Source organism: Dermacentor andersoni, chromosome 2, assembly GCF_023375885.2.
Source record: "Dermacentor andersoni chromosome 2, qqDerAnde1_hic_scaffold, whole genome shotgun sequence".
Lineage (NCBI taxonomy): Eukaryota > Metazoa > Arthropoda > Arachnida > Ixodida > Ixodidae > Dermacentor > Dermacentor andersoni.
The window spans coordinates 235434594-235506682 of NC_092815.1; the positions used below are offsets into that span (position 1 = coordinate 235434594).

Here is a 72089-nt window from a genome sequence, read left to right on the forward strand (position 1 = left end):
CAGGTAATCTAACAGGAATGCAGATGTGGCAGAAATAACAGTTTCAAACCCTCCAGAAGACAAAATGTAGAAACTCAAAGCTCCGTGCTTCGTCGCTGCCGCCGCTGCCTATCAATACGTTCCCGTTGTGCTTTCCTACAACCCACTAGTGCAACCTACGATGCCTCAACCGCGGCTGTGTCACCGGAGACACCGGTCAATTTCATTCATTAATGAAGACTTAGCGGAAAGCAACTCCAGCGACGTCTTTATTCCTAGAACATGGCCTATTTGTTTTCATAACAATGTATGAAAGGTGTCCCGGACATATTCATATACTGCCGGTTGCTCCTGGCGCCACAGCAGTCGCACTGTTCAGACAGAACTCACACAACCACTCCCCTGAGGCAGTCACACCAGTGTTGTTGATTTTACTTTGTTTATAAAACCGAGTGCGATTTGTTACATGTAGGCTACTGAATATTAAACTGAAATTATATTTGAAAACAAATGCCCGATATGTCTCCTCCACATGATCTATGTGCTTCTTTCTGATGTTTGCTTCTGAATCACAAAATAGATACGTTGTAGTGCCTACCCCGCACCTCCACCAGATGTGACGTTGCAGTGACGATGAAGAAAACAGTCTCAAAACTGTGAATGACAAAACAACCCTATTATTGGGCAAACCTATGCCCTGAAAACCGGCCCCACTCAAAGCACAATGATAGTGGCGAATACAGTCGGCGATTGGATCGTCGAAAAATCTGATCAGCGGGTCAAGCGCGTCGGCTATTACACATGAGTCATCGAAGGTTCCAGAATAATCTAGGTTCCCGCGTGTCTTCCAGAAAGTTCTACAGAATTCGCGTCGCGCATACAATCATATTACTCATGGTTTGGTGACAATAGGCAGTGAGTAAAACCATCGATACCATTCGAGAAACTTCCGATACATGCGAACCGGTCTAGCGCTGAGCGATAACGCTTAACGTTTATTAGCCGGTGAAAAAGTGGTCACGCCAAAAAGATAAGCAAGTACACGTGTGAATATTTAGAAGCTCGTCAGCTTCCCGTAACGTGCTTTTTTGTTTTTCCTGTCGCGGTACGCGCCTCTTCACGCGTTGAAACGTCATATGCATTTTTGGGTTGTTGAAAACTCCGCGCGGCTCGCAGACGAAGAATAGACCGCGCTCGCGCTCTGTTCATGACAACGCGTCCGTTTCCTCGTTTATCTCTGTTAGCCGCGCTCCTTCTTCATTGTGAATCCATGCCACTTGGGTCAGTTTACCTCACCCTTAAGCACATTTCTGGATGTTGTGGCTTCTATACCTAAAACCTTTTTTTTCTGTCGTTTAGCTACACGCTTGCCTCTTGTATTCTTAAGCTCTTGTTCCAAAATGGCTGGCGCTGAAATATTTACCAGCCCACTTGTGCATATTGACTAGCGACATAGATATGACAGTGTGTTTCTAACAACATCGGGACTGAATGAAAAACTGTCGTCGTTATTATTTGCCTAACTAGGTTGCGGACAGACTGTCTTCATACCATCGCATTCTTTCTAATTTTTCTGCTCTTTCTCTTTTCCCAGTTCCGATAGCCAACTGAGCTGGTTAACCTGTCTGCCTTTGATCTCCTATTATTTTTTGTCTCTTTCTCTCTGAATATGGAGGATATTTCACGCGACTTTAAGTAAGCAACAAGGAAAGCGAAGCGTTATTGTAGGTGGATGTGACTAACGTCCTACAACATAAACGCGAAAGTATTGAAATGGTGTAATCGGAAATGCCATTACCCGAAAACGAGCATATGGAAAAGGCATATTCTTGCCACGTATTCTCAGACCCAGTGATCGAGTGATCACACCAGCGAAAACACGCTGCGACAACATTCCAGTGCAGTGTCTCGGACATGCAATAACCGAATTTGGATGATTCGTGCTGCAAAAATATACAAACAAACAGCACGATTGTTTTCATCTTCGTTAGTTTCAGAGCAAGTAATTAACCGTTTCACTACATCTTCTTCCCTCCACATAAATTCCAGCATCTGCGTTGCATATATATATTTTTTTCATTTTGCAGGCTACTCCTTCGGATGGAGGCTGATGAAGAGGGTGTAGAACATTCCTTCAACACAAAGTTCGGCTGCACCTTCAGTGAAGTCGAAACAGTCCTGCAGGAAGCCCGAAACAGAGAATGCAATGTGGTCGGGGTGGCGTACGTACTTTTTCTGCTAGTATTGCGAACGTAGCTGTTTGACCTGAAGTTTATTAGGTAAAACAAACTAAAAACAGCAAATATGCATGCGTGGAAAAGTTCTACTTTCTCGGTGCTATGACGCAGAAGCGCCGATAAGTTACCTGTTCTCATAAATATGGTCCGTTGTCAGAATATTCTGCCTTTAGGTTAATGCGTGTCTAGTAGTCATGTCTGTGAAACAATGACTTAGTGCATTCTGAAAGGCGAGGTAAGCACAGCAAAAAAATTTCAAATGTGTCAAATGACAGCAGGTAATTGAGAACGACTGCTATTTGAGCAAATTGGTAGAGACATATTTGTTCTCTCTATCCGCGAGAAAGAACATTTTGCTTCGGCGCAACCTGTTTAAGCCGGTTTGTCCCACCATCCGCCACACATTTGTCTCTGGACAACGTGTGGCGGTGCTGCATTCATGCTGACCCGCTGAACGCGGGATTCCAAGTTTAGCTACCGTTCGTCTCGGCTGCAATCCGATAATAGAAAAATGAAAAACAAAAGTTGGAGGGCGATTCAACCTCCAGTTAACGATTAAAGGCAATGGCTTCCTGAGCAAGTTGAGGGTGAGAAGAGGGCGGAATCGCTGCGCAGGGCACTCTATCACGCGCCCTTTCCTGCCTTTCTGTGCATACTTTCTTTCTCTCTCTCTCTCTCTCTCTCTCGTGTGAATCAAGTAGAAAGCACGTGGGACTGCTTAAATGTTTTAATTCGTTAGAATAGTGAAGTGGTATGACGTATATTTCAGGGACTATGTATGTATATATGTATATATCTTTTATCTAGGCACCTGTCTATGTATGTTTGTATCTAAACATTATCTCGTCTACCTGGGTCACTGGGTAATCAGTAGTGAAATGGGCAGCGCATTGTCTCCCGTGCTGAGGTAACAAGGTTCGAAGCCAACCATCGGACCAAATCGGGTTACTGAATATGCGGCATTGTGTACATCCGTGCCGCTATCTAACAAAGCTATTCCACGGTGACATGGGTAACTGTGTCTGCAGGACTGGGTAGGTACCGCTGTTCGGAGAAACACCTTGACCCGACTTGGAGCACTGGGCATGGGCCACTTTGTGCTAGTCCAATAAGCCCCTTTGATGCCAACTTGGGATGGTGCGTAAGTACCAGTAGGTGTCTGCTGCTCTTCAGCGAAACGTCCTTGACGCCAACTTGGATAACTAGGCAGCTCTACAATGAAGAAAATTAGCCCTTAAATATCTCCGATGGTGAGCGGAATCTCTTATACTGAACCCACGTCACAAGGTTTCCTCGAGGACAGCAACAAGCAGGCTGCGCTACAAATGCAATGAGTATGTGCCGCTTTTCAATGAACGCCTTTCACTCCAAGGCTTTATCGAGCTGCGCCATAAGAGAACTAAGTATGTGCCACTATACAATGAACCTCTCTCCAACTTGGTTTACTCAGTGTGTACCACTCAGTTTGACGAAAGCGAGGGACCAATTCTCAACGTTTATAGGCACCGGCGCCTCACACTTCTCGTCTCGGAGGCCACGTGCGGACTTCGCGACAGTGCCACTAGATGGTGCAGCGTTTCCAGAAAGAAGCACGACAGCAGAACCCAGTGGCCGCATGGCGCGTTTCTCAGCGTTCGCAGGCACTGACGCGCCATGCATTTCGGAGGCCGCGCGCAGGCTTTGTGACGACGGCGCTAGAGGGCACCGAGTGTTCCTACGGAAAGGCGAAAGAGACGTCCTGCTACAGTACAGGCCACATGCATACCTCGTTTCGACGGTGACCGTACGTTGTGTCGTTATATTAATTCAATGCTAGCGCATCCCCGTCGACAGTCATCAGGATATGGGTTCTCTTAACTACCTTCATCATTGGTCGGAATATTAACACCATAGCGTTAAGGAGCCCGTGTCGCAGACAATCCGGTGTTGGTGCCGGACGTCGCTTTGGTAAAAAGAATTTCCAACCACGAATACCGAGGGCCTGCATGCGAGGCAAAAAAATTTACTGAACTAATTGAATTTCTCAAGCTATAAGGTGTGGAAAGATCGTAAACAGCGACTTACAGAAAAGCTACAGACGTGATAGCTCCCGGATTGCAATTTGACTACACGAGAAAACATAATTATGGTACGCTAAAACTCAAGTAAACCCCTTTTCCAGTGTTTCTACAATTCACAGACGGGCCGCGGCGTCAGCCATTTGCGTGCGCCGGCGCGCTGTTGTCTCGGGGGCCACGGATCGGCGCAGCCGGTTCTTTGCAATAACTCAAGCTGGTGCTCGCCTCCGCCGCATCACGGCCCAGGCAAGAGGCCGCGTATCTACCACAAAGCCCGCCTTCGTGCATAGCGCTCTCGGCCAGCGTTTCCCGGTAAACAATACTGTTACATATGCTTCAGTTGCCGGGAAGCGTGAGAAGCAGTATCTTTGAATATTATCGCGTTCAACGCCTAAAGGCGGCTGCTTAAGCGTCCTCCAAATTTTTTAGACTCCGCATACCCACAGGAACGGCCCACATTTTTAGATTGCGCCTACCCACGGGAGAGATTTAGGCCGCACAGCCTGCGGAATCGGTCCACGAAAGACGCTAGAAACATATACCACATATAAAAAAATTGGAGGTAACTCGCTAAGACGCTGCCTTAAAAAAATTGTACGCGTGACATAAGTACCCGTTAGAGAAACCGAGGAACGACTTCACCATCCATCCGCACTGTGGCCCTCATAGCCCCTTCGTTGGTTGAGGTTAGGAAACCCACTGCTAACTCACCTAACCAGTCATCTTGTAGCATGCAACCTAACGATAAAGAAAAATTTCTGGAAAAGAGCAAGAAGCTGCTGTGTCATTGTTATACTGGAGTCCCAGCCTGTGGCCGGGTTTGATGCCCGGACGCCGATAAAATCGAGAACATAATGACGCGTGCGTCTATTCTTCTATGCAGACGACAACGAAGATAGGGACATTAACGGATTTCGTCTAGTGGGTCCGTGGGATTCGGCGAGGACGAAGAAGACGTGTCTCTGGCCTGTTCTGTATTTGAACAAGTTGTCCTACGGCTCTTGAACGTCTCCCTGTCTACAGTCCGCGTTGTACTGCGACACTGGTGGAGGTGCTGGGTACGGTCGCGTCGGTCGGCACTCGCAAAAGTATCTGTGATTTTCTGACGAAAGTCATTCCATGTCGTTAGGCTAGCTTCGCGGTTTTCGTACCAAGTACGGCCGCTGTCGTCAAGGGCGAAATAGACGTGGGAGAGCTTTTGCTGCTCAGTCCACTGATTAATCTGTGCGACGCGTTCATATTTGTCAAGCCAGTCTTCAATGTCTTCGAAGACTGCTCCGCGATAGCGATCGGGAACCAGAGGATGCAGAACGGTTACTTGCTGTGGACTGGAAAACCGGCTGCTTTGGGGTGCTTGCGTTGGGCTGGTTTCGGCCATTGCGAGATGTGTGGAGCTCCTAGAGAGAGGTGGTTGAAGAGGGGAGAACTCCGGGGCAAGGCCTAGCAGTCGACGACTAAAGCGATGCACGGGTGTTGAAACTGGTGATAACACGTCCGGGCTACAGGAACGACTTCCAGAAGGACTCCCGAGCATCAGGTGCGGTCAGTATCCAGCTTCTATCTTCTTGTTCGAGGCATTATTACTGATTTAATTGATGCTCATATATGATGCTAATATAAATGATAGCGAAGTGCGTCAGCCTGAAGCAGCAGTTCTCAAACAATGGTCGCCACGGGCTGCTTGTCCTGATAGATGGCTATTTAGGAAACAATATGAGTACACCTCAATCTACATTATGTCTAATTTACAAGTATTGTGCCGCAGAGCAATTATTTCTTAGGCAATTTTCACCTCATTCGCACTCCCTGTGACGGTTAAAAACCGTGACGTGACGTGCCTTTCACAATAAGGCACGCCGAAAAGCGCTCATCACAGCTTTGCTTGCATGAAGATGACCAGAGAAAATGGCTATCGGACCATGAAGATCTTCAGTTATGCGCTCGTGATTTCGTGAAATGCCCAAATAGAGCTTGTGTGAGCTGTAGCTTGTTGATCAGGCAACTGTTTCTAGGGCAACGAAGAAATTAGACGACCCTTCTGCTTTCCTAGGCAATGCCGCAGAACGTTGCATGGGATGTGGTGCGCGCTTGACGTAGGCCACACGGATTTCTGTTTGTTCTTTTCCATGACATTTGCTGCATTACGTGGCGAAGTAGTGACGGTGAAGAAGCAGGTACACTTTCATAAAGTGTGAATAAATAGCAACGTAGAGAGTACCTGCTTAATTGAAGAAAGAAAGCAGCGGTAAAGCGAAACACAAAAGTAAGGAAGTCGGCTGGACAGAGCTGGCCCATTTGTGGGGCGCAACGCTGCGCAAAAGCCAGAATATCCCGCTCACAACTCTGTCTTTGGAAGTGCAGACCTGCATACGAAAAGGAAGACAGAGAACCTACTTAAATGCAGAAAAGGCGACTTCGAATACTGGAATTAGCTGGTTCACCGTACCTGAAAGTACTGCGACGACCCATATTAGCCATTTCCTGTCGAACCACGGACTGGATAAGCGATATCGTCTCAGCAGTGTTGTCCCAAGACGTCTGTTGAGGCGAGGCAGGAAACGCTGCTTCGAGTTCGCGGCGTACAATTCAGGTCACGTTTTCGCTTGGACGTGGCGAGCTAGATTAGTCGGTGGGGTCGGTACAGGAAGAGGTCGCTGCAGTATTTGGAAGCCGTGTAAACTGATTGTATATACGGCGACTCTTCGCCTGCTCGAAACGGCGGCTTTCTTCATGATGGCGTTGACAGTCGATAAGTTTCTAAAGACCAGGAGGTTCAATGCATCGTCCGCGATGCCTTTGATAATGTGTCCAACCTACTCTTCCTCTGGCATGGACGTGTAGATTTAATGACAGAGGACTAGGACGTCCTAAATGTAGGAGACATACGACTCGGTCGCTGTTTGGGCACGAGTGGCGAGTTGTTGCTTGGGGGCTAGTTGGCGACCGGCTGGATTACCAAAAGCTCGGACAGCTTTTCATTGAACAAGTCCCAGCTGGTTAGCTCTTCTTCGTGTGTAAAACCACGTTCGCCGTGTTCCGTCGAGGTAGAACACGACATTGGCCAGCATTATGGTCGGATCCCACCTGCTCACCTTGCTGACGCGCTCATACATCTTCAACCATTCTTCTACTTGAACACGATCGATGCCGGTGAACTTGCCGGGGTCTTGCGGCTGAGGTAGAGCAACGTACTGGGTTGTGTAGTCGGCATTGGAGCTGCAGACGCGGCGCCTTCCACTGAAAGCATGGTTCTAGGCTGGGTGAGACGTCCGCTGCGGAGATCCGTGGCGAAGACGCGTACCCCGCACGTCCACCAAAATGTAACGTGTATAAAGCTATTTACACGATGTATTTACAGGGCGTAAATAAACAGCAGCCGAGAATCCCGAGAGGCTGTTGCCACTTCGTAGTCTTCACCGTCGACGACCTTGTCCTCTTTTCCCACCGTAACAATATTATTACGCACTCTCGGTATATACATGCTGAATATGTCGTGGCGTCTGAAGTTACTGATTCATGAGTTCATACAGTAAAGATCGAAAAGAACAAGCAGCAATCGTGCAAGCTATGTAGGACATTCTTTAAATACTACAATTAAGACGCTCTCTCTTCTCCCGTTTCGCTAACTTCACCCCACCTTTTCTAATGCTGTTCGTGGTTGCTCGTTCTCTTTTTATTATTGCATGTTCTACGGTCATCAATCGTTGTTTGTGCGCAGCTTTGCACTCCCTCACATTAGATAATACATAATAACGGAAAATTCTGCGTTGCAGCTTCCACGTAGGCTGTGCCTACAAGGATCCTGATATCTTCGCTCGCACCATCAAGAGGGTCAAAGCTGTCTTCGACATGGCAGCGGCCATGGGCATTCACATGACTGTGCTGGACATCGGAGGCGGCTTCCCCGGTGGATTAAGAAATCGTGATAAGTTCCTCAAGGTACGGCTCTTGATATGGTGTAATAGAGCGCACCTCCTTCGCGCCTATACTCATAAACTCAATTTTCATTGGTGCTGCGAAGACGGTTTATTGGTCGTCGCGACCAGAAATTGCGGCGGCGTAGTAAATCTGCGAAAGCAGTGAATGAGCTTTTTTAAAGCAAAGCTTTCTTTGCCTCTTCCTTCGACTATTCCGCTGCTTCTGCTGCTGCTGTCGCTGTATTGCCCGCCGTGTCGGGAGGTGGTTCAGAGCGTGCATGTACATGGCAGGAGCGTGGCAGAGAGAAAAGGCGACGCGAGGAAATACTTTGGCCCTTTCCATCGCGTCGCACGCGGACAATTCCTTCGGGATCTCCCTGGGCGTCGCCACAAATCCTCTTGGCCGTTGTAATTATTGAACAACTAACTAAGGGCAATAAATACTACCGACGCATGTTATCATCAAAGCCTATGCCTCATCTGAACCCATTCTGTAGTTCCCCCAGTGCATCACTTTATTCCACCAACTTCGAGAGTTCTAATTTTATGGCTTGCATTGCCATTCTATACCTCACAGACGTTACCGTGAGTAGCCTGTGCAAGCTCGTCCTATCCTTCTCACCTTTGTCTTTTTATATGAGGTTAATCTTGCCTTTCCGCGACCCAACCGGAAGGTAATAAAGGGAAAATCAGACATCCAGCCATTCGTAGCGATTGCTAGAAAGGAAACCCATACGGGTTCCTCGAAAGAAAAGCCTCAGAGTTGAAGAAAAATTCGTCCTGATCCGGGACTCCAACCCGGGAGCACCGCCTTTCCGGGGCAGCCCCTCCACCAGTCGTTAGAGTAGGTCCTTCTGATGATTAATTGATGCATCTAAGTGCTCCGCGTAAAGCGTGTAATTTATTATAAGGTTCTAAAAACACACGTCGCTGCCGATCGCAGCACACTGCGCGGCGGAATTTTAAGCCGCCCTGCCCATATGACGCAAGTCACCCATATGACGTCAGTGGGGCGAGCTATCCGATTGGCTGACCAGGGCGCGTGATCTATAGTTTTTCCAACTTTACGGTAAACAAATGATGTTCTTAACAGTTGGAATGTTAGTTCATTTCTTTTTATCAAAAAGAAAGTAACATAACGGGAGTGCACAAGAACAATTTTTCAGTACACTTAAGCACTTCCGGCACACAGCAAGGTGTCGTCTGCTTGTGTTACAACGCGCTCCGTCTTTGTCGAGAGCTCCGCCGTCAGTGTCGGTCTGTCTTTTCGCGAGCGCTATGATTCGACTTTGTTGCATTGTGGACTGCAAAAGTAGCGACTGGCAATATGTCGAGCTGCGACATCGTGTCCCTCAGCAAGCCAGTAGACGAGCGGACTGGCTGCAGCGCATCGGACTGCCGCTATCCGATCGGCGCCAGGATTTGCGTGTTGCGGCCATCACTTTACGCCGGAAGATTACTAGCGCAATAGCGTTTCGCGAGTCTGGTATTAGGGTAAACGCAAGCGCAAATGGGACAGGGCCTGGCCGTGTCCCCTTGCGTGTCGTTTCATGGGACGAATAGAAGCGCGAATGTGAATGGCCTGCACGGTGCAGCCACCTGGTGGCATAGAGCTCAACCAGACACAGCAGCAGTAACAAGATGTATTCTTCTTTGCTGCTGGTGTAAATGTTTCGCAGGAGTGTAATCGTTAACACATTGTTTTTGTAAATGTTTAAAATGTTTTATACTTGATTAGAGTAATATTAGCTCTTCCTTTGGCTCGCTAAGCTCTGCGCCATCGCGTGGCTGGACCGTGGAGACCGATCACGATGCTCACGTACGTCTACGCTCAAGTTCCTTCATCAGCTTGAGGTTATGCTTCCACCGTTCAGTCGAAACGTTCCGCTAGTGCGTGGTTAACGGAATACCACACACGTTCGGCGCTGCGACAGAATGCTCGCAACGCACGCTGCTTCGATAGCTCTCGCTTGCGGTCGACGGCCAAGCGGCTAGCGGAGAGGCTTCGCGCGGGCGGGGACGGGCTCCAAAACAACCGGAAGTGGACGATGTGACGTCGCATCGTGACGCAGAACCAGTGAAGGCGGAGCTTAGCCTCAATGGCTCGGCGAACGAGTTGAGGAAGAAAAGCATGGCTAGGGAGGAGGGTAACTTGTAATCGCTTGTAGCTCCATTAATACGTAACGCTTTACTTAAATTGTGGTACGAATGTTCTACTTAAGTTGTACCCTACGCGTCTATAAAATTTGACCGAACCGTTTCAGGGGCCCTTTAAAGCTCAGGTCTGAAGCATCCGTTCCTGCGCTCAACGTCGGCGAGAGACGGAGATAGCGATGAGAGTGCAAAAGGGAAGGCGGAGGAAGAGTGTGCAGCGGAACCGTGAAGGGGAAACATAGGAGCAGGGTGAATAAAGGGAAAAACGGACATCCACCCATTCGTAGCAATTGCTACAAAGGAAACCCATACGGGTTCCTCGAAAGAAAAGCTTCAGAGTTGAAGAAAAATTTGTCCTGGTCCGGGACTCGAACCCGGGACCACCGCCTTTCCGGGGCAGCCGCTCTACCATCTGAGCGAACCAGGCGGCTAGCAGATGGCAGGGCGAAGTCGAATTTGTCGATAACACGAAGCAAAGGCAAGAGTTTGACGTAGTAGTTCTGCGGAAACCCGCAAGGTGGAGAGAAGTAATGAATAAAGGGAAAAACGGACATCCACCCGTTCGTAGCAATTGCTACAAAGGAAACAGGGTATGGTGAAAGCCTGGAAAGCAGGGTATGGCGAAAGCGTGAGAAGAATGCATAGTGCCGCGCAAGACGGGCTCTGCGGCAACGACCGCTACGAGATGGCACCAGAGTTACGCGCCGTCATCTGTTAGTCGATAGCGCCATCGATAAGGCATGCGGCGAGCACGTCCACTGATACCATATATGGAAACAAAGCACTGCGGCGGCTGCTGTGAATTGCGCCCACGCGTCACGCACGCGCTGCCTCTCGCGATCTCCTGATTAGCGAGACAGTCGCACCACACTTCGCTCTGCTTGTAACGTGCCTCATTATACAGATTGGCCGTGCCAGTAACGCTACTCACAGCGCCCTCTTCCGAATATAAACTGTGTACCTACGGACGAAGACGCAATTACTCAGTGCTAGAACGCATCTGTCCCAGCTAGCCAGTTTTCGCAAGTTTTCTTCAGTCTCTGGGGTGCTTTCCGCATCCTGGCTTGAGGCGATGGACACGGAACGTTCCGCGGGCTCGTGCAGCCCGAAGTTTGCGACCACAAGCTCTTCTATGATTCGAAGCACCTGGTCGACCACGAGTGAAGGCTCAAGAGAGGCTCCTACTCTCGTGGCCATGGATACAGACCCTATTGCCGGCCCGTCTGGCCAGAGCTATACATCGACAAGCTCCTCAAGGAAACGAGACATCTGATCCAGCACCAGCGAAGATCCAGCACCAGCACCACTCAATCACAGGCGACGACTCATCGGATGACAGCTTCGTGTCGGTGAGGAGCCGAAGGGCTAAAAGGAGGCTCATCAAGGTGTCATCACCAGCGAGTACGTCAACCATGCAAGCATGAAGTGAACGCTGGCCGCACACCATCCTCTTAGTGCTAGTGGATTCTTCCATCAGCCTTCGAGTATTGAACAGGCAAGCTCTGTGTTTCTTGAGCGAAAGGCGCCAAACAAAATCAGGAAGGCCCGGCTGAACACACTAAAAATGTTTTTGCTCTCGACACAACCCGTTTAACCACGCTGGAATAGCTACGACAGATAACAGAATTGAGCAACATAAAAGTAGGACCCGTCATACCCACGAATGGAGCCGGCACTGCAGGTGTAATCTACAATATTGACTTGGCAATTTCAAACACGGACCTGCCAGTTCTGACAAAATAGGCATACGAAGGAGTGGTCTTCACGCACGTACGCCGGCTCAGAAATAGAAGTTGCGTGAAGAAAGTGTTCAAGGATGATTCCATTCCTTCGCACGTAAAAGTCGGTCATTTCCGACAGGTCTTAAGGCAGTTTGTCCCAAAGCCGCTTCAATGCCATAAGTGCTTCAGGGTCGGGCGTGTTAAGGGCGTCTGCGCAAACTCCACACTGTGCCCCCGGTGCGCGGAGTCGCACACGGTAGGCGTCTGCCGTGCGAAAAAAATATAGGTGTGACAACTGTGAAGGCACCAATCAAGCGACATCTAAAGAATGCCCTAGAATCAAAAAAAGAGTTTGAAGTTCTAAAGCAAATGGTCAGGGATAACTAAACCCTTAGAGAAGCCTCAGAAAAGATCCGGCGTCAACGTCATCATCGACGGAAACGCTGAAGACAGGGTGGAGTTCGTGTACCACTTGCGCCAACGCCATCATCTTCAAGTAGACGCCAGAGAGCACAAGAAGGCTTCAAGCAGAAAAGGCTTCCCCCGCGGAACTTGCGGGGGAAGCCTTGCGGCGGAAACTTGCGAGCACCGGAACAATGGCCGGTGCTCGCAAGCTCTGTCTTCTAAACAGCCACCACGCTTGATGCTCCGATCGAAGCCCGCTTCTGTTGTTGATGTTTCCACAGTGGAATGCGAAATCATTCCGGTGCTGCGATCCATTGTGAATGTCATCAGGACTATGCTGACAAGCATTGACACCCCATCTGCTCGAAGTTGGCTACAAGTGTCGGACGCGCTGAGCCCCATGTCAGCAAGCCTTGAGTGAAGCCATGGCTGACAATCACCAGTCATTTCGTAAGGAGGTCAGAGAAGCGTCGATCCTTCATTGCATGTCGCATCGCCGATTTTCGTCAGTTTGTTCACAGTAACGGATTTCCAGTCATTGTCATCTGTCGACCAAGATTATCACATCCAATAACTCTATCCGGCTACAAGACAATATTCTCATCAAGCGACAGCAAAAGTAGCAAGGTCGTCGTGTTTATTCGCCGTGAGCTCGCTTGCGTCGTCCAGCCTGCGCAACCTCATGATGACAATCAGTATGTGTGCATGATAACTAAAAATAGAAAAGTCACCTTTTAACTCTTGGGGGTGTATATGTCCCCATCAAGTCGATTTGACACCAAAAGGCTACAAGACATCTTAAAAGCGCAACCCAGTCGGCGGATTATCACCGGAGACTTCAACGCACACCATACCATTTGGGGAAGCTCAATGGTTAATGCGACGGTACGACGACAAGCTTCATTAGTTTCCAACAATGGTCTCTACCTGCGGAATGAGGCCAGTGTAACGTTTCAGCGGGGAATAACGTACAGCAGCTGCCTCGATTTGACTTTCGTCCCCCACCGCTTCGCCACACATGTTAAGTGGTTTTTGGACATGGAAACGCATGGAAGTGCCCACATCCCCACGTGCTTCAATATCAATGGGAAGTCTAACCCGTATACGTCCACCACGATACGATACATAGATCGGACTATATTTAAATCTCAGATTGAGGATGCTTGTCACAAAGGCCTCTCCTAGTGGAGTTCAACAAGCTATCAAGAAAACGGCATAGACCGCCACGCGCGCACTCACGTGTTCTCCAACGTACTCTGAATTCTACTTGGAATTGGGGCAGCTTCGTGCGATTTACCGTCATGCTGAAAAAAGATACCGACACACTAAGTGAATTCAGGATCTAAGGACAGCCCGGCGACTGCAAAAGAAGATACAACGTTGCACTGATAAACTAGAGGCGCAGCGGTGGTAGAAATTTCGTGCGTTGCTAGATCCTCGCAAACGGTTAGCTCAAATATGGACAACTGTGCGAGCTCCACGTTATGTTCCGGAACAGCTTTTCCGTTTAAGGCCCTAGCACTATTCCAGCGCCGACAAGGCATTGATGTGGTGGAATACTTCTGGTGCTATAATTGCGGGTCAGCCAACTCGCACAGATTCGCTTACATTGAACAATATTCCAGACTCACGAGATTCACGCATGGATCCGCCTTTCACAACGCAAGAGCTTGACGCGGCGCTCGCCCTATGTAATCGGTCGTCGTCGCCTGGTCCGGATGACATATTTTACCGTATACAATGTCACCACGTGCACGAAGTGCGCTCCTTAATACCTATAACGAGCCCTGGCAGGACGGCAAGGTTCCTCAAGATTGGAAGATCAGCCGCCAGTACCGCCTCTTAAGTATAGCAAGTCTGACAAGTCTCCCTTGGCAGTATGGCAAGTCTCCCTTGGAGATTACTTCACAGCGACCAATTGCGCTGGCAAGCTGCGTTGGGAGGATAATGGACCAAATGATCTTCGCCAGACTTGAGTGGTGCTTCAAACACTACAATATCTGCCCCGACGCCATGGCTCCCTTTCGACGTCACCGATGTCCTATCGACAACGTTATCGATCTGGTAACGTATGTTCAACATCAAAAGACGTGTAAGAGATTATCTGTCGCAATGTTTTTAGATATAAAGGGAGCCCATATGACAACGTTCTTCATGACGCCATACTTCAAGCATTGGAATCGGTGGGCCTAGGCGGTCAATTATATTGTTGGACACGCAGTTATTTACATGGGCGGACTCTGTTAACACTGAAGCTGGCCCAACCTCGCGATATTACACGTGCCATAGAGTTCCGCAAGGCGGTGTCTTGGAGTCCCACGCTCTTCAACCTTGTACTCATTGGTCTCGTCGAACGACTGCCGAACCCGGTCAAAGTATCTATGTATGCGACATCTGCGTCTGGACCTCTGGTGTGACACGGCCGCAGGTACGCACAAGACTTCAAAAAGCTGCGACGTTAACATCGACGTACCTAAATGAAGAAGGCCTCAAGATTTCACCAGAAAAATGTGTATTGGTGGCGTTTAGCCGAAAGCCAATGAGATCATATGATGTCTCTATTGGCAGTCAAAGCGTCCTCATTTCAGGACGCACCGATTCTTAGGCGTAACCATTGATCGTGACCTCTGCTGGAGTCCTCGTGTGGCCTACCTAAAAAAACACCTGACAGACGTTTCTAATGTGTTCAAGTTTCTTGGAGGAAAAGCCTGGAGTACTTCAATACATGCGATGATGCAACTATGCAAGACGCTATTTCTCGGGTATTTGCGATACAGCTTGCCTGTGCTAACCAGCACCTGCAGAACTAATATCCGTACACTCGAAAGCGGCCAGGCCCAGGCACTTACGAGTGTGTCTAGGATTGCCGCGATGCTTGTCAACAGCTGAAACAATTGCGATTGCATACGACTACCCAGCCAAGACCCATATAATCGTGGAAGCGCTCAGAGCACACGTAAGACACCTTGCTCGAGCTCCTGCTCATGATCTAGCCTCACTGCCAGAGGATCGAACACGTGCCTTTTTTTGTCAGACAATCCTGTCCTATCGTGTATACCTTCCATCAGGTTACATACAGCTCCTGCGAGAGTTCCGTTTCCCCCATGGTGCTTGACTCAAGCAAACGTTCGACTAATGGTACCAGGAATATGAGTAAAAGCACAACGCTCGTCTCCAGCACTCAAACAGCTTTCACTGCTCTTGCTAACGAGACATACAATGACCGTCACCATCTATATACTGACGCTTCAACCACGGTGAATCGGTCTGCAGGATCGGTGATCTTTCCTGCAACCCCCCACCCCCCGTAAATATTCGACTATCTCACCAGACTGCATCCGCTGCCGCGGAACTCGCTGCTATTCTTTGTGCTCTTCGAGTAATTTCTGATTAACTGCCCAAGAAATGGCGCGTGTTCAGTGGCCCCAAGGCTTCTCTTCATTCTTTGGTTTCTGCCTTACGCCGCGGACCCCACGAACAACTAGTATTAGAAATCAGACTGCTGCTCCACCATCTCGTCGAGCAAGGACACGACATCACGTTACAGTAGATTCCAAGCCACTGCGGCATAATATGCAATGTATCTGCAAATGAGGAGGGCTTGCAAGACTCCATACTATACTGAAGAACACACGCAGCAATGAAAATACGTGTGCTTGTAAACGAACCAGCAAGAACTTTATGGAACACACCAAGCTTGAAGCACACAAGTCGGCAACGACTGGACCCTTGCCTTCGACTTCGACTCCCGTCTGGACTGTCTCGACTCGAGACAACAGTACTTTGCTGACTGTGGCTTGCTGTCGCTTTCACAAGATCTTTTGCCTTCCGAGTCGATATGTACGAGAACGCGGCTTGCAGTCACTGCGGCGGTGGGGAGACTATTGGGGGCGAGGACTTACGGAGTCGCCATTTGTCGGAAGCGCCTCCCTTGTGTAGTATGAGGGATACCGCGGCGCGCTGCTCAAAGATTTCGCTTACGGCGCTCAATAAAAACGGCACGCGGCAACCCTCCTGGAGATTTCTGTATGTACTCTCAAAACGAGGAAAGTTTTTACTGTCAAAATAATAATCTTGGGCAAACTGAAAGCACAGAATCGTTTACAGACGTTATCTCTTTACTGAATATGTACAGTGAGCGCAACTGCGCGCGGTTGCCGCGATGGAGTCTCCCGAACCGGCTTCTTTCGTGAAAGGTAAGCAAACGCTCAGAGCAAACTATGTGAAATAAATATCTTCTTATAGTGCGCTGTCTGTGTAACCGAATGGAGCATAACAGAATGAAGCTTCAACTCAGCGGTTGCATGGTTTCGCAGCGACCGACTGTGCGTCTACATGCATCTACCCGCACAATGTGTTGCTTTCGCTGCGAGCGCGTTTTCGCATCGTGCCTTGAGCTTTAGGGCGCAGAGTATGAGCATTTGACAGTACACAAGCAACCAATTTGTGGCCACGCTATCAGAGATATTCAAAAAGAATTTCATTATAGACACTTTGACGCCTACGGTGACTGATTCGCCGTCGCGACGATTCAATCTTTTGTTTTTTCTTCTAAAATCTTGGACATTTCAATATTATTTACCAAGCTGCGTCGTATTGTATGGTAATCGGTCTTCTAAGCGTGCGATTTCCTGCTGCTACTTTTTCGTAATCTACTACATCGTTTAATAACACAAACACTGCCATGTCTCATGCCTTTTTTTAATATGCTTCTTACTGCTCCCTTTCCATTGCAGTGAACTTGCCATCAACAAGTTCATAGATCAAATAAAGCGTCATGACATTAGCCGGGCAGCAGGCGTGGCCGAGCGTCTCAGTACGCGTTTTCTGCTACTCACGGAACATCGCAGTCCTGACGCCGTAGCAGAAATCTTCCTCGCGTCTGTGCTTGCTGCATATCCGAATTGTAGACGATGGCTGTTTGCCGGCTCTAGGTTTCGCGAGCCAAGCTTCACGCAGCTTCTTCTCCTGCGGTTACGTGTGAATAAGGCCGACATCGGGCTCCGTTGCGTACGTCTGGCACTGCGGCACAGAGCCTACCATGCTGCCTACCATGCTGCACGCCTCCAAAAGCAGCTACTACCTAATATAGTGCTTTCAAATGCTGTCAAGCAAATACCCAAGGCGGGAAAACCTTACCACTTAATCAGAACCGCAGCCGCAGGTGGGACTTTAAACTTTCGTTTTCAGTTCGCTTCGGCGCTTCCGAAGCAACCGAAGTGGTCGCTGTGTCCACGGGATCCCTCGTGCCACGTCACGCCGACGGTGGCGCCAGCTTTTCCAGTGGTGGAGCTCGCCTCCAACACAACACGTACTTTGCCACTGTCCTCGATACACATCGCTCCGGTTGTCACTAGCAGCAATGTTGGCACGCCTTGACGACAGGCCACTTTCAGAACAGACAGTCGTGGAATGCCGACATGAACTGTCGTCGCACCGGAAGTCGGTCAAGGGTTTGTTGACCTTTTTACGTGGCAGTTATTTATTAGAAGGACTATAATGAGCCCGTCCGTCTTTTTCTTACGCCTCTTTTTTGTCCCCATTCTACTTTCCGTTTTTTCATTCCTCTTTCCCTTCTCCTAGTGCAGGGTAGCAAACCGGAGGCTTTAACTCTGAATTACTTCCCTGCCTTTCTATCATTTGCATCTCTCTATATATATAATCACAATATAAAATTTTGGCACGCGAAATGAAACTACGTATTGAGTTGTGCTCAAATTTCCCGTTAGAGAGTACCGTAATGGTGCATGAATTTTTTACAAAAAAAAAAGATATGTTTTAAGTGGTCCTACCTAACGTTGGCCCAACCATTATGCCACTTGTGTCTGTTCTGTTGATCTTATTTTCGCTGTCATACGTCCTCTAGGAGCTTGACTGATTCACCGGCGCCTCGTCTATTATAATGCTGCTCTATCTGTTGTGCTAGAGGACCAGAAACTGCTCCTCTGGCGTTTAATGTGACAGCACACGTTGACTTTATAAACCTGCATAGACGCGCGCTTACTACCAGAAACATTTATGAGATCACTTTACCATGACATAATTTTTGGCTTCAAATGATCGGTCAGAAAAGCCGAACAGGCCTAAGCAGAAACTTAGTGAGGATTGTCAACGACAAAGCGGCAGTAGTGACACCTTTTTCAGCCCTTTACTGTCTTTTTTTTTTTTTAACCGCAGCGTTTACGTTTTCCAAATTCCCTAACGAAAACTAATCTTCGTGCGTTTCTATGGGACAGGGAGCCGGAGGAAATTTGCCAACGGCCCGCATGTCAAGCTGTGCAAGGGACAGAATAAGGCTAACAAGGGTAATTGGCGTTCTGTTTGTGATGCAGGTTTGCTACTCCATTCGTCGGGCAACGGATCTTTACTTTCCTGAATCGAGTGGCGTGCAAATCATCGCTGAGCCTGGACAGTTTTTCGTGACGTCTGGCTATTCATTGGTTGTCCAGGTCCTCGGCAAGAGGAGCCGAAAAGTTGTAGTAGACGGTAGGTATGCATCAGGTGATGCCCAATGAGAGTTCAGCGTGTTGCTTTATTTAAACTTAGCTCGTATAACGCTATGAAATATGACAAACGCGCTTTCATATACTCGTGTGGTTTTCAGAGCATATGTGCCTAATGCACGTTGGCCAATCGCTTGTCCAACTAGGTCCACATCATTCGCTGAGGTAGAAACAGAAATTTGCTTTTGACTTACCCACTCCTGTTTCCTACCTAAGCAATACAACTGGACGAATTCGTAAACATTGGAGCCCTCTAACGCGATCATACGCCTTTGCGTTAAAAAGACTTCATCGCACAATATATCCTATAATTAAGGCATCTGAGGTCGCTTCAGCGTGATTATACGAGCTGAGAATTCCGTCTCAAAAATATTACTGGAACAGGGATAAAATCGAGGCTCATAATACGCAAAGTTCGAGTCATTTTCTGGGATACCGCGATCATTTGTGGATAAGGGTAAGGTTCCCCTATTGACGTTTTGCGAGTTCGTTTGTCTTTTACTCATTCCAGCGCTGAAGAACATCTGGGATGTCATAGCGCATCCGCTATCTTTCATACGTCATACTCTGACCAAAGGCCAACACTCGCCGACTCACGCCAGCTCGTCACTGTACAAACGGCTAAATTGTCCATGTTATGACACGTTCCTCTCCTACATAAAGGCTCCCTGCTATGAGGCATGCGATACCTTGTGCCCGCCCTTTTATGGGCTTCGTAGTCATACATTTAGATGAACAGCTTTTCACTCCCCGCCACCAGCAAGGCAGGCACTTTCGAACGGCCCTTCAAGGACGAAGGTGTTGCGGACAACGCCGGTTCACTGCACCCCGCCGGTACATTTTCTGATACACCGGTCAAGTGAACAACTTTTGGAGCATGATTTCACACTAAATGAAAACAAACTTGCATTAAATGCACGTAAAACAAAATACGTTATTTTTAGGCCTACGAACAAACCATGTATTCATCTGAAACTCTCATTTCAAGGCACAACATTAGAGTGCGTTCGCAAGCAAAAATTTCTTGGTGTTTGGTTCGAGGAAAACATGTCGTGGAATACCCATGTGTCCAGGCTTGCTTCTGAATTGGGCAAAACTGTAGGCTGTCTGTACAGGTTATCAAACCTAGTTCCATTATGGCTAAAGAAAGCTATATATTACGGCTACTTCTACTCTCGCTTGTCTTACTGCGCGCTAGTATGGGCAAAAACGACTGCTCAAAACCTAAACAGACTCGAAGTGTTGCAGAAGAAGGTTCTCAGAATATATGAAAATTTTTATGGGCACCCTCGCGAACTGCGTACTCATCAGCTGTTCATAAAGCACGATATTACTAGAGCAAGTGATCTTTATACATATAAACTACTACTTTATACAAAAAAGAAGAAGCTTTATGAGCATTCATTTGATAGCTCCCCCCGATACTCTCTCCGTAATCAACCCTTACCAGTTCCTTTTTCCCGTACAAGCTACGGAGAATGTCTTCTTCAATACCAGATACCAGCAATAATGAACAAATTCTTAACTTGTACCAAATTCGAACTACCAGAATATAAATTCAAGAAACATGTGCGAAATATGCTTTTAAACATGTAAGAACCATTCGAACAACATCTTTATTTTTGCTATTTCATATTGATGTATAAAATTTATTTTTTGCCTTTGCACAAGTGCTTATAAGGATCTTGTGACAACTGTATTATATGCAATTATGTTGTGCACTAAAAGAGTTCCGTTGCGTGTATTATATTTCATGCCTTTATTTTTGTACAGCGTTTCAGATGATTATTTTTGCAATCTGTCTGCTGCTGTTTAATGGGTCCTTGGGCACTCTCAAGATGTCTGCGACATCTTTTCGCCCAAGAACCTCCGACTCGGTGTTGGAAATAAACTTCACTTCACTTCACTTCACATCATGGTGCATACGCTTCAGCCGCAGTCGAAGCAGATGGAGCTACGCGTGAACCTCATGCATGGGTATTAAACGCAGGCATCACAGCGCAAAAGCGTTCAATGAAGCGATCCCAAAGCGCCGCACAACTTCAATGGTTTGTGAACGACCTTGCTTAAATTTCTACTAGTACGTCTGCCGCTGTTACAAACGACAAAAGTATCTAGAATCATCGTTCATCCTTATGTAAAATAGTTAAATAATTATGCAGATCGCACATACTCCTGGAGTCGATGTTTTGCGAAGTACTTTGCGGGTAGCTGGCTAACCAGCATCATTTGGGGTTCTGCAACGCATCACCAGATGTACCAACCTGTCTGTGCAAGGTGTTCAACAGTACGTGTGATGCGAGCGTGTGTATGGTGACAGCGGCAAGGCGACAACGATAGCATGACGGTGGCGGCATGGTCATTCGTTTTTTGTACTCCCGCGAAGATACATTAAAACCTGGTCTTTTACCAGCTGAACAGATCGCGAAGGCCTTCGGGAGACAATGCTTTCTAAACTTCCCCCACGAAAGTTTCAAACTATCGTAGCCGCTTCTGGTGCAGCACGTCAAGAACGAGCTGGGCCTGGTGGCATTATATTACCAATAGGCCCGGACTTAGGCATTACTTCCTTTGGGAGGAATAAAGGTTATTTCTCTCTCTCGTTCCCGTAGGCCGCACAATATGGGGGAAAATGACGTGTTCTCGCTTTCATAAGCAGCTTACAGCTGTGCGACGTGACACCAGCGAAATGGCGTCGAGACCCTTTGAAGAAATCGTAGACATCGTTGAAGAAACGATTGGTGGTGAAGCAGTTTTGTTTTCCATCATTGTAAAGTGAAGCCCAGGTCTTTGTACAAAGCTCATATACTATTATTACGTCTCAAAACGGCAAAGCGCATTCCTTCAGGGTTTCTGCCGAGCCAACAACCCCCCTCCCTTTCATCAGCGCCTATCCAGAAGTCGACGCAGCGTTGAAGCCGACTGTCGATGGGTCAACAAAATACCGCTCTAATTGAACCTCACAAGCTGAACTAATTGATGAACGGGGCAGAGCCCATTTCCGTCGAAGGCTACCGTGAGAGCAGCGTCGACCTTGGATTCCCAGACTAACACGCATTTACGCCATATGCGAGGTCGAAGGTTCAACTTAGGAGGCGAATCCACCGGAACGGTGCGGAGTATTGCAACGGATTCAACGAATGTGATTGGCCGAGACACATTCATCAAATTCCCTGGTCTATTCTCCTAGAAAAGACGACGGTATGAAAAGCGGAGACTTTAGTGCAGTGAGAGAGGTGAAGCCTACTCCTACATGGAGTGGGCTTCAGTATTTCCAGCCCGTGTAAGTATTGTAAAGGGAACCCTTTTTCCCTTCATTCCTACCACCGAACGTACTCATCAATGGACTTGGTGGATGCTTGGCCGAAACGCCACCTCGAGCCGCAGAACTATATTCAAGTATATGAAAAACCATGGCCCACACATATAGTGAAGCGTTTGCAAACTCTCGGTTAGATTTCGATCAGAGGCAGAACAGAGCCCTTCCGAAGGGTGTGAGAACTCTCTCACACAGCTTCGCCGGGCTTAATGTGCGCGTTGCTCGGATCGGCGCGCTTCTGCGAAGATTTTAGCGAAACTACCGCTGTGTGACGTGGTGCGAGTGCTGCCAATCTTCTCGAAGAGCTAGTCGGCGTTGGCACGAGAAAATCCGCATGCCTCTGTGGCCTAATGTGTAGGGCATTTTGTGCTGTGGCACAGTGGTTCGATTCCATAATTTTTTGTTATTATTTAGGAGCCCAGAAACCATGCGAGGCGGCCGCAACGTCCTTGGTATGAGGCGAAGAATGTTTCCCATTAAACGAGATTCGTCTAGTTAGTTTTAAACCGATCCTGCATTTTATTATACCAATATACCTCTGCTCTCGTTCTTGCCCCGATGGGGGTCTTACTTCCTTGCGACTTCTCGGTTCCGCACCATTGACGCAAGTGCTTGGTATATATAAGTTTTTTTAAATGTCGACTGCTATAAACACTCCATATTGTTGTGTGTGTAAAAGTAGCAACTCTGCACTCATTTCTAATTTTGAAAGCAAATCAATGTTTCACAGGTGTCTGAAATGTTCTGCGCAGGAGTCGTCCAACTGCATCAGCACGTCTTCGTAAACGAATCCACGGACAACTGCATAATGCGGTATCTATATGAATTTATGGATGTGAAAACGTGGCCCCTTCAGGTGAGCCTTCGACGCCACTCGGGTGTCAGTGCGCATAACTTACACTAACACACACACTAACACTACAATCTTCTTGCACTAACAAATACAAGGTGTTCGAATTGTAACTCTAGTCATCTGAAAGCGCATGCCTCGAATACTTTTGTGGGTGCCAAAACATGAACACCGTTTGTTATCGTCTTCACCGCATACAACCAAATGTCTCGGGGTCTTGTATTCGTCTCATCGGGGGCAGCGTATACTAATAATCTGGTCACGTACATCGACAGACGTGTGCGCCATGTAGTAAGAATGACAATACGACAGCCTGCGTTTGCATTCACACAAATGTAAATAGTAAATCGAACAGGCTGTTAAAATACTCTCCAAGAAACATTTCAACGTTGGGTTTGTGCTGAGAAACGACTTAGTTGCCGAGAAAATTGTGAGTGCAGGGTTGAATTCCTCTAACGCAATCACACGATTTTATGCTGCTTGCAATCTCCATGGACGGCTGAACCAGCGCAACATTATATGAGAGCGCTGGTAACGTGGAGTCGAGCGATAACCCAACTTTCTGACCACCTACAGCACCGTCAAGAGTAGCGTGGTAGCATCAGTAACTGCTTATTTATGAGAATTGAATAGAACTGTACAAGTAGCGTTTTCACCAGTGCTACCTACAGCGCAATGTGATCGCATTTTTATGACCAGTGGTTGCCTACCACTGACATAATATAGTGAGGCAGTGTGACATCATCGGGCTAGTACTGCAGTGGCCCTGTCGAGTCGCAAATTTCATCCTTCACTATACCGAATTTTCTCGCTTACTAGCCCCTTAAGTATTTTACGCGAGCTCAGCTCGTCAAAAGCAATAATGTCATTTTCAAAGCGATTTCGGAGAACCCAGCACGTACACCTAGTTTTTATTCTACTGCATACATGGCTGCAGTACCAGCGTTTGAAATCCGCGGTTATTTCGTTCTTTCTTGTACTACTACATAGATGACTGCAATTACTCAGTGCCTCGAAAGCCCCTTTGATTCAGTCTTCGTGTTCTGCAACATATCTGGTAGCCATTTTGTCAGTGCTGGAGGGGCAGGTTTATTGCGGTATTTGCTTTCTGCTACATATATTGCAGCACTCTGTCAGCACTCAAAGACCGTATTTTTGGAATCTCGAGTTCCTTGCGCCTTCTGGCAGATTATGAACGATGCCGCCTGCTACTGGTAGCTTACACTTGAGTCGCGCGTGCAAAATAAAGGCTCTGCTCGACTCTGACAGTGGCTGGATTAAGTTGGAACACTGCGAATTCCAAAGCCACGCACTCGAGTTCTCGTGCACGACACCTTCGGAGCTTAGCTTAACGACGATCTTTGAGACTTCTTACTTTTTCTCTTTAAAAAAACGAGAAGTAGGAATACACCTATAAAGAAAGTGGTCAGACAAGGAGATAGAATTTCTCCAATGCTATTCGCTGCGTGCTTGGAAGAAGTATTTAAGCTATGAAACTGGAAAGGCTTAGGAGTAAGGATCGACGGCGAATATCTCAGCAACCTTCCATTTGCCGATGACTTTTTGCTATTCAGCAACACTGCAGACGAGTTGCAACAAATGATGGAGGACCTTAACAGAGCGATCATAAGAGTGGAGTTGAAGATTAATATGCAGAATACAAAGATAATGATGAATCGCTGGGCAAGAGAACAAGAATTTAGGATCGCCAGTCAGCCTCTAGAGTCGGTGTGAAGGAGTACGTTTACCTAGGTCCATTAATCACAGGAAACCCTGATCATGAGAACGAAATTCATGGAAGAATAAAAATGGGTTGGATCGCATACCGCAGACATTGTCAGCTCCTGACTGGAGGCTTGCTAGTATCATTGAAAAGGAAGGCGTACAGTCAGTGCATTTAACCGGTGCTGATATATGGGGCAGAGACTTGGAGACTGACAAAGAAGCTTTAGAACAAGTTAAAGACCGCGCAACGAGCGATGGAACGAAGAATGGTAGGCATAGATTAAGAGACAGAAAGAGAGCGATTTGGATAAGAGAGCAAACGGGTATAGCCGATATTCTAACTGACATTAAGAGAAAAAAATGTAACTGGGCAGGTCACGTAATGCACAGGTTAGACAACCGTTGGACCACCAGGGTTACAAAACGGATACCAAGAGAAGGGAAACGCAGTCCAGGATGGCACAATTCTAGGTGGAGCGATGAAATTAGGAAATTCGCGGGCGTTTATTGGCATCGGTTGGCACAAGACAGGGCTAATTGGAGATCGCAGGGAGAGGCCTTCGTCCTGCACAGGACATATAATAGGCTAATGATGATGATGATGATGATGATGATGATGATATCGACTGCCGGGTTAGGCCGGGAACAACAACGCACCATCTGACGAGCGTTATGTCGGTTCCGCATTTCGCCCACTCTATGAACATGGCAGCGTTCACAAGCTGCTGCAGTTCATGGTTTACGATGACGAGCTCATGATACTCGACGAGCGCCGACCGAGCAACAACTGAGGTTCACGTTTCTGACGTTTGCGCGCCGCTGGTAGAGGCGTCACACACATGAATTCTTTCTGCTCCGCGGTGTGCCGACCGATTCATCGCAAAAGAACGGATAGCCTTATCATTTGAGGAATTCAGAATTAGGTGATCATCGAATTACGTGACCAACCAGATTGAAATCCAAGAACCTCCTTCCTCTGCTGTAACATCGGGAGTGCCGCAAGGATCGGTGCTGGGTCTATTGCTTTTCCTCGTTTATCCTAACGACCACCCTGACTCCATTACTTCTTCCTCTATTAAGCCCTTCGCTGACGACTCTGCACTTTACCATAATATTACTAATCTAGCTGATGCAAGCAAACTTCAGAACGATCTGAATAATGTGTCACTCTGGTGCAGTAAATGGCTAATGCAACTTAAAGTAATCAAATGTAAAGCTATGCAAATTTTCCGCCGTTCAATATGCAATGACACGCGAGCTATACTTTCTTAATAGTAATCAGCTCACAACTGTTGACTCGTACAAGTATCTCGGTCTTCATGTCAAAAATAACCTCTCATGGCACACCCACATTCAGCACGTCTGTAATAATACTACATGCATGCTTGGATACCTGCGTCGTAATTTTTCATCTGCGCCTTCACTCCTTAAAGTAATTCTTTACCGAACATTTGTACGATCAAAGCTCGAATACGCATGCGCCATATGGGATCCCGCTCAAACCTATCTAACACTTGCCCTCGAATCAATCCAATACCGTGCAGCTAGATTTATTTTATCAAATTACTCGCGTCATTCCAGCGTTACAGCAATGAAAAATACTCTAAACTTACCCGATCTTTCATCCCGTAGAAAATGCGCTCGCCTTTCGCTATTTCATAAAATTTTCCACTTTAACCCTGTATTAAAAAGCAGCTTCTCACACAGCCGTTTTATGTTGCATCTCGATCAGACCATTGCTTTAAAGCAGGTGTGCCGTCATGTCAGACTAATCTTTACAGTGATTCTTTCATTCCTCGAACAAGCACGGAATGGAAACATCTTCCCACTACCATCGCCCACATCACAGACACTACTAACTTCAAGAACGCCATTCAACGTGCCTTTGCTTCAATCCAATGTTCTTTGCATAAATTGTTTGTTACGTTTACTCCACTCCTTTCTGTAGTGCCTCCGGCTCCTGAAAGTAAATAAATAAATTGTAGTGAAGATGAATGCCCGGCGCCGCAGCCACATCGCCAGTCGAGCGGGAGGCGCGAGCTCGAGCTTGCCTGGGCTCTCTTGTGCTGTATTGCTATTCGATTCTGGTGGAGGTGCTACGGTATTCCCCAACCTGGAATCACGCACCCGAACTCTGCCATCCGTCATGCCTGACGACCACAGCCCGACATCCCCACCGGTTACTCCAGCCATCATATGTGCTGGTGCCCAGCGTCAGCGGGATCCTGATATCTTCAGCGGCACCGATGAGAAAGACGTTGAAGATTGGCTGGAATCGTATGAATGCGCCAGCAACACCAACAAATGGGACGAGCCCCTAAAGCTCGGCAACGCAATCTTCTATTTATCGGGTGTGGCCAAGCTGTGGTTCAAAAACCACGAAGCCGATCTCCGAACGTGGGCTAGCTTCAAAACCGGCATTGCAGAAGTTTTCGGCCGCCCTGGCGTGCGGAAACCTCGTGCTGAACAATGCCTACGAAGCCGATCCCAGCAAACTGGTGAAACGTTCACCAGCTACATAGAGGACATCGTCGACCTCTGCCGGCGTGTCAACCTGACGATGGCGGAGGCGGACAAGGTACGTCACATCATGAAGGGCATTTCCGACGATGCCTTTCATATGCTCCTCTCCAAAAACCCAGGCACTGTCTCTCAGGTCACTGAACTTTGCCAGAGTTCAGTGACCTTCTCACGCGGCGCCCCCCTGCGTCCTACGAAACCCTTGCGAGCATGATCCCTGCTCCTGAGGTGGACTCCCTGCTTGGCAAGATAAAAGAGTTCGTCCGTGCTGAGGTCGCTCGTCAGCTTTCGCTGCTTTCGACGCGACCACCTTCGCCTTTGCCGCCCAACCTTCGCCCGGTCATCCAAGAACAAGCGTGCGCAGCTCTTCCTTCTGCCCGCGAGATTCCGCCCGTGCCGCCTCCAGTTGCTTTTCCCGAGATGACTGCACCTCTGAGCTATGCCGAGGCTCTCGCGCGGCCACCACCTCCGACCTTTGCGCCATCCCCATCGGTCGTGCCACTGCGTCCAGCTCCTCCCTTCGTTCAGCCGCGGTACAGCAGTGGACAATGACGCACTCCTGACAACTGGCCAATATGTTTTGCGTGTGGTGTACCTGGCGACGTTGCACGATTTTGTCGTCGCCGCGCACCGTCCTACCGCCGTAGCTTCGACGCCGCACCATACGTTTCCCCATACCCGTCTTTTTCCGCGTCTCGGAACCCCGGCCAGATGTCTTCCTACTCGGACCACCGCCCTCTTGTTGACCGCCGTTCGCCATCACCTCGACGCCGCCCGCTATCGCCGATGTGCCGTCGTCATTCTTCACCGGAACGGGAAAACTAATCGTCGCAGTTCCCGAGGCAAGAACTGCGTCACCCACGAACAGACCAAGGCCTCTCCCATCTCCGACTGATGTTATAGACGTATATGTCGACGGCGTCGCTGCACTCGCCCTCGTTGACACTGGTACCGCAGTTTCAGTTATCAGTGCCAAACTTTGCCGTTCGCTCAGAAAAGTCACGACGCCACTGTCCAACGTGTCACTTCGTACTGCCAGCGCAGACCACATCACGCCAGCAGCTGCATGTACTGCTCGCGTTGTGATCAACGGCCTCCTCTACATCGTTGAATTTTTCGTGCTGTGTTCTTGTTCCCACGATGTTATTTTGGGCTGGGACTTCCTTTCCGCTAATAAGGCCGTCATCGACTGTTCTCGTGCTGAAGTGGAATTTCAAACGCTGTGTAATGCCCCACTCCTTGACGCTCGTGAACCTGAAAATAAAGTATTTGTTGCCGAAGACCTTACAATTCCACCGCACTCATCTGCCCTTGCCACAATGTCATGCAACATTGTTGCTGATGCCAGCGCACTTTTTACGCCATCTGCAATTTTCGCTCGTCGCAAATGTTCCCCGCTGCCTTTCGCTCTTTTGGACGTTCATGCCGACGTCAGCAGATTGCTCGTCGCCAACCGATTACCCGTCGCCAACCGATTACCCTGTTCTCTATCTTTTCTTCGTGAGGAGTGCGTTGGCCGTGCCCAGTGTGTCGACCCTGCTGCCGTCATTGACATGTCAACTGGTCCCATCGCCACTCAAGAGGTCGCCGTGGTGACCTGTAACCCCGCGCAGGAGCCGACTTCGCCCGATGTTTTACATAGCTCCATCGCCGACATGTTGACTGTTTCTCAACGCGCCCAGCTTCTACGCCTTCTCGACAAGTACCGTTCGTCTTTCGACTGCCAGCATGTTCTCTTGGGCCACACGTCAACCGTTTGTCATCGCATCGACACGGGTACCAGTGCGCCACTGCGACAAAGACCATATCGCCTCTCCGCGACAGAGCGCCGTGTTATCGACGACCAAGTAGCTGACATGCTCAAGCGCGGCATCATTCAGCCTCCGGACAGCCCCTGGGCATCTCCCGTTGTTCATGTTAAGAAGAAGGATGGATCGATACGATTCTGTGTCGATTACCGTCGTCTTAACAAAATAACTCGTAAAGATGTTTACTCTCTTCCGAGAATTGACGACGCCCTTGACTGTCGCCAAGGCGCGGAGTTCTTCTCGTCTATCGATTTACGCAGCGGCTATTGGCAAGTCCCCAAGGCACCCGAAGACCAACCTAAAACGGTCTTTGTAATACCAGATGGCCTATATGAATTTCGTGTCATGCCTTTCGGGCTTTGCAACGCCCCCGCAACATTTGAGCGTATGATGGACAATCTTTTGCGCGGTCTCATGTGGAAAACGTGCCTGTGCTACTTAGTTGATGTGTTTATTTTTTCGCCCGATTTTCCCACCCATCTCTGTAGGCTGGAGGAAGTGTTGCAGTGCGTAACTGCCGCCGGCCTTCAGCTCAACCTGAAGAAATGCCACTTTGGCGCAAGTCACCTCACCATCCTTGGACATGTAGTATCTAAACACGGTATTCTTCGTGACGCCGCCAAGCTCCGTGCAGTTGCTGATTTTCCCTAACCTTCCTCCGTAAGAGAACTCCGCAGCTTCCTTGGCCTGTGTTCTTACTTTCGCCGCTTCATTCGGAATTTTGCGTCCATCACCGCTTCCTTGAATCAGCTTCTACGGAGCGACTTGAATGACTACGCCTGGTCGTCCGCTTGTGACGATGCTTTCCAAGAGTTGCGTCGTCTACTGACCTCCCCGCCTATACTGCGTCACTTCGACCCGACAGCTCCGACCGAAGTACACACCTACGCCAGCGGTGTTGGACTCGGCGCTGTGCTCGCGCAGCGCAAATCTGGATTCGACGAGTACGTCGTTGCATACGCAAGCCGCACCCTCACCAAAGCCGAGAAGAATTATTCCGTTAATGAGAAGGAATGTTTGGCCATAATCTGGGCACTTGGTAAATTTCGACCCTACCTCTATGGCCGCCCCTTCGACGTCATTACAGACCACCATGCACTTGAAGGAAACCTCAGGTCGATTAGCTCGCTGGGCTTTGCGGTTGCAAGATTTCAACGTGCGTATTGTCTACAGGTCTGGCCGCCGCCACACCGATGCCTACGCGCTTTCCCGTTCGCTCGTGTCAACCGAAAGCTATACCTGCCTCTCTGCCGTTGACCAAGTACTTTCGTTCCAAGAAGCCTGCGACATGGCTTCGGAGCAACGCAAGGATGCCTGGATTAGTCTTATCCTCTTCCTTTCAAACCCGTCGACTGTTCCTTCATCTTCTCGACCTTTGCGCCGTCAAGCATGTCACTTCGCAATTCGGGATGGACTTCTCTATCGTGGGAATTACGTCTCTGACGTCCGCAAGTGGTTGCTGGTCATACCTCGACATCTTCGTCGTGAAATATGGTCCTCCTTCCACACTGACCCGCAGTGTGCACATGCCCATGTGCCAGATGTCGGTTCATCGTGACATGCATGCAAAATTTCTTTTCACATAATTATGGGTACGACAAGTAAAAACTTTGTCTCGCGTTTCTCGAAGTTTCTCTTGTAGAGGCTACTTCCTCACAGACGGAACGAGGATAGCCCTCTAGAGAAAATGCACGAGAGTGGAAGGTCGAGGCCCTCCAGGCACTGTATAAGTGGAAGCAATTCCGGGTCATCTCGTTGTTGTTGATCCATTTGTGACGCGTCAACAATACCAAGGAATGGGAAATACTCTTCTTCTGACACAGTTGACCCGACTGGTGCGTGTTACAAGCTGTCGGCGTCACTGTGTTTCCTCCCGGATCGGCATACGACAGTAATATCATACTCTTGAAGCCTAAGGCTCCATTTTGCTAGTCGTCCGGATGGATCCTTGAGATTCGCCAGCCAGCAAAGCGAATGGTGATGACTGACTGATCTGAATGGTCTACCATAGAATGGTCTACCATAGGTTGCCGTGCCAAGCGCGCTGTTCCCGCGTCTTTTCGATGGTCGTTGCTTCGTATCTGAACTCGGCGACCGTACGCGGTGGGTTGCGGACGAGAACTGCGAAGAGTTCCTACTTTACCCCACGCATGAGATGGCACAGTTTCTTATCTTCACTCATGTTTGGATAAGCAAGCTTGAACAGGCGGGACATGTCCTCGGTGTACATCGCCACGTTCTCGTTTGTGAGCTGGTTGCTAGCTTGAAGTTCAATTTCCGCCTTTTCTTTACGATCACTCTGGTGCGTGCTGACGTATGTCGCTAGCAGTTGTCATCGAAATTACTCCCAAGTGGTCAAAGAGGGTTCGTGGTTTTCATACCACGTTCTCGCGAATCCTCCAAAGAAAAATATACGTTACGGTGCTTCTATTTCTCATCCCATTAATTAAATCTCGCCACTCTCTCGAACAGTTCCAACCAGTCTTCCACGTCTTCGAACGAGTCGCCATGGTATGTTGGCGGCTTGCGAGGTTGTCTTACGACCAGCTGTGCTGGTGTTACCTGGCTAGTCATTGTGGCGGCGTCCGTTGTCTGAGTTTCCCTTGGCATGAATAGAAGAGGGCCGAATTCGGGCGAGTCACCTCGAAGACGGCGGCTGGTCCGTTGGTGCACAGGTGTCAGTTCCACGGGATGGACTCGCTGGTGCCCGGGGCTACGCTGACTTTGGTTCGTGGGGCTTCGACTCATACCCCGCACCTCCACCAGAAATGTAACGATGTTTATTAAGGGCGAACCTGTGCTCACAACTAAGTCACTGTGGTCGTGAAGAATCCCCGGCAGTCGCGTTCTAAAACTGGTGTCGAACCGTCTTCTTCTTTCTTCTCGCGTGATCGCTCATGCGCGTGGCGCATTCGAGGCCGGTCCAGCCGGCTATTCGTGCGACGAATGCCTCCCTACCTGTTGTTTCTGAACAACGCCGCGGTACGGCGTGCACAGTGTCCAATACGAAGGGCGCGCAACTTGAATGTGACCAAGTTGTCGCGGCAATATTATCGGCTACAAATGAGATGTATCTCAAGACTAGCAAGCCAATACAGCATATATCAAGCATTTTATTTCGGAACCCGGTTTTGTTTACCTTGTAGAAGCAGCAAAAGTTCAAACAATGGCCTTGTTGCAGCAAGCAGTTGCTTGTCTTTAGTGCACGGTGTGTGTTGCTTTACACTGGTGCCGTCCTCTTTACTGCTTGCCTGGAACAGAAATTGAAAAAAAAAAACAATTTTGCAATTTGAAATGCAAAAAGATGTGACCTATATACTTTGGACCTATAAATGTACTTAACCCATTAGGGACCGGTTTCTTTTTTCTTCCTATCTTGAAATAAATCGCATATATTAACTTACATTTATACTAATAATTCACATGCAAGAAATTATTACTCTTGCCTCATTAGTTTTTGAAACATAGCACGTGACCATATGCTCACACTGGGCCCTTACGCTACAGCAAGATACGCGAAGTTAAAAACATTTATTTCAAGCCATGAAACATCACAAAAAACATATATAGCTAATAGTCGAGCAATTATTTAGTGTGATATGGTTTAAATCATGGAATACACATGCCGACGTCATACTTTGTACATTGTGTGTGCACCGCGCTGTTGCCATTATCTCATGCACACCTCCACCTCTTGCCATTAGGTATCGGTGCAACAAAGTGGGCCACTTGGTCATACCGTGTACCAGTCAGGACATCACCAGTCTTTGGTATTCTGCGTTGACCAGGTCCTCTAGGCTGATTGTCCCGTCGCGTCAAGTAGCTTTGTGCAATTTGCCTGCGGAATTCCACCTGCGTGACGTTGAACCCTGGGCTACGAGTTTGCGCCCAAGCGTTGCTGATAGATACATCAAAAAGTCAAGTGAAAATCAGCCACCACCACTTTTTGCCACGGATTGCAATCCTATAGGCGCCTGCATTTGCATCCATCTGGTCCGTACCTCCTATAAACCTTGTACTTAGCAACAGTGTTTGGATGGGCCACCTTGATTCGCTTCTTAACATACGAGTACCAGTCTGCAGATGACATTGGCTCTACGCCGTGAATGGTGCTTACGATCGTTACTACCGAATTGTCATTCCAGCACACAACAATTATCCCATTGTCGCTCAGCACGGGATCTTCGTGCCCGCGAGGTTGGCGCTTGACGAATTCTGGTCAAGTGATAGGGCATGCTTTGGGAACACGGTTCTCCTTCACTGTACCCGTGCCTTCGTAGTCATGTGCCTTGAGATGCCTGAGTTGCTGCATGCTTGTGAATAAATTATCAAAATAGAAAAAGAAAGGAAGGTCGTGCGTCTCTGCTGCGAGTTCTTCCACCATTTGAAAAGTGGCACCGCTGCTTTTCCGAAGTCATTTTCATATTTTTCAGATGTTCCGGGATCCCCTGCTTGCCTTGATACACTTTGAAATTTACAAGGTATCTGTTCTTGGCATTATGCACCATACTTTATACCCGAAGCAGATAGGCTTTCCACGTATGAACTGTTTACACCCATGACGACCATAATACTCAATCATACTTTCGTCATAGCTCAGGTGACGCACACGTTGAAAATGCTCCACAAACCTTGCATTCAATAGTGCCATCAATGGGCGCAACTTTGCCAACTTGTCACTAAGTGCTAGGCTTGCACTTGGCACAGTGCACTTGGCACAGTGCAGGAATCGCATTATCTGAACGAAGCGATTTCTTCGCATAGCATTGTAGGCCATCGCGTTGCGCATATCCGTGCCGCTGTTCCAATAGCACGTTTTCCCTAGCAAGCGGTTATAGCCGGACAAAACGAGCACTCCATGAAAACCTAATTCTTCTTTGGTAACCTCCGGATCGGGCATATTCCAAAATAACAGACTTTCTTGTTTGTTCGACTAGCAGCTCCACGACGGCGTTGTCAAAAAGATCGAGCAACTCAACAGATGAAAAGTCTCTATATGCAGCAAAGTTTGGGTCGGGAAATATGCCAAGGCTTATCTGGAGATCCCGCTTCACCCACTTAGAGGCAGTGGGTAATTTTGGCGGAATGGCCGCATCAACTACAGAAGAAGAAACCTCTGATATTCCGTCACCTTGCTCGCCGGGGTCGTCATCGTCCGAGTCGCATCCACCAATGCGGCGTCCGTCAGAGAAAACAGTTTCAGCGCCGGGTAATAGCTACCACCTGCTTAGATTGTCAATGATCCCACCTCAGCCTTCATCGGCCGAGTTTTCAACCGAATAGGTGCTAGCCTCTGGCGGCTCGATATAAATCACTGACACATCGTCACCTTCCTCTACGGCTATCTTGGCTATTTCTTCCAACATTAACCTACTCAGACAATAAAATAAGAAATAACCACTGCGAGAACGCGCCAGGAGCCGTGCACGAGATGAGAATGCAGTTTAAAAAATAATAAAAAGTTAGGTAGCCTAAAGGCCCAGCGTGACCATATGGCAACGCGCAAGATAGCGCGCTCGTTCATGGATAAATCAAACGTTAATCTTTCACAAATGGTCATCGAAAGTCACATATTCAAAGAACAATACGGAGGTAAGGATATCTGACTATTGCTTAAACAAGTAGTAAAAACAAACACACTTACCCCTTGGAGCGATGCATGGCACTGCTACTCGCAGAGCAACACTTATTCCTGCCTTTGCGAGGGGTTCCCACAAAACGACTGACAGCTGCTGCCACTTGGTATCCATAAAGGGAACTCTAATCTGTCAAGCGGCACGTCAAAGGCGATTTTGGTGCCGTTTTGTTAATCTTAATTAATTTAAATTCACGGTGCAGACTAACGTGACCATATGGTCACGCTGGTCTTTAATGGGTAAAATTATATTTATTCAATCGTGTTCTTTTTTTTACTAATTGAAACAACGTGTCGTTATTTCTTATTATTGGCGGAGCCTCCAGAACACCAAAGCGGCATCGGGAACACCACAGCTAGAACCGGGACAGGTCCGTGGGTTGGGGCTCGCAGAGGCCCCAACCCATGGGCCGCCCTGCTTCCGGCTTTGATCCCCCCGCTACCCCTTGGGTGACCCGGAGATCCTGCGCCGCCTGCGTTATTATAACCTCAGTGGCTCTCCTGAGGCCTCCGTTTGGCGGTTACATGTGCCTCCCTGGAGCAGTGCTTCTAAAAAATGCAATCTATCGTCGCGAGGAAAAAAGCGACTCGCGACTTATACAACACCGGTCCAAACCTTGCCCCTTCAGACACAGCGATTACCAAATGGGGCGTCCGTGCCCACTGCCTCACCGCGCGGGGAGCGTAAACGAACTGAACCGCACTCCGCAATGCCGGCATGTCTAGGGGACAACCGTATGCAACACGCGCTAAGAAACCTCCCCCGTAGTGCCTAGACAGAGTCACATATTCAAGTAGCAAAGGCCCCCAGATTTTCTCTCTCACACCCGCTCATACTCGCGCCTGCGCAGAAACGTCGAGCGCCGCGAAAAACGCCCCGCCCCGCTGTACCTACTAGCAGGTAGGTACAGCGGCCCGCGTTGGCTGCTTTCCTTCCTTGTATTCTGTTCCGGTGTATCAGCAAACAAATCTCGCACGTCTGCTAGCCACATAGAATGCGAAGTATTCTCCGAGTTCAGCCAGTTTTCTCTATCTAGTTGTCTACGTTCAACAGCAGGGCTTCGATGCATTCTGCTTCCGCTCCAAGAAGAGCACGTTGGAGGGGCCAAGCTAGTCCGGCTTATACATGGGCGAAAATTGGACGCTCTACAGTCTAGTGTAGCTGGCGCGGGAATAAAACATGTCCTTTCACACGATGCAGCGGCTGTAACAGGGTGCATCGCGCGCTAGCTTGGCTGACCAGCACCATGCTGTTCGTGTTTACTGAAGCGAGCTTGTTGCGTTTGCGCCTTTGACAAAGAAGCGCTAACTCGCCGCACAATTGTCCGCTAGCGCTGCGGCAACAACTGATCGCCGCGCTGCTGCTTGTCTCGTTTAAAGCGCGGGATAAAATTTTAGTGATCTTAGCGTCGCCGGCTTGACGTATCCGGCTTCACCTGCCGCTGCCTGGCACGCTGGAAGCTCCGGACTCGTCGACCGATCGGACAACTGCCGCGATCTGTAGTAAAGGATGGTAAGTAGCTGACGCTTGTAACGGCCGCGGGCTTAAGTGCGCGTAAAATGGCGGCCATGCAGGCCGGACCGTGGCTGTGATGAAGGTTGGGCCATTTCGTTCTGGCGGCATTGCTAGTTCGTTCTTTATTCTATATGGCATTGCAATGCTGTATGGCTTGCCGCCGCATCTACTCCATGGCCGCCGCGTCGCGTGCTCCTTCGTGACGTGTGCAGCATGGGATTATTGCTCGTTTCTGGCGCTGTGTCAGAAAGGCTTTCATTTGTCTACTTCGACGCGTTCGATGTAGAGATGCGCGAAGTGTCTTGAAGATGATGCACTATACCGGAAATGATCGCTTGAGAATATCGACCCTGAGTACAACTTACTTTTGCTTTTCGTGCGCCATCGCGGCTTGTAGTGCTTATAGTCACCTCGAGAAAGCCTTTGCCAAGTAGATCTTGATGGGTGACTGCTGTTGAAATGTAGCTTGTGCAGCTTCGTCTACTGCAGTTTACATGCTTTGTGCGCGTTGGCTGGTCGGCGTCACACTTATGATGTGTTCGGCCTTCCTCTACTCGGCGTTATGTACTGCACACCCATCGCTCATGTTCAAGTACGTATTCGAGCATCCGACAGCCACAAAACGCATCGGCATTCTTGCAACAGGTCAAATCGCAAGCGTAACACAGAGAACGCACGCCCAGAGAAACACCCGTCGTTTCGCAAATGATTAGCGAGCAATGCCCCTGGCTGCCTGGGCGCAACATGGCGCAACTGAGAGGTCAAGAGGGGCGTACGTGTTCTTGAATATTCGCTACATCCTCATCGCTACTGTTTTGCCGCCAGGTGCACGCATCGTCTGCAGAGGCGCTATTTAATAGCTGCTAATAAGAAAATTAGGCAATTACCAGCCCTGCGACTTTTCCCAGATTACCTTGAGAGTATACGCTAGGCATTTATAGTTAATTTAACCCAAGTGAAATTTCGTTGCAGTTTGCCTTTAACTCAACACGCCCAGAGAAAGTGAGAGTGTAAGCGATGCGCTGGAGTTTTGTTCTTCGAGTTAACATGGGGAGGGTCTTGTCATCGCTTCTTCTATCGAAAGTGATGTTTCTGAAAGTGAAAGTTACTTGTCCAGACAGTGGTGAAGCATTTTCACGCATAAAATATTAAGCAGGTTGGTTAAAAAGGCCTTAAAATGGTTGCCTTTATATCTGCCTTTAGTGTCTCTTCAAACAAGGTTGTGCACTTATCGTGCTTTCCTTACATCCAAATTTCGCAGCAAGCTTGCGATTCCTGGTCCGCGTCGATCATCTGCCGCTTTTTTTTTTTTTGTGCCTGATCTCCAGGAGCCACTGGACAGACCGCATGACGCACCGACCACTGTGTGGGGGGGCACCTGCAACGCACTGGACTGCATCGAACCTGAGAGGCCATTCTTCGACGTCGTCGTCGGCGAGTGGCTGCTGATGGACAACATCGGCGCGTACTCTCTGAGCAGAGCTTCGGGCTTCAATGGACTTCCATTCCCCGCAGTGCACTACATCGTGCCGCAAGACGATGTCACTATCGTGCAAAACATTCTCAACTCTTCGCCACTGCGCAGTGGCTTCAGTCAGCCGGAGGGCGTGCTCAAGAGCGCCGTCCTCGCGCAGTGGCGAGGACAACCGGCGATCCGTAACCGACGGGTTGGGGTCAACGACCTCCGCTGCTGAACAAATCGAGTTCCGCATAAGCAACGGACGTGCTCGCATATCCTGCGGGAAGTCCCTCCTCTAACTTACTGTTACGACTGACGGATTATGCATTGTGGTGTAGAGGAATGTACCCCTGTGGCTTCTCGACATAATACAAGTGCGTCTGCACTACAGATGCCAAACACTTTCTAGCAAGGTCAGTTTTCAATCAACAATACGTATGACATTGGTCAAACAGGAAACAGGAGCAGGGCATACGACAGGGCTAGTTTGATGTTCCATCTTGCTACACAGCGCAAGACCAGGCAGATGACGCAAACCAGGACATAGACAAGCACTGACTTCTGGCTGATTTCCATTTTTTTAAAGAGCAACATATACATATAGGCTCTCATAACGTACACGTAGAGCATACATATATACAGCATGTTTCTTTTTTATGGCGAACGCTTTTCAAGCCTACAAAAGTTACTCAAATCAGGTTTTTACAGAATAATCTGCCCATGGGGACATCATTTGCAAAAAAACAGCAATCTATTTACTGATTAATCTAAACACAGTAATTAACTTCCTAGTTACCAACTTTACCGCGTATGCTTATATTGGTAACTGGAAGAGAAATATCTTAAAGTGTGCTTCATTCTAGCATCAAATTCACATTCGTCATTTTTAACATCAAGCACACCCCTAACAAACACACTTCCATTAATCCAGGAGCTTCAAATAATCTGTAAATTTTTTGTTGAGATACAAACTTAAAATACCAACTGCTTTACAGAAAAATCGCAACGTTCCTTTTGATGCGTTAAACATACCAAATCTAATTCGAATTTCCTGCTAACAATACCTCTCTTTTGCAATCCATTCGTACTAAAAACTAGATATTCCTTAAGCTTTACATTGTGCAAGCATCCTCATTTTCGACAAGTGCAAATTTGAAGCGATTGAGTTCTGGAACAGGATAACACTGCGTATTAAAGGGCCTCTCGCCAGGTCTGGCCATTTTGAGCGGACAAGCGCACTGCATACAATGCGTTATTAATTAAGCTCTTACCTCCGCGCTCCCAGCCGGAGAGTCGACGTCTATCGCGAAAGTGTGCTTAGGTATGGGGCAGTACTGTGACGTCACTCAGAATGACACGTGACTCCCATAATTATTCAAGGCAGCATCGGTTATTTATTTATTCTGTTGTTTTAATAAAAATAAATAAATTTTAGAGAAATAATAAAACATACACAGCGAATGTCTCCTTGTTTTTGTTTTACTTCGTACTGAAGCAAGAGTACCATTTCCTCTGCTTGCTCCCACGTCGTGCAGTCACGCACGCAGAGAGCGAAAATGTGGGCACTATAACGTAAAGCTATTCCAAACGTTTCTATTCCACTTCTGCAATCAGCCCTCCGCGATTCGTCAAAGCTTTTTTGGACCACCTTCACTTCGCCTGTCTGTCACGCGACGTCACGAAAACAGTGATAGCTCCCCAGCTGATATGAATGAATGTTTATTTTCAACAGACCCAATACAGAGCCTGCTAGAGGGGCAGAGGCTAAAGGCTTAAAATGCCTGACAAAGGCCTCGGACCCTTTACAATTTGGCAAGCGGTTTTAGGCCAAGATAACAGTCACGCTTTCATGACAAACAAACAAAAAACACGGAAAAACACAGAATATAACGATTTTACATTTTTATAAGAACAGTATCTATCTCTATGCATGTCTGCATTACATACATAATGTATGAAATATATATATACATTGAACATACATTTCACGTGCGTGTTTTTTTTATTATGCAACTATATTCATACAACCTACGAAGATGTTTGTATACACACATACATATCGCACGGCTTTGCATATTTACACACACCAAAAGAAATCAAATAGTAAGTGGAGAAACAACCACAGCGAACATTATTTCTGAGAGTATTTTAATTCTGAAATAATTATTACATTTTTATGTTATTTTTGAAAATACTTATAATGGTACTGAAATCCAATTTTTCTTTCACCTTATTTAATATATCAGCTACCTGATATTCCGTTTTCTGTAGTCCGTATTCAGTTCGTATTTTAGGTGTGCGTCGTTTTTGTAATCTTAGACAATATCTAGGAATTCTTCATCTTTTGTGTAGAGTTTGCTTTTGTGTATTAATTGCAACAGCTTGAAATAGTATAATTGGTCTGCCCGCAGTATACCATGTTTTATAAATAAGGGAGCCGTTCTTAAATCTTTCATTTTACCATGATAATTTTCAAAAACCGTAAAATCCTTTTTTGGAGCGTAACAAGCTTGTATTTTGTTTTTGTGGTGGTACCCCAGACAAGTAAACCATATGTAAGTTCGGAATGAAAAAGAGAATAAGAAATGTATCCTATGCAAACATCCAACTGTACGTGCTAAATCTGAAATGAGATGATTTATATGTGTAGTCCATCTTAGTTTGTCTTGAAATCGTACCCCGAGAAATTTTTGTTTTTCAACATGTTTAATTACGCTTTCTTCAAATTTTAGCATTATGTTTCTGTACAATGGTTTGTTGGGAGGACGAAATATCATGTATGTAGTTTTGGAGGCATTTAATGTCAGCTTGTTCTGTTTCAGCCATCGGGATAGATGAAGAAGATATGCATTGGCATCGCGTTCAACTGTTGCAAGGTTATGGTAGGAAAAAAATATATTTATGTCATCTGCGTACATGATGACGTCAGAGGTACCAGGGATAGAGATAATATCATTTATTAAGATGATGAATAATAGTGGCCCAAGTATGGAGCCCTGAGGGACGCCTTGTTTTATTCTCATTTCCGTTGAAAATGCTCCGTTATTCTTTACAAGTTGAAAACGATCTAAAAAGTAGGTTCTGAGAAGATCAAGGGCAATGCCTCGGACTCCATACGTGGATAATTTGTTTAGTAATAAATCGTATTGTATAGAGTCATAGGCTTTCCTGAGGTCTAGAAACAGACCATGCGTATATTCCCTATTTTCCATATTGTCGATGATTTTGTCTTTGATATTTACTAGAGCCTGCTCAGTTGATTTGTGCTTTCGAAAGCCATATTGATTTTCGGTTATTAGTTGATGTTTTTCAAAAAATACAAGGAGTCTTTCATAAATAACGGCTTCAAAAATTTTTGATATTGTTGGAAATACAGATATGGGACGATAGTTCGATAAGTTGTTTACACTACCCCCTTTAGAATGGCAGTAAATTTCGCCGTCTTTGACTGCCTCGGAAAAATGCCTTTTTCGAGGGAAAGTACCCCACAAACCAACGGTGCAACCAATTTTATTTCAACTGGGCATATTTTATCAGTCCCTGCCGCTACATTATTCTTTAATTGTTTTATTGCATTTGATATTTCTACCGGGTCCGTAGGCTGCATGTAGATAGATTGAAAGATTGTATTTGCATTGAGAGCACCATAATCGCATTATGTTTCAGAAGAAGATACATAGGAACCGGCGTTAATAAAGTGAGCATTCATAACATCAGCCAATCTTTCCCCGTGCAGCGTTTCTCCATCTATAGTAAGCTCCTCACAGACATTAGTAACTTTTTTCCTGGAAGTGAGCGAATTCACCACTACCCATATCTTTCTTTGGTCGTTGTAAATTCTTTCAAACGTTTTCTCGTAGTATTGGTGCTTTGCTTCTTTCAGATCAGATGTGAGGGCATTTCGGTATTTTTTGTATAGTTAGAATTTATCAGGCGCCCGCGTGCTCACAAAGTCATAATATAACTTATTCTTTACTTTGATACAATAATATAAATCTGAGGTAACCCATGGCTTCCTTTGCTTTTCTTTATTTCTAGAAGATATTTTTACTGGGAACGCAGCAACATAGCAAGCGCGAAGCATCTTTATGAATGTATCATACGCATCGTTTACATTTTCTTTGCAATAGACATCGTGCCAATCAGCTTCTTTAACTATATGAAAAAACGTTTCCCTCGTTTCGTCATTTTTTAGTCGCTCAGTTGTCAGCTGTTTAATTGGTTGGCTGTATTTTTCTGGAGCAAATGAAGCAAAAGATACAGGGAGGTGATCGCTAAAGTCATAGGATAGAATCCCAGTTTTTGATTCGCATGGGTTTACATTTGAAGCACATATATCTAGTACTGTTGCACTGTGCGTAGTAATCCTGATTGACGTGTACGTGTACACCCTGATTATGCATGATTGGACCGCTCAAAATCCAAAGAGTTATTTCTCATTCGACGCCTCTTCGCCATTAGCCCTTTGCTATTGGTCAAAAGCTTTCGGACTGCACCCACATTACCTGCCTGCCGCGTGACGTCACAAAAACGCAGACTCTCCTCGTCCGAGTGACGTGCCCAACAACACTGAATTTTTTTCTGAATAGCCGCAGGTTCCCCCTTCCGAAAGGAATAAGATATGGCTGCCGCCGATCGCTCTGGCACTGGCTACTCGCACCTGCCGGAGAGCATGGGTTTACTTGCGTATAATAAAACTTTCTGCGTGGCCGTGGAATGTTTTCTGGCACTTTCAGCACGTTAACGACCTGGCACTGCCAACCCTTCCTTGCTGAGCATCCCTTTAAGCGGCATTTTTAGCCTGCCGTTGCACGCCACCGCGATTTTACAAGCCACCTCAAGCTAAGTAAGGGAAAGCGGACAAATCACATACGCCGGCACCACCCTCTTCATCGAGTTATCTATTTTCAGTGCGCTGGCTCGGCTCCATCGAAACCCTCTCCATGTCGGCGTGCGCTTCTCGCCTCCTGGCAGCCAATTACAAGCGAAAAACTATCCAGCGTAGGCAATGTTATTTGTCTTGAAACCAAAGAAACGTGGCCTCCTATAAACTAAGAGAGCATTTTATTGGGCTGTTCAGGCAACGCTATGGCTCACTGCTCCTTGCCTGCGTCGGCGGTTACGCAACTTTGACGTCAGATTGCAATAAAAACATATTGAAATAGTTTTACGTTATAGGGCCCTGTGCCATTTCCGACCGTGTTCCAGCGCCGCAATCATGCAATCATCCTCGCACGCCTGCATCAGTGCTCGTGATTGTGGCACTGACATGTACCGCTGATGAGGTGTTCTCGTCCACGGCGCGCAAAATCGTCGCTGCGCGAAACGAGACAAACGCAATAGCTCGCGCGCAAGACATTAACCGGAAATGCGCCACTCAGCAAAAACGCGAGAGGGAAAAAATATTGCCGACGATTACGCATCTCTGAGCGCAGCTGCTGCCTTATTTCAACAACAGGCAACCGCATGCAGAACACGCAACTATGAACGGAGGCGGTTCTGCGTTTTGGATTGGGCAGCACACACCGCGCTCCGCCGCTGTCGAGTCGGCGCTCCGACGATCACCGCCGCAGAGAGGGGGGAGGAGAGAGTAGGAATTATTATTTAAAGTTTCTTCGGATGTGGGATGAGGAAACGGGTGGAGAACAGGGGTATTGAGTAGAGGTCGCAAACTCATTCACTCACAGAGAGGCCTCAATGTTGCCGAAGAGGGTTAGGGCGGGGGGGGGGGGGGAGGTGTAGAAGTAAGGAGATCACACGCGATATCACAGCACTGCGCTAGATCACAGCACTGCGCCAGGTAAGGGAGGTATAGGGCAAGAGTGGAGGCTGGAGAAGGACAGCCAGGCGCAATTACTGCCAGAGGCGACAAATGCCACTGATGAACGTGCCCCGTAAACGGGGAAACGAGAGACACGGCTGAGAGCCGCACAGCCACGCGACGCGGAGACGGAGGAGCGGAGAACCATGGATCCCGCGTGAGGCGGCAAGAAGAGCCTGCCGCCGGCACCGCGGCAGTGCCGCGACAGCGGGAGAAGGGACGGCGAGGGTGGAGTGGACGAGAGACAGTTACGGCACTGCACTTATCTCTTCCATTCTCTCTAAAATAACTTCACACACACACGGTAGCGGCGAGAGACCGCAACGGCGCTGCGCGGAGGAAGGGGGCGAGAGGATAGGCGAGAAGACGTGATCCTGCTATGGAGGACAAGGGAGGACAAGACTCGCACCCCACGTGAGAGATGGTAACAGAAGCGCGCGCAGCTAGAGCAGCGCATCCTCCGGCTCCGGAATGGAAGAACGCAGAGCAGGAATTTCTCTTGCAGAGGCTATACAGGGCAAGTGCACAGAGTGTCTATGTTGGCGGTGACGCTCACCTCCTGAAATTATGAGGCCGCTGCACTTGGCTACCAGATTGCGCCAGAGTAGCGCCTGTCGTGCCTCAGAAGAGCATCGCCGTCGATAACAGAAAAAAGAGGAAAGCAAGAAAGAGAGCTCGCCATGCAATAAGCTACATAAACATGCAGGGCGGCAGAAGAAAGGAAAAGTGGGTAGAGATTAAGGAGTAGTGAAATAGAGAACAAATAGGGGTGTATGCGGTTACAGAAACGCACCTTAGAGACTCGGAAGAGCCGCCAGTTATTGAGAATTATGTTTGGGAAGGGTGCAACAGAACTAAGTCGGAAAGGATGGGAGGGCGAGTCAGAATGCTCATCCATCGGGGAGCCAAATGGAAAAGAGTAAATTCAAAATGTCAAGAGCATTTTTGGTTATCAGGTACAATGAGTGTGAAAAAACTTGGCTGGGCGGTACGTATTTGTGGACCGGAAATAATTGCACAGAGAAGAACAAAGAGTTAGTGGAATGCACAAGCGCTGATATTAGGGGTTTCGGGAATGGTGCTGAAATTATCCTATTAGGAGACATGAGTGCCCACACACAGGATTTAAATGGCTATACCGACACAATGGGAAGTCAATGCTAGACCTTTGTGAGCAACATAACCTCGTTATCGTGAATACAGGGCCTAAGTGTGAAGTGCAGATCACGTGGGAAGTGGGAAACCGGCAATCAACCATTGATTACTGTCTGATGACAGAAGAAATTCATGATAAGTTGAGAGAAATGGTCATCGATGAGGAAGGGTACAGCAGCATGTAGTTGGGAAAGAGAGCAAGGAGTGCAAGAGGGCCAGTGCAAACTTGAACGCTGAACAAATAACAAATATAGTGACTAGAGTCGAGGAAGAACTTGGCAAATGGCCAAATAAAGACTGGGAATATAGCGAGCTTCTAAGTGTAATAACGACAGAAATATGGAAAGAGAAACAACATATTCGTTGGAAAGGAAAAAAGAAACCGAAAAGCTGGTGGAACAGGGAGATGCGAGAAGCAATTGCCGAACGACAGAAAGCAACCCGAGAGCACAGGTAGACAAAGAAGGCGCAGTTGCCGAAGGATGAAGTAACCAGTAAATGGGAAATATACCGGGAGAAAAAGTATATGGTTCAAATACTGGTGCAAACACAATTAAAAGGTGAAAGTGAACGTTGGATGTCAGAAATACGTGACAAAAAGAAGGCCGCACCTAGAATATTTTGGAACCACATAAAATTATCAGGCAGGAAGTCAACAAGCAATACAACATATTCTAAAGATGAAAACAGACTGGAAGGAGAAGCAGCAATAAATTACATCCGAAAAATAACGGCCGAATCTTTCCAATGCAATCACGAAGCTGTATTTGAAGAAAGAGCATGAAAGAGACTCAGGTGGAAAAGGAGCTGGTGCTGAAAAATTTCAACTGGAAGAATGCCGAAGAGAAAATTCCTAAGCGCGCAGCCACAAGGCTATACGAGGTTCCCATTAGGCTGATTAATGAACTAGGACCAAGAAGCAAGGAGGCTCTGGTAAAGCAGTGGAAGAAACTTTAAAATATAGACGGATACCAGACAGCTGGCGACAAAGTAGAATGAATTTAATTTATGAAGGTATGGGGGAGAAAGAATTCATTCGTATAGACCGTTGACCATTACATTAATAATATACAGGCTAGCAATGCAGGCAATCAAATTAAACCTTCAAGCATGGGCAGAGAATAATAGCATTTTGGGAGAACTTCAGAATGGCTTCAGGAATATGTAGGCGTTTAGATGATAACTTATTTGTTCTTACTCAGTGTATTGAAATATCGAAAGTAGAAGAAAGCAGACCATTATACATGGCTTTTTATGCATTACAGGAGCCTATGACAACGTACACCACAACATTTTGTGGCATATTCTGGAAGGGGAAGGCGTTGGTGGCGATTGTCTACAGCTTTTGAGAGAGATTTACCTAGAAAATACCGTTTGCGTTGAATGGGAAGGGATGAGGAGCGCGGAGAAAGTTGATATCAAAAGGGACTGAGGCAGGGGTGCCCTTTATCCCCACTACTGTTTATGATGTACATGGTGAGGATGGAGAGGGCGCTAGAAGGAAGTAATATCGGCTTTAATCTCTCATACAAGCAGGCGGGTACAGTAGTAGAGCAGCAGCTTCCAGGTTTATTTTATGCGGACGACACTGTGTTGCTACCTAACAAGCAAAGTGATTTGCAACGTCTGGCTAATATCTGTGGACAGGAAGGCAACAATTCAGGTTTGAAATTTAGAGTTAGAAAATCAGGCGTTATGGCATTAAATGAAAACAGCGAACAGACAGTGGCGATACAGGGCCAGGAAATACCTCGGGTAACAGAATATAAATACCTTGGTATATGGATAAACGAAGGCAATAGATATATGGAAATAGGAAAAAACAACAGTGAAGGGGAAGAGAAATGGCAGCCATAATGAAGCACAGAACGCTATGGGGATACCATAGGTACGAGGTGCTCCGAGGTATGTGGAAAGGTGTAATGGTTCCAGGACTTACTTTTGGAAATGCGGTTGTTTGCTTTAAATCAGGGGTACAATCAGGACTCGACGGGAACCAAAGGTCAGTGGGTCGCCTCGCATTGGGCGCTCGCGGGAAGACTACAAATGAAGCTGTGCAGGTTGATATGGGCTGGACTAGTTTTGAAGTGAGGGAAGCTCGCTGTAAAATTGAGTATGAAGTACGGCTGAGGAATATGGAAGAAATTAAATGGGTTGGGAGAGTGTTCAGGTATCTGTACAGGTAAACATTGATTCATAGTGGAGGAAAAGAACTAGGAAGCTTACCAGCAAGTATGCGGCCTGTAGGGTCGGCAACACAGCAAGAAAGAACGTCATGTGGAAAGTCAAAAAGGCTGAAACAATGTCATGGGTGGCGGCAATGGAAACGAAACCTGCCATGAGTAACTACTTAAGTGGAAAAAAGGAAATCATGAAAGAAACAATTTATGATAACTCAAAGGGAAGCTCATTACTTTTCGAAGCGAGATCGGGATGCCTTAGAACACGCACCTATAAAGCGAGATTTAGGAAGGGAAAAGAAGCATGTGCTTGCTACGGTAAAGCTAGGGAAACTCTGGAACATGTTTTATTAGAATGTGAAGACGTCTACCCAGCGGTCGATTTAGACACCGCTGGCCTCCTTGAAGCACTTGCGTCTAGCGAGAGGAGTGGAAAAGTAAACATGTCCGCAATAGGGATTAGTAAGAGGCGATTGCAGGATTGGTGAAAGAAAAGTAAGGAAACGACAAAAAGCGGTGACGTACAAAACCACAGTTCGCTATAGGGGTTCTGAAAATTTGGTTGTGGGAGCTCATCGTGTTTTTCTTTTATTGTTTAACCTAGGTAGGACATTAAGCAGTAAAATAGCAAGAGCTTGATGGCGCAAACCACTGCCCCGTTCCAAAGTGGACGCTCTAAAATCCATCCATCCATCGTCTGGCAAGTTCGTCAGCGGTGGCTTGTGTGAATCGCGCCCACGCGCTGCCTCTCCCGATCTCCCGATTAGCGAGGCAGTCGCACCACACTTCACTCCGTTTCCAATGTGCCATGCGAGTCCGCTTGTCCACGCCAGCCAATGTATCGCGAAATGAAAGTACGTATAGAGCTGCGCTCAAATTTCACATTAGGGAGTATCGCAATCGGCGGTGAATTAATGAACTAATTTGAAAAATCCTTGTGGTAGAACAGTCCCTAGAAGGCATGTAACAACTTTCAGCGTATAACCAAAATCTGATATGTGGCCCGGTGAGGAGCGCTTTAAGCAAAAGCCATCATTGCCACTGTTTAAGCATCAGCTTTTGTCCCTATGTGCTAGGCCTTCAAGGAATTATAACCAAATTGAAATCTTCATATATTATAGTGTCACGTAGTAGTGACGGTGAAGAAGGCAACAAAACTGTTAGTAACGAAACAAGCATTTTATTGGGCGAACTTCTGCCCTCAAAAGCAGGCTACACTCAAAAGAACAACAATAGCGGCGAACACACTCGGCGATCGTCGAAAATCTTATCAGTGGGTCAAGCGCGTCGGCTTTTATAAAGCAGTCGTCGAATGTTCCAGACTAATCGCTGGGATCCGCGTATGTTCCACAAGGTTCTATACCATTCGCGTCACATGATGAAATCAGATAACACAGGGTTCGGCGACACCAGACAGCGGATAGAAGCATCGATAACATTCCAGAAACGTCCGATACATGCAGGCGGGTCCCGCGCTGTGCAGTAACATTTGTTAGGCGGCGATACGTGGTCGCCCGATAAAGATAGGCAAATAAGCGTGTCAATAGTGCTTAATATTTCCCTGGTATAACCTTGGTTACTGGATTACTTATGCTATATTTCTTCTACTGGTAACTTCAAACTATTCATCTTATTGTCCCTTTATCTAATATACTACGCTGCACGGTTGGGCGATATTCTTGTACTAAATTTTGAAGTGACTAACACGGGGTCCCCTCGCAGCCTTGGGCTATGGGACCGTGTTCTGTATACTCACATATTGATGTATTTGTATAGATCGTATAAACAAATAATTGATAGATTGAGGGGGACTGCAGGGGGACATGTAGCACGTTGCCATTAGTGTCCGTAGAGTGACCTTTTCCTTTTGCCGCTCGCGCCGCTACTCGTCGAGTGGAATCACGTGCTCTAAAATGAGGTCAAATGTTCCGCCGCGCAACAAGGAAACTTGCTTCACAGATGTGACGGAGACTTTTTATTACGTTCAGTGACATTAATATCACATTCCAATGCTGCCACAACGAGCGTGACATGATAATAATGACACGTGATTTCATGAATGACATGCACGCATGACAGGTCGCAACATAAATGGCATGATATGCGTGACAAGGCATTATGAATGACATGCATGACATGACGATTGTCTTGGAATGAAAGACGCGAATGATAAGAAATATGGCATGCTTGCCATGTCATTGCATGCATGATATGAAATGCAGACGAGACATTTATGAAATGCGCGCATGACATGACATGACATGACAGAAGCAGGTATTTGGAGTATACACCTATCAGCAAATTCCCTCAGCATCTCTCAACTATTGCTAGAATTGATGCCGCACTTGTCAATTGGTTATTCCCCAGCCCTTTTCTTCCCCCCTTTGGCATTGAAGTCGCCCATGATTACAATACCACGAGTTTGCACTTTTCTCGTTGCTAATTCAACATCTGCATAAAACTTCAATTTCTCCATCATCATCGCTAAAGGTTGCAGCATAGCCTTATACTACCTTTAATGTATAGCTTATTAAAGCTGCTACCCTCTCATTAATGCTGTAGAATGCATCAATGTTGCCCTCTATGCTTTCTCTTATCTGGAAGAGCTTTGTAGCAGAAGACGTGGTCGTTAGTCAGCACTGTATAAGCCTCACCAGTTCTTCTAACCTCCCTAAGGTCAAAAATATCTCAGGCAATGCCTGATAATTCCTCAAGGGACGCTGCTAAGCTAGCTTCCCTCGAGTCGGTTCGCATGTTGAGCATTGCAAGGTTCAGTTTCCAGTGGCGGCCTGTCCGGATCCAGAGATTCTTGGCACCCTCTGCCGCGTCTCAGGTGTCACTGCCGCACTGGTCAGGTGCTTCGCATCCGCTGGTAAAAGAGGGCCACGGGTTAATTGCCAGAGGCACGCGGAAGGTAGTGGCCGAATAATGCACCAGCGAGGCCAATTCCGGTTGTGGTGAGGGAGGGTCTTTGCTAAAAGTTATTCTGCCTCGATAATTTCGTTGCAGCTGGATCACTATTGCCCCACTGGTTGTCGGCCCCTTCTTTTGCGGGTGCCAGGCGCCACTTTAAGCCTGACAAGTACAGTGAACTGGACGAGGATTCAAACTTACGGCCTTCAGATCAGGGGTGCGATCTTGTACGCGTTCCAAAATAGAACGGAGGCGGTCCGTTCTGTACGTCAAGAAATAGGCGGTCCGCAATGTTCGCGAGAACGAGAGGAAGCAAACAGCCAATGAACGAAGTGAAGCCTGCGTCACGCTTTTGACGTCTGTTTCAGGACCGTATAATATATTGAGAAGCGTTTCCAACATTTTGAGAAATATATTACTATTATAACTGAGTAGCAAAATGTGTTGGTGTCGCTTTTCAAAGATTCAATTTAGAATGCGGAACGACTGAAACAAAATATTGCGGTTATTGTCGTCAAATTGCGCTAGCGGGTGTCGCAGTTTTGCGAAACGTTTAGTGATGGCGCTAGCCACCACCCCGATTCAAGCACACGGCACGAATTTTGAAGCGGTTGGTTCAGTCGAGCACTTGCCTGCGGGAAGCCATGGCACAAAACGTGGCAGCACCCGTGAAGTAACCGCGTGTGTCGGAGGGACAGAGGGAGACGGTGGTCGCCTTCATAGAGCAGCATCCCCAGCTGGCTTTAACATCCAGCGAGCTGGGGCCGCGCTTCACTGTTGGCGGCCGTCAACGGCTGTGGCAGCAGCTGGCCGACACACTGAACAGGGAAGGCCCTGTCGTTAAAACGCAAAGCAGTGGCAGGAGTGGTGGAGGAAGCAAGTTTACGAGGCCCGCCGTGACGCTGCCGCAATCGCCCAAGAGCAAAGGTGAGTGACCGTCGAATGGTCTGGGCGATTTGTCCTTTGACATTGGCGTGTATTTTCAGAAGCACTGGAGGGGAGCGGCTACCCTGTTTCCGTGGCCGAGTCCTCCAGCTGACCAAGACGGTCCATCTCCATGGCGTCATCGACCTCCCCTACCAAGCGGTAAGCACAATGCCGCCGTAATATCATGGGTTCCTGAACGGTGCCGGCTTAGAGTTTGCCATTATCTGTAAGTGGTACCTTTAACGGAACGCGACACTGTTGGTGAATAGGAAAGCGCAGCATTCCGGGCAAGTTGGTAATCCATTGCTTAAATGATATTGCGCGACATAAAAAGACGACACGGACGTGAGAGAAGACTACACACCAAGCGAAAACTTTCAACTAAGTTTATTGTGCCACTGCGTCATTTTATACATGGCAGGCAACGAAGATCACGCATGCGCTTACAAGAAAATGAAGTGCCAATTCATGTAACATGGTTACGTGTCATGTGAAGCCGCGTCCAAGTAACGTAATTCTTTTTCTGTGAGAGCAAGAGACGGAAAGCTAACACACGCATCACCCAATTTCGCGATCATCTGCGCTTCAGATATCTCACGAATGAGCTGCGTGCTGCCACGGGAAACAATCGTGCATTGATCCTCAAGAGGCTTGCACCCATGATCGCGACAGTGGATCGCCAAGAAACCACCAGAGCCGTTTTTTACATTGTTGCTGTGTTCGCGGAGCCGGTCATTGAGGCAACGCCCAGTTTGTCCGATATATTTTTTCCCACATGAAAGCGGGAGGTTGTACACCACCCGGTGTACACACTCGACAAACTTTTTTCGGTGATGCTTTCTGCATTTATCGGAAGGGACGGCATTTGGATCCGTCAGCCTGCAAAGCCTGCCGAGCTTGTCGGGAGCAGAAAAAACAACTCTTACATTCGCCCTTTGGGCAATCTTTTTCAAGTTGTGGGATATCCCGTGCATGTAAGGTATGACACTTACTTTAGGGCGTATGCCAGCAGGGGCATCGGCAACTGACTTCTGCGTACTGGATCGCGCTTCTCTTAAGAGGCGTTCCGCGACAGACACTAGCATCACCCTAGGATATCCAGCCAAGGACAACCGTAAAGTTTGCGCTTCTAAGCTTACGTCCACAACATGACAGCAGGACTTGCTAAGGGCATTCTTGAAGCACAAACTGATAATGGCCCGCTTAACAAGCTTTGAATGTGCGGACGTATACGGCAGAAGTGGTTTGTTGGCTCGCGGCTCATACGACCAACACGTGTGGCTGTCCTGGAAATTCAGGCGAAGATCAAGAAAACGAAGAGACCTATCTACCGGCATCTCATGAGTAGTTTCAAGGGGGACTAAGCACTTCTGAAACGTTTCTAACGCTTTGTTAGCTTCCAGAATGAAGGCATCAGAAGAGCAGTCAATGAAAATTAAAAAGTCATCAACGTATCTAAATGTTTTAAAAACTGCAGTGCCTTGCACTTGTAAAGAAACGTCACGGTCTAAGCAGGATAAAAACAAGTCACTAAGAATGGGAGCAATGCAAGAGCCAATACAAACTCCGCTCTTCTGCAAAAAACATTGGTTATCCCAAGTGATAAAGGTGGAGTTAAGATACATCTGTAAAAGTTCTAAAAATTGACTGCAAGACATGCCGGCCTCATTCTGGAAGGAAACAGCACCATACTTATCAATACATTGCTCAACACAGGACAGTACGCTTCGATGCGGCAAGGAATAATAAAGATCCTTTACATCAATAGAAAACGCCTGAAGACCACGGTCAGAATGTGACTTCAAAAAATCAATCACAGTATCTGAGCTCTTAACGAGGAAAGGGTCGCTGACAGGCAGAAGGCCCAACTTTTGTTGTAAAAACACCCCCAACGGCTTTTGCCAAGTATCAATTTCTGACACAATAACCCGTAACGGAACACCGGGTTTATGCGTTTTGGCACTGAAGAAAACTTGTAGATGATCTCGCTTGCTATTTTCAAAGGCCTTGGTCAATCTTTGCAGATTAAGTCTCTTGCACATGCGCTTTGCCACAGCCTTTACCTTGGCCAGCGACAGCTCCCTATGACAGTTAAACGTGGCACTGATGGCTTCTAGAGCCTTGGCGTTAAAGTCTTCAGCAGGTAACACAGCAAAACCGCCTTCTTTATCGGCAGGAATTACACACAGCGAATTGTCCACGAGAGAAGAGGCCACCCGATTCACCGAAATCCTCGCCTTTGGTTGCTTGCACCTTTGTAGTACATCCACACCTTCCGATACGATACGGCCTACCTCGTGGTCTGGGACAAGCCTTGAGACATCTCGAACGTAGGACAGGCCCCCCAGAGAACTTCTGTCCTACGTTCGAGATGTCTCAAGGCTTGTCCCAGACCACGAGGTAGGCCGTATCGTATCGGAAGGTGTGGATGTACTACAAAGGTGCAAGCAACCAAAGGCGAGGATTTCGGTGAATCGGGTGGCCTCTTCTCTCGTGGACAATTCGCTGTGTGTAATTCCTGCCGATAAAGAAGGCGGTTTTGCTGTGTTACCTGCTGAAGACTTTAACGCCAAGGCTCTAGAAGCCATCAGTGCCACGTTTAACTGTCATAGGGAGGTGTCGCTGGCCAAGGTAAAGGCTGTGGCAAAGCGCATGTGCAAGAGACTTAATCTGCAAAGATTAACCAAGGCCTTTGAAAATAGCAAGCGAGATCATCTACAAGTTTTCTTCAGTGCCAAAACGCATAAACCCGGTGTTCCGTTACGGGTTATTGTGTCAGAAATTGATACTTGGCAAAAGCCGTTGGGGGTGTTTTTACAACAAAAGTTGGGCCTTCTGCCTGTCAGCGACCCTTTCCTCGTTAAGAGCTCAGATACTGTGATTGATTTTTTGAAGTCACATTCTGACCGTGGTCTTCAGGCGTTTTCTATTGATGTAAAGGATCTTTATTATTCCTTGCCGCATCGAAGCGTACTGTCCTGTGTTGAGCAATGTATTGATAAGTATGGTGCTGTTTCCTTCCAGAATGAGGCCGGCATGTCTTGCAGTCAATTTTTAGAACTTTTACAGATGTATCTTAACTCCACCTTTATCACTTGGGATAACCAATGTTTTTTGCAGAAGAGCGGAGTTTGTATTGGCTCTTGCATTGCTCCCATTCTTAGTGACTTGTTTTTATCCTGCTTAGACCGTGACGTTTCTTTACAAGTGCAAGGCACTGCAGTTTTTAAAACATTTAGATACGTTGATGACTTTTTAATTTTCATTGACTGCTCTTCTGATGCCTTCATTCTGGAAGCTAACAAAGCGTTAGAAACGTTTCAGAAGTGCTTAGTCCCCCTTGAAACTACTCATGAGATGCCGGTAGATAGGTCTCTTCGTTTTCTTGATCTTCGCCTGAATTTCCAGGACAGCCACACGTGTTGGTCGTATGAGCCGCGAGCCAACAAACCACTTCTGCCGTGTACGTCCGCACATTCAAAGCTTGTTAAGCGGGCCATTATCAGTTTGTGCTTCAAGAATGCCCTTAGCAAGTCCTGCTGTCATGTTGTGGACGTAAGCTTAGAAGCGCAAACTTTACGGTTGTCCTTGGCTGGATATCCTAGGGTGATGCTAGTGTCTGTCGCGGAACGCCTCTTAAGAGAAGCGCGATCCAGTACGCAGAAGTCAGTTGCCGATGCCCCTGCTGGCATACGCCCTAAAGTAAGTGTCATACCTTACATGCACGGGATATCCCACAACTTGAAAAAGATTGCCCAAAGGGCGAATGTAAGAGTTGTTTTTTCTGCTCCCGACAAGCTCGGCAGGCTTTGCAGGCTGACGGATCCAAATGCCGTCCCTTCCGATAAATGCAGAAAGCATCACCGAAAAAAGTTTGTCGAGTGTGTACACCGGGTGGTGTACAACCTCCCGCTTTCATGTGGGAAAAAATATATCGGACAAACTGGGCGTTGCCTCAATGACCGGCTCCGCGAACACAGCAACAATGTAAAAAACGGCTCTGGTGGTTTCTTGGCGATCCACTGTCGCGATCATGGGTGCAAGCCTCTTGAGGATCAATGCACGATTGTTTCCCGTGGCAGCACGCAGCTCATTCGTGAGATATCTGAAGCGCAGATGATCGCGAAATTGGGTGATGCGTGTGTTAGCTTCCCGTCTCTTGCTCTCACAGAAAAAGAATTACGTTACTTGGACGCGGCTTCACATGACACGTAACCATGTTACATGAATTGGCACTTCATTTCCTTGTAAGCGCATGCGCGATCTTCGTTGCCTGCCATGTATAGAATGACGCAGTGGCACAATAAACTTAGTTGAAAGTTTGCGCTTGGTGTGTAGTCTTCTCTCACGTCCGTGTCGTCTTTTTATGTCGCGCAATATCATTTAAGCAATGAATAGGAAAGCGTAGGAGAGAATGGAAAAGCAGGTAGGTTAATCAACTAGAATCTCAGTTGGCTGCGCTTTCGGGAAAAGGGGGATTAAGTGATCGTCAAATGATTAAAATGCCTTCAGGTAAGTGCACGAGGATGGTAATACATGGGATCATTAAGCACTCAATAATTGCAGAATATTTCCGCAAATGTGTAGTACGAAAACTTGTAACATAGGCATTGTAACTAATTGCCATGTAGTGAAGGGACACGCTTATGACACTTTCCAGCAGGTTGACGTCCCCACTGCGGCGATGGAAGTGGTCATTGTGGAAGGAACAGACGAGGCTGCGGGCGTGCAGAGCACAGCGACACGTAAGCATCAGAGGAATGAGTGTTTTAATTATCGCCAAATGTGTGCGCAGTTCGTAAACTTTTATTGTGTTTACTCTACAGCGGCAGAGGATCCATCGCGCGGTGCGTCACCTGCAGGAAGGGTGGCCGCTGCACCTGGTAAGTTATTGATCCTCGAGCTGTTAAAGAAAATGACCTCTCGTATTTTATTGAACTAGCCCAATAGGCCATAACATGGCCATAGCCACATTTATTCATACCATAAAATGCAGTGCAACTGTAGAAAATGCTGCATGCTTTCAGTGTTGCAGCGCCCTGTTCGGCCACCACGTCGACAGCGACCGCGACGGGTGGATACCTTAACAACGATGTCGTCGCAGTGCGCCCGCAGCGTGGAACAGGGCGACGAGATGCTGCAGGTTGGTAGGTCCTTTGGTGTCATTTTACATAAAGACATAAATATTGCTACGGCACAATATGCGCGATCACGAAAGGCCAGCAGTGCGAAGACGACGACGACGATTAGAAGCTAGCGCGGGCTGTTGCCTCTTGGCCAAGCGCAGCGTATTTTCCTTGTAAATATATTTGTACATAGCTTTTCGTCTGCGTCTTCCTACGTAACATATCTGGTGGAGGTGGACGTTCCCTGTACCTCGTCACGGAGCTTCGCAGTGGACGGTACGTCGAGCCTTCCTTCATGGCTCCCGGCGACGACAACCCGACTCCGCCGGCTCCGACACCTGCTGCCACTTCGACGACCTACATCACTCTCCCCGCTCCCCGTGATCCTGGCGTATTCTCGGGCCAAGATGGGGAAGACGTCGATGACTGGATCAGCCTGTATGAACACGTCAGCCGCAATAACCGGTGGGACCCTACTATTATGCTCGCCAACGTAGTCTTTTACCTCGGTGGCACACCTCGAGTTTGGTATCGCACGCACGAAGATGAGCTCACCAGTTGGGATTCACTTAAGACACAGCTTCGAGACTTGTTCGGCAACCCCTACGGTCAACAACTTGCCGCGCAGAAGGCGCTTTCCGGCCGTGTGCAGACGTCAACAGAGCCCTATGTCACGTACATTCAGGACGTCTTGGCTCTGTGCCGCAAAGTTGACACCCACATGACTGAGTCAGACAAGGTTTCCCACATCCTCAAAGGCATTGCCGATGACGCCTTCAACTTGCTCGTTTGCAACAACGTAGCGACGGTGGATGCTGTTATAAGAGAGTGCCGCCGCCTGGAACTCGCCAAAAGCCGACGTATTGACCAGCAGTTTGCCCGTCTGCCCAACACCCCAGCGACATCTTCCTGTGCCGACGCTCCTCGTCCCAACAACACTGCCGATGTTACCAGGATCGTCCGGCGTGAGATCGAGGCCGCCTATCCGGCTGCCTTCGACTCCAGTCCCACCAACACATCTGCAGTCACGGTCTCACTGATCCAGGCAGTTGTCCGCCAGGAGTTTGAAAACATGGGTCTTCACACCATCTGCTCGGCCCATCGCCCTAATACCCGCCCGGCTTCTTCGATTTCGCCCCGTCCCGCATCTTCTTACCCACCACGTTTCCGCAACCCATCTGAATGGCGCACTGCTGACGACAAGCCTATTTGTTTTCACTGCCATCGAATCGGGCACATTTCTCGGCACTGTCGTAGTCGCTGGAGTTCCCCGAGCCGGCCTACTTATACAGCCTACTCTCGCCCCTCAGGTGGCCCTTCTCGTCCCTATGCCGCACGCTCCGATAATGCCGCCACTGATTCTCCTGCAACGAACCGCCCCTATTCTCGTTCGCCTTCGCCCCAACGACGACAATCTCGCTCTCCCCAGCCCCGTCGCTCCTATTCGCCGACTCCCTTCGGACGCCGCTCCCAGCCGGAAAACTAGACGATGCAGCGCCTCGAGGTGACGCTGCATTGCTCCCTACGCCGCCAAATCCTCTACTGACTTTGCCCACTCATCTGAACCTTCTTGACGTGCAAGTCGACGGTGTTTCTGTGTCTGCTCTCATAGACACTGGGGCGCATTTGTCCGTAATGAGCGCTGACCTTCGTAACCGGCTCAAGAAAATTATCACGCCCGCCACGACGCCTGTTGTCCGTGTCGCCGATGGCGGAACAGCTCCCGTAATTGGTATGTGTACCGCCCGCGTCTCCTTCGCCGATCGCTCAACAATCGTGCTATTCACAGTCATCGCCCACTGTCCCCACGACATCATCCTCGGCTTAGACTTCCTTTCCGCACATTCTGCTCTCATCGATTGTTCCGCCAGTACTCTCCGCCTTGACCTGCCTGTTCTGGATCCTGCTGAACCACACCCCAGTCGCCTCAGTTCCGCCGACTTCGTTCGCTTGCCACCTTCGGCACTGACCTACGTTGACCTAGTGTCATCCCCACCAGTCCCCGACGGTCACTACATCGCGGCTCCTATGCAAGACGTCCTCCTTACACATGGGATCACAGTACCCCATACAGTTTTATCTATTACGGCGAATTGCGTCTGCCTGCCAGTGGTCAACTTTGGCTTGACGACACAAGTGCTGCCACGTGGGATGTCTTTGGCCCAGCTTTGTTCATTCGAGGATCACTCAGTAGCATCCATTGCAGTAGACGACACTTCATCCGATACTCCTCTACCATCGCAGTCGGCAAATTGTACCATCGCTGACTTACGGAAAATGATTGCCCCCGACTTGCCCTCCGAGCACGCTCGTGAACTCTACCGCGTTCTGTTTTCCTACCACGATATTTTTGACTTTAACGATCGTCCTTTAGCCCAAACTACAGCTGTCAAACATCGCATTAATACCGGCGATGCCCCTCCTATTCATCGCCACCCGTATCGAGTGTCACCAGCTGAGCGTCAAGTTATTCACGCAGAAGTTCGCAAAATGCTTGCCAAGAACATTATTGAACCATCATATAGTCCATGGGCGTCACCTGTAGTACTGGTCAAAAAGAAGGATGGCTCATGGCGCTTTTGCGTGGATTATCGGCACCTTAACAGGGTTACCAAAAAGGACGTGTATCCCCTACCTCGGATTGATGACGCCCTTGACTGCCTCCACGGTGCTCGCTATTTCTCTTCTATTGACCTTCGCTCCGGCTACTGGCAGATTGCCGTGGACGATTTCGACCGCGAGAAGACTGCTTTTGTCACACCCGACGGTCTTTATCAATTCAAAGTGATGCCGTTCGGTCTATGTAACGCCCCTGCCACTTTTGAACGCATGATGGACTCCCTTCTTCACGGTTTCAAATGGTCCACGTGCCTGTGCTACTTGGACGACGTTATCGTATTCTCCCCAACGTTCGCTACGCACCTCGAGCGCCTCTCAGCAGTCCTGGACGTTTTTCGGCGAGCCGGTCTGCAACTCAACGCATCGAAGTGCCAATTCGGCCGTCGCCAGATTACCGTCCTTGGGCATCTCGTTGACGCGAACGGAGTGCAACCGGACCCAGGCAAGATCCATGCTGTTACGCACTTCCCTGTTCCGAAGTGTGTCAAGGATGTGCGCAGCTTCATCGGCCTTTGTTCGTACTTCCGCCGTTTCGTGAGAAATTTCGCCGCCATAGCACGACCACTAACCGACCTTTTGAAAAAAGACGCTCCTTTCCAGTGGGGCGATAACGAGGCCTCTGCATTCTCTCATCTAATCGACATTCTCACAACGCCTCCCGTTTTGGCCCATTTCGATCCTTCTGCGCCTACCGAAGTCCGTACTGATGCCAGCGGTTACGGAATTGGCGCAGTACTGGCACAACGCCAGCATGGCCACGACCGTGTTATCGCTTACGCCAGCAGGCTCCTCTCACCCGCGGAGCGCAACTATTCCATCACTGAGCGTGAGTGTCTGGCCCTAGTTTGGGCGGTTGCGAAATTCCGCCCATACTTATATGGCCGATCCTTTTCCGTTGTCACAGACCATCACGCGCTTTGCTGGTTATGCTCACTGAAAGATCCTACAGGAAGACTTGGTCGCTGGGCCTTACGCCTCCAAGAATATTCGTATACTGTCACCTATAAATCTGGCCGACTACACAAGGACGCTGACTGCCTGTCTCGCTACCCGGTCGACGAGCCTGACGACGCCGACAGTAGTAGCGCCAACGGCATTTTCTCTGTCTCTGCCTTCGGTAACATCGCCGATGAGCAGTACCGAGACCTATCGCTGCGAGCACTTATCGAGCGTCTGCGCTCTACACCTACCGACGCATCCGTTCGCCGATATGTCCTCCAGGGTGGCATTCTGTATCGAAGGAACTTCCTCCCTGACGGCTCTGACCTTCTTCTTGTCGTGCCAAAACAGCTACGACAGACTGTGCTCTTTGAGATGCATGACGCACCCACTTCAGGACATCTTGGGGTAACCCGCACGTACGACCGCGTCCGCCGCCGCTTCTATTGGCCTGGTCTCGCTCGCTCCGTTCGACGCTATGTTGCTGCCTGTGATCCCTGCCAGCGTCGGAAGACACCTCAGGTGCTACCTGCCGGTCATCTCCAGCCGATCACCGTCCCTGTGGAACCGTTCTTTCGTGTTGGATTAGACCTGCTCGGTCCCTTTCCCACGTCATCTTCTGGGAACAAATGGGTAGCCGTCGCGACTGATTACGCCACCCGATACGCTATCACTCGGGCTCTCCCTACCAGCTGCGCCACTGACGTCGCGGACTTTCTCTTGCGTGACATTATCTTGCTTCATGGCGCCCCGCGACAGCTGCTTACTGACCGTGGTCGAAACTTCCTCTCGAAAGTTATCGCTGACATTGTGCGTTCCTGCTCCATTCAACACAAACTGACTACTTCATACCATCCTCAAACCAATGGCCTGACAGAGCGGTTAAACCGTACTCTTACCGATATGCTGGCCAAGTACGTTTCCAAGGACCACCACGACTGGGACATTGCCCTTCCTTACGTAACATTTGCGTACAATTCTTCCCGGCACGACACCGCCGGATTTTCTCCCTTTTATCTACTGTACGGTCGCGAACCTACCTTGCCCCTAGACACGGCACTTCCTCCTGCTGCGGTCTCAACAAGCGAGTATGCGCGCGACGCCATCGCCCTCGCTGACCATGCACGCCAGCTTGCCCGTGCTCGACTGACGGCCTCACAGACCACTCAGCAGTGTCAGTACAACGCCCGCCATCGTGACGTACAGTTTTCACCTGGTGCGCTCGTGCTCCTGTGGTCGCCCTCTCGTCACGTCGGACTTTCAGAGAAGCTCCTTTCGCGATACACAGGGCCCTACCGCGTGCTGCGCCAGGTGACGCCTGTGACTTACGAAATTGCTCCTGTGGCCTCAACCTCGTCCTCTCCTGTGGCATCTAGTGATGTCGTACACGTCAGTAGGCTCAAGGCCTACTACACTGCTTCCGAGTCCGATCTTTAGTCGCTCCGGGACGGCGCTTTTGCAGCCGGGGGTAGTGCTACGGCACAATATGCGCGATCACGAAAGGCCAGCAGTGCGAAGACGACGACGACGATTAGAAGCTAGCGCGGGCTGTTGCCTCTTGGCCAAGCGCAGCGTATTTTCCTTGTAAATATATTTGTACATAGCTTTTCGTCTGCGTCTTCCTACGTAACAATATTCTTTATGCTCTGTTATCATCAGTGAATCATGAATCTGAAAAACAAATCAACTTGGGATGTAAGCAAGAAATATGCGTTGTATTGAGGGCTCGGTATCGTGTCTTGCCAACGATCAGCCGCCGGGAAAAAGGTTGGTTAGCCCTTAAAAGGGCTGTATGGTGGTGAGAGATGCATTTGAGTAGATGATGGAAGAGTAGTTCCAGCAGGTCCTTGTCTGTCCAAACGAAGAGGGCATAGCTTGCACACGACGCTTGACACCGCCAAAGGATGCCATCAGGCCAGTGGCTCTTCAACAGAGAGGGAATCGTTGTGCACATTGCAATTCTTGACAACAGCAGCTTCCAGCCATGAGCTGCTTGCGAGTAATCAGCAACTCATGCGAACAGTTCCACCATGATTATTCATTCCAGGTGCTCCGGAGAATCGAAGCGTCCACCACCCGCCTCGCTGTCGCGGCAGAGCGGACGACAGCAGCTCAGGGGGGGATCTTGGAGCAGGTGCGCGCCATAGCGCAAGACATCGCTGCGCACCTGCAACAAGAAAGAAATTAATTTATCGTTTTTCAATATAATTTTACTCATTTGTGTTCCATGAGTTCCGTTTGTTTCATTTATTTATTGTTTGAGTTTTAGTGTTTAAGCGTCCTTTATGAGTAATACAGGAGGATTTTTTGGTTGAAAGGTGTAATTCGTGCACCCATTTTTGTTCTGTAGTATTTGCCTCTTTCTATTTATGCTTATCCAGCTGCAATGCCCGCGTGCTTTCTTTATTTACACATTTCGAAGGCGCCTAGTCATTCACACTGGAATCATTGCAAATAGTTGTCGATTTCTGTGGATGGGTTTTGTTCTGTGATATTCATATTGCTTCACTATGTGCTGTAGCTTACTGCACTCATTATGAAGCGTTACCCCATAGTGTTTGCACTGTGATATCTTCATTTCGGCACAGTGAGGCTAAGGAGCAACAACTACAATGTGCTCTTTTTTCAGAGTACCAAACTAGTCACTCTTTAAGTTGCATAGTTTCACAAATGAAAATGACCATCATCATTGCACCACGCCAGTGATTGGTTTCCTCTAGTATTCGTTCCAAGTGAGTCATTGCAAGAATAAGTTTCACGTATGACACGTTCTGGGTGCTGTGAGATTGTAGAGCCAATTATTCATGTTGTATGTTACATGTTTCATCACAGCTGGCAAGTGCACTCACCTTCTTACAATTATGATTCATCTGTTGTTTAGCATCGCACTACAATTGCTGTCGAAAAATGGATGCTTCTAGTCAGTGACTCATAACACTGACAAGGGAACGGACATACCTGTGAAAGTCATCCTTTCTTGCAAGGTCACGTAAATGTAACTGCAAGTTTTATGTGCCGTGGGGAAAACGAATTGTGTGATGCTGACGTTGCAATGTTCTCACATGCTTTGCTACCTGAAGCATGTTGTACTACAAGGTTTGTGATGTACTTCTCGTCGTAGAGTGTGGTAAAGTTGACCTTTCTATTTTTTGCGCTCTTACGTTAATTTAGGTCTACCCATTTGGACATGATGTGACGAGTGTAATGTCACTACACTCAGCGTTACATTTTGTTTGTGTTTGAATCCGCATTTATTAAGCGTTACTTGCTTACCTCGCCTGCGTATTCATGCTTGCACGGAAGTTTTGATACACCTAGTACAAGAGATGGCTAGCAAGCATATTGCCTCGTTCCTACCAATGTACACTGAACGTCCGAATGCACAGGATGCGGCGGTTGCGATCATTTGGGGTTGTTTTATGAAAATTTTGCGCACCTTTTTCTGATGGTGACCATGAGCACAGAGTGGCGATCATATGTACTGCTTCCATCAAGTCTGTCGTGACTATGATGGGTCAAGGGATGTTTCTATTTCATATTTCATGTGATATTTAAAGAAAAGGCTGCACTTTCACGTTGCTACCGTGTTTCATGTTGCACTAGGAAAGAAGTACTTTGCGCCAATTTCCCATTACTGTAACCACATACTATAGCAAAACAAACACATGTTTGGACATGAGTAGAAAGTAACAACTGCTACATCTACATGTACAGAAAGTGGCATGTCACAGGATGCACACAACACATACAAGCTGTTGTAGCATCGTATTTCTAATGTTACACGAGAAAAGAAGCATATTGTGATGTGCATATTGCACAAAACAATGCTAGCTTGGGAGCAGCAGCAAATGCAGGGGCATGAAGCATTCATTGCCTTACGGCTTCTTCACGAGTACTACTGTTAATAAGTGGCAGCCTTGGAGACTCTTGCATAGTGAAGATGGTACAATTGTTTCTGAGTCCGCGGCTGTGGCATTCTATTTAAAGGATTCTTTGTATAAGTTTACTTCGTTTGTGTTTAAATTATCATAACCTGTCAGATGTGTGGATTTGGAATATTGACCATCCGTATCGAGGTACACTTGATGTGTATGCAAATTTTTTAATGTATTTTCCACTGTACAAACAGCCGTGTGATAGCCTAAGGGCACTGCAATTTGTATAAATAAATTATGTATTATGAAAACTCACCATTCCTGTGTCATTTAGAAAAGGTTGACAACGGCGCTGCGCTGCTGCCCTCCTCTCAGGAACACGCAGTGCGGTGCCAGCACCTGGATGTCTCCTGGCTCCTCTGGCTCCTCAGCTGGTGGCATTTCCCCACCATAATCGTCTAATGTCCAGTCGCCCGCGTCCAAGGCAATGTTATGGAGAGCAACGCATGCATAAATGATTCGCGCTGCTCTATCGGGGCTGTATAGCATTGTCCAAAAGTACTGCAAGCAGCGGAACTTGCTTTTCAACACCCCGATACATCTCTCCACAACATTGCGCATGGATGCGTGCTCCCGGTTGTAGTGGCCTTCAGAGGTGGTGCCGGTATGGCTGCCAGGTACTGGAACAAGCAGCCATGACTCGAGGGGATATCATGAGTCTCCTATTACAGAAAAGTGACAGCTGAGTGCTCTGCCCTAGTTAGGGGTACGCATTACGAATACTAACCAAGCAGATACTCGCCAGGCTGCAGTTGTACGGCTAGCCGTGCACGCAGTGGATTATGCTGCCATACCCAAGAGTCGTGTCACGAACCAGGGAACCGGGGGTCCACAACAAGAATGCGAAGTACCGCGTTACACACCTGCAATGGGGAGCAATACATTACATTACATTATGGGGTTTTGCGTGCCAAAACCACTTTCTGATTATGAGGCACGCCGTAGTGGAGGACTCCGGAAATTTCGACCACCTGGGGTTCTTTAACGTGCACCTAAATCTAAGTACACGGGTGTTTTCGCATTTCGCCCCCATCGAAATGCGGCCGCCGTGGCCGGAATTCAATCCTGCGACCTTGTGCTCAGCAGCCTAACACCATAGCCACTGAGCAACCGCGGCGGTTGGGGGGCAATACAGAATAGCGCTGCAGATATGCTCGAAATCCGTTTTGCTATTAATATGCAGAAAAGAATACATGTGCGCTGGTACAAGTAGCAGACAGTTTCAGCCGTAGGCGTGCATAGGGTCTTGCAATTGGGGGGAGGGGGGGAGGAATGCGCCCCCCTTTGCGCACGCCTATGGTTTGCATTAATTGATAGCTAAATGAAAACTTGAGGCCCGATATTGCGCAAGAACACCCATACAAGCCAAAACCAGCCCATGCAATGGATGTAAGTACTTCCGTGTTCAAAATGCTTCCATCGTATCTTCCCTACAGTGTATCCATTTCTGCTACGACTGCTGCCCATTTTCCTTAATACCTCCAAGATGCACAACTCTATTGCGTATGCACGCCAGAACGAAAACACAATTTTGCAGTGGCAGACGGATTATGCACACAAACACATGGCACTCATCATTACTCCCGACATGTCAGACTTCAACGAGCTCGTAACCAGTTCCCCGCATGTCCTCTTTTAACCGTTACATTACTAGTTATGCCCAGCTTGGGCATTAAACTGAACAATTGCTACTATGGGCGAGTAAAAATGGCGAACACAGTTTGAAGTAAAACATTCCAACCGTGCTTACGACCATGACGTTTAGGGCGTAATAACCCTTTCTTGACATGAAGCTCGCCCTTTCGGCCGGGCTGAGTCCCTCTGGTTTCATAATGGCGATCAACGTGCCGTCGACGCACACTAGCACGCCTGGAATGGCGCCGCGTCGCGTAAACGCCGCCTTTGCCTCATCCTTGGCAACTGGCGCGAATGGAAAGTCCACCAAATTTCTCCGGGCTGACACGAAAGTGATGGCCTCCGTCACCTCGTGAATGGTGCTACTCACGGCCGAATTTGCCATGCCTATGTGCTCCTCGCGACCAACGCTCCTCTGGAAGCTTCCGGTGCCGAAGAATCGCAGCGCTTACAACACCTTCCTTTCTGTGGAAAGGCCACTGGCTCGCTGGCATCCAGTGATAGGGTCAAGCTTGTCGCACAAGCTACGCACTGTTCGTTTGGACAGACAAAAATACTGCCGGAACTCTTCTTCCGTCAACTCTTCAAATGCATCATTTACCTCGGGTCGTCGTCTCTGCGCGACTGCAGCAGCCGCACAGGCGACACGAAAAGGCACGGCAGAGAAAGCAGACGCCATGTTCTCCAACTGTTGGGAGCGCGGAATTGGATTGAACCGGATACGAAAGATGCTAACTGTCCCAAGCGCTTACGTTCTAATCCAATCCAAGCCATCTGGTAGCCGTTCTAATCCGTTCTATCGATTCGGATGGACTCTCCATCCGTTCCGTGGCGTTCGTCCGTAAGCAGACGACACGGAATGATTGACAGCAGCAAGATGTCACGGCTCACGTGACAATTGAAGTCATGGCGTTCGTCGCGGTTCAAGTTGACCAATCGTGTGCGGCTCGGTGGAACGGACCGCCTCCGTTCTATTTTGGAACGCGTACAAGATCGCACCCCAGAATCCCTGCACGACACCATGCCAATCCACGAAATCATGCACAACACCATATATGCTATGGTAAAGTCGCAGTCGTCTGCTTACGAAGAGAAAGATGCTTATTTAAATGTTGTCTTTGGTGTTCTTTATAAAGATAAAAAAGATGAAGGGCGCGATAACGTAACTCTATTCCAAAGGGAAAGTATTCCAAACTCCGGACGTCAAAGTGACGCGGCTGTTTATGAGTATGGGGGCGGGAACCTGCGGCGTTTTTCAATCTACCCAATCAGCAGCCTCCATCGCTGCCGGAAGCGTGTATTCTTGTTTTTTTTATTTGCAAGGGGACCGCATAGCAGCTCAAATTTAGATATAAACGCCTAATAAAAAACAATTGTATGTGTGTGTGAGTAAAATTATTTTATAATCTTCTGACGCAAAATAATTTGAAGCGCGCTTGAAAGTAAACACAAATATTACCATTCTTCGAGTCATAGCCACACATGCGTCACTTCTGCATACAATCCATTTCGATACGTACACGTAAGATGGCGGCTACGTGAAGACAGCTGATCGGATCTGTGGGCCGCACTCGGCGAATTTCTGCCCGTAACGCTGCCCGATCAGACGAAATCTCGGCGTCCGAGATGTACTTTCGCCCGAAATGAATTTTGGAAGCTGTGAACATCATGGAGACTGTGAAAGCTTAGTGCTCGGTGAGCAAACAAATCATTCTTTCCTGTGCTTAATGACTAAGCAGTAGCATCTGAACATCTGCGGTCATCGCGTGGTGTTCACTTTTCCTTTTTTCATTTAGGATACGGAAGAATCGATGAAGGTTGGAAGGCAGTTCATCTCAACAGATAGCAGGTAAGTAAACGTATTGTATCAACGATTGCAACTATCTCCGATGCAGATCCTGATTTACCTCGAAGGTGCTCTGTAACAGAGGCTCATTTTATTTCTCCCACACACTGCTGCGCAGTGATAGATTCCCCCTGCGGGCTGTACAGATACTTCTGCTGGATATAACTTTCACGAGAAACGCTTTTATTTGTTGTGTTAAATTTTTGGTTGTGGTTAAAATTGCGTTAAATTTCACGTAACACTTTGGCATCATCATCATCATCAGCCTGGTTACGCCCACTCCAGGGCAAAGGCCTCTCCCATACTTCTCCAACTACCCCGGTCATGTACTAATTGTGGCCATGTTGTCCCTGCAAACATCTTAATGTCATCCTCCCACCTAACTTTTTGCCGCCCCCTGCTACGCTCCCTTCTCTTGGAATCCAGTGCGTAACCCTGAATGACCATCGGTTATCTTCCCTCCTCATTACATGTCCTGCTCATGCCCATTTCTTTTTCTTGATTTCAACTAAGATGTCATTAACTCGCGTTTGTTCCCTCAAAAAAAATTATGGGGTTTAACGTGCCAAAACCACTTTCTGATTATGAGGCACGCCGTAGTGGAGGACTCCGGAAATTTGGACCACCTGGGGTTCTTTAACGTGCACCTAAATCTAAGTACACGGGTGTTTTCGCATTTCGCCCCCATCGAAATGTGGCCGCCGTGGCCGGGATTCGATCCCGCGACCTCGTGCTCAGCAGCCCAACACCATAGCCACTGAGCAACCACGGCGGGTTGCGCGTTTGTTCCCTCACCCAATCTGCTCTTTTCTTGTCCTTTAACGTTACACTCATCATTCTTCTTTCCGTAGCTCGTTGCGTCGTCCGTTGTGTCGTTGCGTCGTCGAGAGGCTTGTGGCACCTCTCGGCAATTACGGGTGCTGCTCAATAAACTCAATAAGTAAGGTGGCCTGCGCCGGCGAAACGCGCGGTCCTTTCACTGGAGTCGCCATTTTTTTTCTTGCTCAAAATTTTCGACGGACCACAGCGAATTAATACCAGCAAATCGTACCGTTTCAAATATCACCGTGCCATTAAAATATAACGGTTACATTTATTTAACTGGTTGTTATTTTATCACGACATAAGTGTTACGTCGTCCTCAATTTAAGTAGAAATTTAAGTAGTAGAGGAGCTTCTCTGAAAGTCCGACGTGACGAGAAGGCAACCACAGGGGCACGAGCGCACCAGGCGAAAACTGTACGTCACGGTGGCGGGCGTTGTACTGACGCTGCTGAGTGGTCTGCGTGGCCGTCAGTCGAGTACGAGCAAGCAGGCGTGCATGATCGGCGAGGGCGATGGCGTCGCGCGCATACTCGCTCGTCGAGATCGGAGCAGGAGGAAGTGCCGTGCCCAGGGCCAAGCTCGGTTCGCGACCGTACAGTAGATAAAATGGAGGAAATCCGGCGGTGTCGTGCCGGGAAGAATTATACGGAAATGTGACGTAGGGAAGGGCAATATCCCAGTCGTGGTGGTCTTTGGAAACGTACTTGAACAGCATATCGGTAAGAGTACGGCTTAACCGCATGGATTTGCCTGGGTCCGGTTGCAGTCCGTTCGGGTCAACGACATGTCCAAGGACGGTAATCTGGCGACGGCCGAATTGGCACTTCGATGCGTTGAGTTGCAGATCGGCTCGGCGAAAAACGTCCAGGAGTGCTGAGAGGCGCTGGAGGTGCGTAGCGAACGTTGGGGAGAATACTATAACATCGTCCAAGTAGCACAGGCACGTAGACCATTTGAAACCGTGAAGAAGGGAGTCCATCATGCGTTCAAAAGTGGCAGGAGCGTTACATAGACCGAACGGCATCACTTTGAATTGATAAAGACCGTCGGGTGTTACAAAAGCAGTTTTCTCGCGGTCGAGATCATCTACGGCAATCTGCCAGTAGCCGGAGCGAAGGTCAATAGAGGAGAAATAGCGAGCACCGTGGAGGCAGTCAAGGGCATGATCAATCTGAGGTAGGGGATACACGTCCTTTTTGGTAACCCTGTTAAGGTGCCTATAATCCACGCAAAAGCGCCGTGAGCCATCCTTCTTTTTTACCAGTACGACAGCTGACGCCCATGGACTACATGACGGTTCAATAATGTTCTTGTCAAGCATTTTGCGAACTTCGGCTTGAATAACTTGACGCTCAGCCGGTGACACTCAATACGGGCGGAGATCAATAGGAGGGGCATCGCCGTTATTAATGCGATGTTTAACAGCTGTAGTTTGGACCAAAGGACGATCGTTAAAGTAAAAAATATCGTGGTAGGAAAACAGAACGCGGTAGAGCTCACGAGCGTGCTCGGACGGCACGTCGGGCGCAATCATTTTCTGTAAGTCGGCGATGGTACAAGTTGCCGACTGCGATGGTAGAGGAGGATCGGCTGAATTGTCGTCTGCTGCAATAGATGCTACTGAGTGATCCTCGAATGACCAAAGCTGGGCCAGAGACATCCCGCGTGGCAGCACTTGTGTCGTCAAGCCAAAATTGACCACTGGCAGGCAGACGCAATTCGCCGTAATAGATAAAACAGTATGAGGTACTGTGATCCATGTGTAAGTAGGACGTCTTGCATAGGAGCCGCGATATAGTGACCGTTGGGCACTGGTGGGGATGACACTAAGTCAACTTAAGTCAGTGCCGAAGGTGGCAAGCGAACGAAGTCGACGGAACTGAGATGACTGGGGGGTGTGGTTCAGCGGGATCCAGAACAGGCAGGTCAAGGCGGAGAGTACTGGAGGAACAATCGATGAGAGCAGAATGTTCGGAGAGGAAGTCTAAGCCGAGGATGATGTCGTGGGGACAGTGGGTGATGATGGTGAATAGCAGGATAGTGGAGCGATCGGTGAAGGAGACGCGGGCGGCACACATATCAATTACGGGGGCTGTTCCGCCATCGGCGACACGGACAACAGGCGCCATGGCGGGCGTGATTATTTTCTTCAGCCGGTTACGGAGGTCAGCACTCATTACCGGCAAATTCGCCCCAGTGTCTAAAAGAGCAGATACAGAAACACCGTCGACATGCACGTCAAGAAGGTTCAGATGAGTGGGCAACGTCAGTAGAGGATTTGGCGGCGTAGGGAGCATTGCAGCGTCACCTCGAGGAGCTGCATCGTGGTTCTCCGGCTGGGAGCGGCGTCCGAAGGGCGTCGGCGAATAGGAGCGACGGGGCTGGGGAGAGCGAGATTGTCGTCGTTGGGGCGAAGGCGAACGAGAATAGGAGCAGTTCGGTGCAGGAGAATCAGCGGCGGCGTTATCGGAGCATGCGGCATAGGGACGAGAAGAGCCACCTGGGGGGCGAGAGTAGGCGGTATAAGTAGACCGGGTCGGGGAACTCCAGCGACTACGACAGTGCCGAGAAATGTGCCCGATTCGACGGCAGTGAAAACAAATGGGCTTGTCGTCAGCAGTGCGCCATTCAGATGCGTTGCGGAAACGTGATGGTGCGGAATCGAAGAAGCCGGGTGGGTATCAGGGCGATGCGCCGAGCGGTTGGTGTGAAGTCCCATGTTTGCGAACTCCTCGCGGACAGCTGGCTGGATCAGGGAAACCGTGACTGCAGGTGCGTTGGAGGGGCTGGAGTCGAAGGTAGCCGGATAGGCGGCCTCGATCTCACGCCGGTCGATCCTGGTAACATCACCAGTGTTGTTGGGACGAGGAGCGTCGGCACAGGAAGATGTCGCTGGGGTGTTGAGCATACGGGCAAACTACTGGTCGATACGTCGGCTTTTAGCGAGTTCCAGGCGGCGCCATTCCTTTATAACTACATCCACCGTCGCCACGTTGTTGAAAACGAGCAAGTTGAAGGCATCATCGGCAATGCCTTTGAGGATGTGGGAAACCTTGTCTGACTGAGTCATGTGTGCGCCAAATTTGCGGCACAGAGCCAAGACGTCCTGAATGTGCGCGACGTAGGGCTCTGTCGACGTCTGCACACAGCCGGAAAGCGCCTTCTGCGCGGCAAGTTAGTGACCGTAGGGGTTGCCGAGCAAGTCTCGGAGCTTTTGCTTAAGCGAATCCCAACTCGTGAGCTCATTTTCGTGCGTCCGAAATCAAACTCGAGGTGTGCCACCAAGGTAAAAGACTACGTTGGCGACCATGATAGTAGGGTACGTCCCACTGGTTATTGTGGCTGACGTGTTCCTACAGGCTGATCCAGTCCTCGACGTCTTCCCCATGTTTGCCCGAGAATACGCCAGGATCAAGGAGAGCTGGGAGAGCGATGCAGGTTGTCGAAGTGGCAGCAGGAGTCGGAGGCGGCGGAGTCGAGTTGTCGTCGCCGGGATCCATGAAGCAAGGCTCGACGCACCGTCCACTGCGACGCTCCGTGACGAGGTACAGGGAACGTCCACCTCCACCAGATATGTTACGTAGGAAGACGCAGACGAAAACCTATATACAAATATTTTTACAAGGAAATACGCCGCACTTGTCCAAGAGGCAACAGCCCGCGCTAGCCTCTAATCGTCGTCGTCGTCGTCGTCTTTACACTGCTCGCCCCTTCGTCATCGCAAATACTGTTCCGTAGCAATATGTACGCTCTTCCAAGGGAGAATAATGTGCTTGACATGCCAGGCGATCGTTTTCAGCATGACTTGGCCTTGGGCTGGTGGCTGTTGGCCGGTGGCTGTGTGGCAAAACTGCGCAGGGCCTACAAGGTGCGTGAGAACAGTACACATGTTGGAGCGGAAAATGTTGTGCTGCTGCAGCCCAAATAGGCAGCGAGGAGACGAAGACCGATATCCTCCCATGCACAGTGCTCATCGCGGTGACAGTGTGGGTGATGCCAGCAGTGAAATGCATCAAGGCGACAGAAGCAATAGCAGCAGCACATCAATTGGCAAACCCCAGCTGCCCTGAGAACTGGCTACAATATCCTGTTGATGAACACTTTCCACAGGTACTAAATGAAAGGCTCTTATTTATTGTCACAGTGGAATGATGCAATCGTCTCCGGTAGTGACAGCTCACTGGCACAGGATACATGAAAATGCTGGTTATGATTGAGCTGATTCCATAAAGAAACAGCGCACTATCCACTAATTGCACATACTTCTTCACATTGGTTCCTGCTTTCCATTAGGCGTATAGACAACAGTAATAAACATCTGCCTGCAGTGTCAGGCATATGTTTGTTGCTGCTGTCAGTGCTG

General features: G+C 48.3%; 1 protein-coding gene across 1 annotated transcript; it reads left to right on the forward strand.

Moving 5' to 3' along the window:
* The first annotated feature begins 18492 nt into the window (after nucleotides 1-18492).
* LOC126539921 (ornithine decarboxylase-like) lies at nucleotides 18493-39248 on the forward strand. The gene is made up of 3 exons (XM_050186744.3): nucleotides 18493-18956; nucleotides 23045-23148; nucleotides 37675-39248. The coding sequence occupies exons 1-3, from the start codon at nucleotides 18698-18700 to the stop codon at nucleotides 38038-38040; spliced, it is 729 nt and encodes a 242-aa protein (XP_050042701.2). The 5' UTR covers nucleotides 18493-18697; the 3' UTR covers nucleotides 38041-39248.
* Nucleotides 39249-72089: the final 32841 nt, after the last annotated feature.

Bases quoted from the DNA above. Each gene is read 5' to 3' on its own strand.
- LOC126539921 (XM_050186744.3), top strand. From the start codon at position 18,698: ATGGGACAGGGAGCCGGAGGAAATTTGCCAACGGCCCGCATGTCAAGC. The intron at 18,957-23,044 runs GTAGGTATGCAT...TGTTCTGCGCAG, and splicing joins CCGAAAAGTTGTAGTAGACG to GAGTCGTCCAACTGCATCAG. The intron at 23,149-37,674 runs GTGAGCCTTCGA...CCTGATCTCCAG, and splicing joins TGAAAACGTGGCCCCTTCAG to GAGCCACTGGACAGACCGCA.